The sequence below is a fragment of the Anopheles arabiensis genome, chromosome 3 (genome assembly GCF_016920715.1).
Source record: "Anopheles arabiensis isolate DONGOLA chromosome 3, AaraD3, whole genome shotgun sequence".
NCBI classification, from domain to species: domain Eukaryota; kingdom Metazoa; phylum Arthropoda; class Insecta; order Diptera; family Culicidae; genus Anopheles; species Anopheles arabiensis.
The window spans coordinates 45,543,561-45,614,689 of NC_053518.1; the positions used below are offsets into that span (position 1 = coordinate 45,543,561).

General features: G+C 42.1%; 5 protein-coding genes across 8 annotated transcripts; 3 read left to right on the forward strand and 2 right to left on the reverse strand.

The window, feature by feature from the left end:
* Positions 1-4,488: 4,488 nt before the first annotated feature.
* Positions 4,489-37,219, reverse strand: LOC120901491 (dual oxidase). Of its 2 annotated transcripts, none has more exons than XM_040309475.1 (14): positions 37,081-37,219; positions 28,016-28,648; positions 14,968-15,051; positions 10,035-10,589; positions 9,557-9,960; positions 9,201-9,478; positions 8,962-9,129; positions 7,918-8,887; positions 7,641-7,844; positions 7,263-7,572; positions 7,069-7,192; positions 5,922-7,005; positions 5,717-5,845; positions 4,489-5,640 (listed from the first exon to the last, which is right to left on the reverse strand). In XM_040309475.1, exons 2-14 carry the CDS (start codon positions 28,110-28,112, stop codon positions 5,512-5,514), a joined length of 4,536 nt encoding a protein of 1,511 aa, XP_040165409.1. In that variant the 5' UTR covers positions 28,113-28,648; positions 37,081-37,219; the 3' UTR covers positions 4,489-5,511. The 2 variants fall into 2 exon arrangements, with proteins under 2 accessions (XP_040165409.1, XP_040165408.1); XM_040309474.1 differs by having other exon boundaries at positions 5,512-5,640; positions 37,097-37,215.
* Positions 37,220-37,961: 742 nt separating this feature from the next.
* LOC120902561 (glycoprotein-N-acetylgalactosamine 3-beta-galactosyltransferase 1-like) lies at positions 37,962-44,742 on the reverse strand. The gene is made up of 7 exons (XM_040311402.1): positions 44,379-44,742; positions 42,815-43,110; positions 42,581-42,748; positions 41,053-41,451; positions 40,845-40,983; positions 40,399-40,777; positions 37,962-40,318 (listed from the first exon to the last, which is right to left on the reverse strand). Exons 3-7 carry the CDS (start codon positions 42,597-42,599, stop codon positions 40,013-40,015), a joined length of 1,242 nt encoding a protein of 413 aa, XP_040167336.1. The 5' UTR covers positions 42,600-42,748; positions 42,815-43,110; positions 44,379-44,742; the 3' UTR covers positions 37,962-40,012.
* A 671-nt stretch (positions 44,743-45,413) lies between these two features.
* Positions 45,414-49,639, forward strand: LOC120902972 (SWI/SNF-related matrix-associated actin-dependent regulator of chromatin subfamily A containing DEAD/H box 1 homolog). The gene is made up of 7 exons (XM_040312100.1): positions 45,414-45,925; positions 46,277-47,730; positions 47,800-47,946; positions 48,072-48,229; positions 48,298-48,445; positions 48,536-49,037; positions 49,138-49,639. Exons 1-7 carry the CDS (start codon positions 45,862-45,864, stop codon positions 49,269-49,271), a joined length of 2,607 nt encoding a protein of 868 aa, XP_040168034.1. The 5' UTR covers positions 45,414-45,861; the 3' UTR covers positions 49,272-49,639.
* A 2,066-nt stretch (positions 49,640-51,705) lies between these two features.
* Positions 51,706-58,102, forward strand: LOC120903782 (immunoglobulin A1 protease autotransporter-like). 3 transcript variants are annotated; one of them, XM_040313395.1, is made up of 4 exons: positions 51,706-51,802; positions 51,941-52,088; positions 55,957-57,714; positions 57,811-58,102. In XM_040313395.1, exons 3-4 carry the CDS (start codon positions 55,959-55,961, stop codon positions 57,882-57,884), a joined length of 1,830 nt encoding a protein of 609 aa, XP_040169329.1. In that variant the 5' UTR covers positions 51,706-51,802; positions 51,941-52,088; positions 55,957-55,958; the 3' UTR covers positions 57,885-58,102. The 3 variants fall into 3 exon arrangements, with proteins under 3 accessions (XP_040169329.1, XP_040169331.1, XP_040169330.1); XM_040313397.1 differs by lacking the exon at positions 51,941-52,088 and having other exon boundaries at positions 51,712-51,802; XM_040313396.1 differs by lacking the exon at positions 51,706-51,802 and having other exon boundaries at positions 51,824-52,088.
* Positions 58,103-58,830: 728 nt separating this feature from the next.
* LOC120903213 (cell surface glycoprotein 1-like) lies at positions 58,831-60,398 on the forward strand. The gene is made up of 2 exons (XM_040312502.1): positions 58,831-59,906; positions 60,011-60,398. The coding sequence occupies exons 1-2, from the start codon at positions 59,006-59,008 to the stop codon at positions 60,145-60,147; spliced, it is 1,038 nt and encodes a 345-aa protein (XP_040168436.1). The 5' UTR covers positions 58,831-59,005; the 3' UTR covers positions 60,148-60,398.
* The last annotated feature ends 10,731 nt before the right edge of the window (positions 60,399-71,129 follow it).

Sequence of the window (71,129 nt, forward strand, 5' to 3'; positions counted from 1 at the left end):
TAAACACAAACCGCAAAGTGAAAGGCTTCCTTGAGGGTGGCGATTAAAGGTGGAAGCATGGCATGTTCCATTCGTTCGTTTGAAGTGTTGCGTGGGCAATTGACATGTCATTGGGTAGACACTTAGGTTATTGCATACCGTTACCGTTTGGGACAATAATGCCACAGACTCAGAACGGTTCAGCTAAGCCTAAGAATCGATTCTTGTCGCTTGTAATCGCGCAAAGAGAAAACAATCTATTTCTTTTTGTGCTTTGTGCTCGAATGATTTATGGTGGATGGTGGTTTATGCAAAGGTCCACCACCCAAACGGTTAAAAGTCATGTATGAAATTTAGGGAAAAAAAACCTTCACACAACACACAAACCGGATTTGGTGCGACCGTTGAACTCGCTAAATAATTTTATTTCAACCAATCCATCCAACAGCAACGCTTCGCTCCGCTAAAACGATTCCGCCTCAAGAGTGGCACGCACGTACGCTGGGCGTAGGATGAGCCGAACGATGAATAAGGTCTTGATTCTTGAAGTCGTTCCAATCAACATGAAACCGAAGACGTAACGCCTCAACTCAAGATGGGAGGTGGCGATCAATTCAGGTTCATCAACAGGCGGGTGCTTTCGATCGTGGCGAATGATTGTATCGAAAGGACCACGGTTGTGCCACAGTTCACACACAGTAAGCTCGGTTCGATTGCGGACCTCTTGAAAAGCCATAAGTTGACGGATGCCAACAACCATCCATAGTATATGAAAGCAAATGTAGCTCGGCGTACAAATCAACTGTGCCTGATGAGCTTGGGACGGAGATGATCAGTACCGATCAATACGAGGTACGCTTATGGGATGAGTTCGCTTGCGCAATAAGCGATGGAACCATTTAACCAAACGGTTACGGCCGTACCACGTCTGCAAGCAGCACCTGTTGCAGACGTCTTAAGGTTCCTTTGGATGTATCGGATTGATTCCCGAGAGGCAGCGCACGGGTGTCCTAATGTCTAGGTATCTGTCAATCTCATGAGGTTCGTTAGTGCATTAAGTCGTCCATGGGCAATCGAGGATTTGTGTCATTTGTATATGGAATGTGTTTGGAGTGGGTTTTTGTTTGTAAGGTAGTTTTATTTTTACATCGAAATAAATTATTGAAAATGAAGCATTCAGTACCTTTTTTTGCTGTACATTCAATTCATCCTTAAATTCGAAAACAACAATTTGTACAAGTTGTTAACGTAAAGTACGTCTACAGCGCACAATTCTCATGTTAGTATATTTTTAAGTAGAAGTATGATGAGTGTATGATATTACGCTATTAAGGCTATAAATAGTAAGTAAGGCAGTTAAGGACACTTTATTAAACTTTAGTTAGATGACAGCATCTTGAGTAGTATAAGTTTTAGTCGTACCATAACATGGTATAAATAGGGATCCGATGAATGGGATATAGATAAAAGTTTTTTACTTTTATCTTGAAGGCTACAGTATGCGATTATAGTCACAAGCTCTATCCAAAGGAAATATATAAACTGTATAAAAGTGAAATAAAAAGACTTATGAAAATACGGTAACGATTTGTTCAAGTGAAATTACTGCAATTCATTCGACTTTGAAAGGATAGAAATTCAGGACAAATGTCCGAACCTGTATTTGCCGATAACTGTAACATATTACGCTTTAATAAAAAAGTATGATTTTTCAAATTTTAAAAAGTTTATTTTTTCATTTTCTTTAGACAATCATGTATTTTACTTCAACTGTGGAAAAATATAAAGATATGTTAAAAAAAGAAAAATTATTTGAATAATAATTGCATGATTGTAAAATGTCAGTAAATGTCAGTAAAATGTCTATTCTTGGACAATCCATATTAGCGTATCCACGTAAACAAAATCAAAATTTATAATTTATTTATAGATAAACAGTTCTGACAGATATTTGCTCATATCCTGACAGAGAATCATCAAACGCTAATATGCTTCAAAAATCACAATAAACATCCTCAATGTGACAAATCAAAGCAACGCCAAACCGGTTTCGTCGAATGATATTTGCACACTTGCTAACGCATCTAGACAGCAGCTGGTTCTAAACGACTCTAGTTTTGGTGCTAATCTCGAGGGGTCAAGTAGCCACAGATAGATGGTCATCATAAGGTGGTACAACTGTAAGTGTCGCATCGGATAGGCAAGGGGTCAGGGCTGATATGAAACGTGCCCAGGTTGATAGTGCGAAGCTTAATGGTAATGAAGTCAGTTGACATGTGGATCCTCTGCCTACGGGCAGACATGCTTACATTGGGCCGTCTATTGGCGTCTTCACTCTAACTGCAGCAGAGTACACTCAAACTCGGAGGGGTTGGAAGCCTCAGTATCAAATATTAATTACATTTATTTACTTCAAGATGTCCGTTAGCAACGGCAATCCACGGGTCATCTTCTTCTACCTAAAAGGCAACGGCACTGCTGGATGATGTTTGCCGGTGTGTGATGTTTTAGAGGTGTTATTGTGCAAGCATCGCTTACGATGGACAGGATGCTGCTACCTCATACGTGCTTGCGTGTGATAAAGCTCCATTCAACTGCTGTCCTCAATATGCTATAGGTGTGTGATGCAATACAGAATTTCTTAAAGATAGCTAGATGATCGGTATGATGCTTGTAGTTCCCCCATTGAATTAAAGCAATTAAAAGTAAGATTAAAATCAAGATGCACAATGAATAATAGAGGTTTTGGTCAAATGAAATAGACAATGTTCTTATGATGATTTTTTATTATCAAAATATAGATGTATTCACCAACGACGACCAACGGTCGTTGTGTTTGTGGCATTCACATTCATTATAGGCTTGTTGCAGTGTCAGTTTGGGTTTGTTTTGCTTTGCAGCGATCATGCAAATTTCACGATTCACGTAGATCATACATAGTTGAAGATGGTACTGAAATGATAAATACTTTGGCTATTTTTAAAATGCTTCTTGATTAAGCTGTCAATTGGCGTATTTGATGGTGTTTGGCAATCTAAAAATAGCCTTGACTGGTAATAGATACAGATTTATCTTTTTATTTGGCAACAGCAGCAGAGATTGATGAAGATGCCTTGTATGTTGGAAATTTTGCTTTTTATTTTTTAAATTTTATAATCAAAGCCTCTAAAGTTCAGCCAAAATGCATAGCAAATAATTTTTTCCGTATTTCGTAGCATTGTAATGAATATTTTTAACGTATTTTATAGCTCATAGAAGTAGAAAAAGTCAAATAGAGGTGTGATAGTTTTGTGCTTTAGATAAGAATGAAGTATTGCATTTAATCTGCATTCCAGTTACAAACCATCAGTGATAATCATTGAAGTAAATGCCATCACAAATACAGCATGAATGAAATGTCAAACTGGACGGACGGACAACAAGATGGGTTGGCGTCCTGTTGATTGCAATGTCTTGGACACAACGCTACAACCAGGGCCATCGTTAATAGAACTGATGGCTACAACTAATAGGACTATGATAAAGCACCAGCATCGGACTGGCCGAGTAGAAAATAGGGTTTCATGCGGTTCAAGCTCTCTGCGTGCCTGCTTGCGATGAGTACGAACACTTGTTTCTCCCTTTTGCCTAGTTAGTAGTGAAGCAAATTCCTTGGCCTAAGGGCACAGTGATTTACTTAGTGCTTGGTTTTGATGGTTGGTTTCTTCATCGCGATGTAATTATGTTGCATCATCGGGCATAGGGCATAGTGCAAAACTGTGCTTTAACTTCTGTGTGCAGAGCTAAGAAAAAAGATATCGCTATAAATGTCAGATGACATTGGAAAAGGGTAAAGGTTTAACTAGACTTATTAGACGATAACACCAAATTAGCCTTAATTTAATTTGATTAAATTTGTAACAAAAGAAACAGGTAATTTTTAAATTAACAGGTTGCTGTCTATCGTATCATTTAAATCACTTTAGTGTTGTATGATGAGAAACATAGCTCACAGCTCACTTTTATCTTCTCACAAAAGCTTCTCAACTCACTCCTACCGAAAGCTCTGTCACGCTTTCGTTTGTATGAAAAGCTTGTTTTATAAGCTTTTGGCAGTGATGCCAATATGATTTAAAAGGATTTGGATTAAGATTAAGATTTGGATTGAATATTTTCTAGTATGATAAATGTATTTTAAAATAGTTGTTTTAGAGCTCTGAAGATATTCTATAACACAACAAAACTCAAAACAATGCAGTAAATTCAACTTTTTAACGACCACTTTCCGAATGATTGTGGAGCTCGCATTGATTGTGCTTAAGGAAACAAACATTAATTGTACCAAATCAATATGTTGTTTATGTATGCCATATCTGAACAGATTCCTGAATCTGCTATGTAATTGTTATATGTAATAATATGTTATTTTCTTTCAGGCAAAAACATTGACATCTACCGCTATTATTGCTTTTCGAAAGATGACATATCTAACTAAAATGCTCACAAAATATAAAACCAAACGCGAATAGATTGTTGTTGTAATGCTTATATTTATTTAATGTATACACGGTATAATAAATACAGCAACGAATTTAATGGATATTTACATTGATTGCTAACTTATTCGCCACGGTGAGCAAAGACTTACTCGATACATGTCAGCGTAAAAAAGGCTTGAGCAAGAGCAACAAACATACCGATGTGAATAAAGACATAATACAAAAAAAACGAACTTTCATTTACAATGAACAAGACAAGCTGTACAAAAACACAAAAAGGTACATTTTCTGGCAGTTGATGTGGATAACCTTTGACCAGTGTAAGTAAGATTGCTTGCATTAATCGCAAACTGCTCCTAACGGCGTCTTCTGCAAATCAACGAATGCTAGCTCAGTTTTCTTACGCTAGCATATGGGTGCGATTAGTTGTATATGTAATATCACGCATCATGAAATGGTAGGCATCCGTGTGAATATTGCTTCTATTGATCTTTTAGCGATATATGCTTGCAAGAGACTTTAAAACTAACTGTTCTGCGAGCGAACAAAGCAAAACGATAAACGTTTACTATCGTGAACTGGGTAGCGTTTCTGCTATCATGAACTTGGTAGGAATAGGATTTAGTTTTGCTTTTTAAGGATTTCTTCCTTCTGAAAGGAGAATAAATAAGCCTTTTAGGCAGTGTTTGGAGGGGAAATACAACGTTACGCAAACGAAGATCTGGATATTCTATACCTAACGTTAAGACGAACGAAACGGACACATTTGATAATGACGCTGGAATATCAAATGAGACTAACGCAAATACTGAAACTGCTGGTTTGATGCCGTTGCCGCTCCCTACCGAAAAGCTACACATACATTGAGAAACGCATACAAACATTGAAAACTAGGTTATAAAAAATAATCGACGAGACACGCTTTCGCTTTCGAAATTAGAACAAATCAACCAATCCTCCCAGACTGGTGCGTTGCGATTAAACGATAGCTTATTAGTATGGAATGAGAAAGGACGATGAAGGTGTGAACAGCCTTTTCTTGTCTGTTGTTCGATTAGCCAAAGTTTTCGAAATGATGAATAAAGTACGGCCATTTGCGGCTCTTGTTCACTTCATCACATGCCGACATGACACTCTTGGTGAGCGGTCGTGGTCCACAAGAGAAGACTCCAATTTTGGATACCTGTTAATAGTGCGAAAAAGATTAATTAACACTTCGTACGCTATTGTTAGCTATATCGTTAGCTGGCAGAACTCACATAAGAATGCTTCTTTTGGACGAATTTCAGGAAACTGGACATATCGGGACGGCCAAAATGATTCACTGCTTTTAGCCCGGTAAACATAGACGTCTTGGAGAGTCGTTGGAAGTGATTTTCACAAATGTACTGCAACGAAAGGGGATACAAAATATTGTATTTGCAAACACGTTCATTGGCAACCCTTAAAAAAATGGTGACTTACCAGCATGGTTGTTCGAAGATCAAATTTATGGAAGAATTGTGTGATGAAAATATGAATTTCTAGCACATTCGTAACATCCTTCTTCTCCACGTCCCGCAGTACGTCGATAAACCACTCGAAATGCTTGTGCGACGGGCAGATCCAAAGGAAGTATACCTTCTTACACGCCACTCCAGAGTACCGGTTGGTGCTTGTACCAAACACCAGATCGTTCAGAATCGAAGCGTACGGTGTCACACCGATACCGCCACCGACCATAACAGCAACCTCAAACTTGTACCAATCCTGATTGCCCCCACCGAACGGTCCCTCGATGCGTATCTTCGGCTGATCGTCCGGGTTGTAATTGCATGGGTCGAAGTAGTTGCGCAACTTCCATGTCCACGGTCCCTGCGCTTTGATGTGACAGCTCAGGAAATTCTCGTGTGGTGCCGAGGTCAGTGTAAAGCTGTGCATCTCTTCGGGCTTTATTTCCGTGCACGACAGTCTTACCCACTGACCGGAAAGATACTTTAGATTCGGCGGACGGTAGAACTTGATCTTGATTACGTCCGAGGGCAATAGATCCGTTTCAATGACATCCAACGCCATGTACTTGGTGCGTAGGGAGACGATCTTATCCAGTGTGTACACGATGCCGGGTCCAATGAAGAACAACCAGAACCGGGGGGCACCGGTCAAACGTGCAAGCCCGTGCACGAGACATAATGCGTACAGCACCACGTACAGGGAATGTGCGTTCCAGAAGAATTTGTACGCCTTCTTGCGAATGGTTGGATGAGCGAATGCAAAAATGATGCACATTGTGACGAACAGCATTACGCCGGTCACGCCGGTGATGGTTTGAAACAGCCAGTACGTTATATCGGGCCGATAGTCGGACGTGAAGTGAACTTCTTTCGTGAGACACTTCAGGTTTTCGATCGATTGGGTAGAAACGTGATAGAAGTTTACGATATGTCCGACAGTGTGCAGCAGCGAAAAGAACAACGCAGTGCAGGCAGCGATCTTGTGGAATTGAATGTGTGAATCAAGCGGGATGTACTGCTGGATTGGAAACTCTTTCAGCTTGGTGAGAAGATTTCTGTTGGGGAAGGAATATGGTTAAACAATGGAATTGTGAGCTTACTTCCAAAATCACTCATACCTGGACATGGTAAGCAACAGAAGAGAGTAACAGAATGATAATGAAGCGGCCGAACCACGAGTTATAGCAATACCGACACCCATGATGTGTCGTAGATCGGTGTGCTCCGCCATAAACGAGTAATCTGGAAACAGTTAACAAGGTTATGATGAGTTAATACGATGAGAAATTCTCAGACACTAAGTAATACTAACGAATAAAGCGCTCCACAAACAGCACGATGGTGATAACGTAGAACAGGAACAGGTAGAAGATGTTCTGACGATTCTCCTCCAGGAAGGTCGTGTAACAGTCCCACTTTTCTTGCATCCAGTGACGGCGCGAGTCCGAAATTGGTTCAATATGGAAAGACGTCATGCGTGCCACATTGGTGGACGTATCGAGGAAATTCTGCTTAGCACCTTTGCAATCCAATCCAATCGCTACAAAGTCGCCCTTGTACTCCTTCATCATGAGCTTGAAGTCCTCGTAGGTGAGATGGTTCTTGTGCTCGAGACCAACATCCTGTAGGGTTGTAAGCGAAAACATGTCAGAGTAATGCGGACTACTAAAGCTCACTCACAATAACATACCTGGAACATGCCATCGATCAGTTCGTTTACTTGCTCATCGGTAACGCTCGTTGTGCGGGCGATTTCCACCAACGATCGCATCATCTCGCTCAGTTCTCCCTTATCGATCACTCCATTTCGATCGTTGTCGCACATGTCGAAAATGATCCTTAGTTTGTCATCGGTTTTGCCTCGCGAAAACAATACCACCGTTTCCAAGAATTCCTGAAAGACAAATCCGAGAAAGACATGTTAAAACATCGCTGTTTTTGATAGGAGTTTTTCGAGTATCTCTTACCTGGAATGATATTCTTCCGTCCTTGTCCTTGTCGACGATATTAAACATCTTCCGAACGAACATATCGTCCTGTTTCATACCGAGGGCTGCTGCAAACTCTGACTTCGACAAACTGGTTCGCATCACCGTCATAACCTCACCATCCAACGATGCGTCTGAGCGCCGGCGACGTTCACCAGGGCGCAAACCGAAAGTCAACGCGTAAGCTTCACGGAAGAAGTGCTCCAGCCGCTTTTGACGGCGCTCGCGTGTTTCTGCCTTGGCTAGCATCAAATCACGATTCGATTCCACGAATGTCATTGTCTTTTTGTGAAGTACAAGGAAATCTTCCAGCTTTTTGACGAACTTCCTGCGGGCCGAGTTGGACTCTAATTCCAGCACTAGATCGTGATCGTTGGGCACACGCAGCAGAATGTATGGCTTCTTGGCCGTGTAGTTCTCCTGCGATTGCTCCACCGTCACCACATCGACGTGTTTCAGGTTGAAGGTCCGCAGCTTCTCTCCCTTGCGATCCACCGTATAGATCGACGCTTCTGGTCCGAATTTTACCGTCACCAATCGTTTGTGATTCGCATGCAACCACTCCCGGGCAACCATTTTCTCCACCGACACTTTAGTGTTGGCAGTGTTTTTCATGGCTTCTTGTTTGATTTTCAATTTACGACGTCGGCTGTTCTGTAGCTTGATCACGCAGTATCCGGCTCCGGCGCAAAGGATTGGCACAAAACCGAGAAACACACACGAATAGATATAGGCCAGCTCGGAACCGGAGAAGTAATCGTACCCCTCGAGATAGTTGCACGGTTCGAGCAATGTAGCGTTCAGCTGTTCCGGCTGCGGGCAGGGATCACCTTGCTTCCAGTGGAAAACATCTCGTTGAATCTCATCCGCCTCGATGTCGGTACTGTTCACGATGATGTCCCACAGTGTAAACTTGCGTATTTCGGCTATTTCTTCCTTGGTGAATATGCTGTAAAGGCGATTCGATACAGTTGTCAGAATAGCGGTTGAAATTTTGTTAATCTACAATCACAAATCACTCACCCATTGTCCTCGTTTTCAAACCAGAACCGATCGGCGTCACGAATTCTGGTAAACTGATCAATAATGACAGCTGAAAACAGTTCGCCCGGCCTTCCATCAGACTCCAGCATTCCGCCAACGTAAACGTCCACGTTGTCCAGTTGGTTGTCGTACGTTTTAATTAGCAGACTGTCGGATTAAGCGTACCAGGGGCATTAAAATGAAAACTTTTGCACCTTAACTTTAAGCAACAAACTTACTCCAAAAGTTCAGGCTGCCGTTCGAACACTGCCGGGTTGATGTCGCGCCAACTCTTCTTCTTGGGCAAACGGTAAGCCGCACGTGCCGTGTTGTAATCGGGAAGTCCGTTGTCACGACCGCGCATAATATTCAAAGCACCCAGATCCCGCCTGGTGAACTCCATCGGTCCAAACAGCTTATCACGCACGTCCGAACACAGCAGTGGGTCCTCCTTTTCGGCTATCTGTGACGCCATGCCCATAATGAACTCTTCCACCGGCGTGTTATCGAGTACATCCTGTGGAGTGATTTTAACGAATCAATTTAGTCATATTGCACACACACTGCACGTTTCTCACACGCAAAGCAAACCTACATTCGAATTCCACCAGGTAGAGCAAAGCCGCAAAGCTGGGAAGTCCATGTTGGTGCGACGGAAGTTGCATTGACCGTCGCGTCGGAACAGTCCTGGTGGAATTAGCGAGTGTCCAAATCGGAAGGCGGCCGCCTGGAACATGTGGCTCACTCCGGGATGAGTGTCCGCTTTGTAGCCATCGTACGGTGGTATCTCCTTGTCCAGGAACGCTGGCAGATACTCGTATGCGACGATGTTCTGCAAGCTAGCGATCACTACACGTCGTGCTCGTTGGAAAATCTCTTCATCACTCCAATCTCGATGCTGGCGACGAACGCGCTTCGCTACCACATTGTGCCAACGCAGGAACAGAATGGCAAAGGAGAGCAGGGCTGGATTTTGGTTGGTTCTAGGATCACCCAGAACTGTAACAGTTTGAAAATGTTGGTTACAATTCACTGCACATTCAAAACAAACGCAATAAGCATGGGTTACTCACGATATAGTCGTTCCGGACTGAGCATTCGCATCACATGCGGTACAGGATTGTTGAACAGTGGCACACGCATCGTGTTCTTTACCGGCATCGTACCCTGCTTGTCCGTCAGAAGCGCACCGTCCTGGAACGAACGCATCGCATTCAGCCATGCCTCCGATGTGCTGTAGATGAAGCTGCCATCGATCCAGGCCGTCATCTGATTGATCTGTTCGCGGGGCGCGTTCGGACTCTGGCCCGTGTTGCGATCGTAAGCCGCACGGTGAAACGGAATATAGCGATCACCACGACACTCTCGATCGTACATTTCGTCACACTTCTCGATCTCGATCCGGTGCATCTCAATCGGACAGCCCGACTCGGACGCCATGACGATCTCGTTCGTCACCACCTGACCGAAGAAAGCTAGCAGGGCGGTACGGTTTTCCATCGATGGTAAACCATCGGTGCCACGCATGAACAATCTGCTGAGCTTACGGGGCGAGGGGCGATTAGAACCGGCCATCACATACACCCCATCGCTGTATGCCGATGGAGCTTTCCTCGTAAGGTGATTATCTGTGGAAGTATCAAAAGAAGGGAAAATACATATTTAGAATCTATCAATAATTTCTATAAATTATATATTAATGTATTGTTATTGAATAAAAACCTTGAGTACATTGTTGGTTTTCGAAAAAAAGAACAACTGACAGTTTTGGTTGCTAGGCACCTTTTCCGGTCATTCGAAAAGCTGAAGTGAAACACCTACTTACAAGTGCTTTTAAAATCATGCTAAAACACAATGCCGCTAGACCAATTTGCTAGACTGCCTTTCCCTGCAACGCGCAGCTTAATTGCTGCTACCTTGCGCTTTTTTGCATATTTTAAGGGATAGGTCTTTCTTAATGGATGATGATTTTCTTCACCGTTTTCTTACTACCCTCGGCCCTGCTTATTGGAGCGACCTGGAAGTGAGTTGGTGTGCTGACATTTGCTAAGCGAGCCGTGAAGCCTCAGAAGGAAAAGGTAGCAAAAAGCTACCAAACGGAAGCAGTTCAATGTCAATGGCGAGCTCATAAATAATAATTATTCCTAAATTGTCCATTAACGGTTCCTTCGCATGATGATGGAGACCCGGTACCCGGTTCGGTTAAGCTACGCGGCGCGAGCTATTAGTGTAGGGGTGCAAATGCACTCGCGCCTATGGGTGTCGGGTGACTGGGACGCACTAACTTTATGGCTGTTATGACACGCGTTTCTGTCTGTTTGGACCATAATTTTTATTTTTCCTACAAACTGTGTTTTACGTGTCGGAGCTGCGATAGAACAGAGCAACAGAGTGGACCACCGACGTGGTGCAAAAAAGCGCACAGGCTACGTCATCGTAGCTAGAGATAAATTATGCACCAATAATTACACGTGTAAGTGTGTTGAAACATATGCAAAGTATGATGTAAAAATGTGCCATTGATTTTGAAGTAGCAGTATACAAACGGGTTTGTTTTACCGGTTTAGTATATCTGAGCACACATTATGGATAAACCTAAACAGCACTATGTTCATATATTTTATGCTGCTTGTTTCTTATTGCATACATCTTGTGTATCTGATAACTTATCGATCATTCCGATTAATCTCGATAATAAATTATAACACTTCATAGAACTTAATTTAATTGATACCTCATCCATCATTCAACCAAGAAAAAGCAACGCGTTACTAGTTTACTTTGCCTCTGAAACGAGACATAAATTGTCATTTAATTTCTACACTCTTGTTACTGTTACATATTAAATACCGCTGGCCTTATCAGGCATGCAGGTATCTAGATCAATGCCAAAGATTACCGTCCGTACGTGCCAGCCAGGGTGATAAAAGTAATTAAAGTTTGAGCGAGTGAGTTGTCACCTGTTGGGTCGAAAATGTTAGCGAACATACATAATGCATATTTATTGCCAGCCATAGCTCAACAGGATGAAATTGTACGACATGCAATAAGGCAACACTTGTGCCAGAAACACTGTGCGGCTAGAATTTTGCACATTCATCATAGTAAAAATTAGCAAAATGAAAGTTTTTTTTTACTTTAAATAAAAGGAAGATAAGAAAAAATTAAAATAATTTACTATAAACACAGAAATTAGCCTTGATACAAATCATTAACACCACCCAATATGGTACGAATAACAACAATAGACATATAAATGTCTTTTATTTTTCTTTTACACGTAATGCATTGCTTCCTTTTCGGGAATATTATGTTCTGTAAAAGGCAACAGTAATGTTGATGCTTGTTAGTGAGAAGGAATCGATACCACCACACTATTACGGCAAATTAATCGATGAATGGAAGTGAACATTATCAAACCACACAAACCCTCCTTTCGAATGGAGCAGAGAAAACTACTGCCTGCACAAGACAACAGCCAAGAAAATAAAGCATCTACACCATCGTTCGATAGCCCTTGCACATTCAGCATCAGCTCGAAATTTGATTTCGAGGTCAGACGCGAGCAGACCATCAATTATTGCTTTCAGACTTTTATAAATGACTCCGAACGGGCAAATTGTTTCATAATGCAATAAGCCCGGGGAAGGATTTGTACGCCGATCCTGATGAGTGGCAACAGCCAACCGACATCTCAATGGAGTTGTTTTGTTTTTGAGCTTAATCCTGTTGCATATGCTGCAGAAAGGCAAATGTAAGTACAAATGAAGGCTGTTGAGGTGGTTCAACAAAACTGATTGCCAGGCATAAATTATGTCGGTGAAAAACTGTTTTTTTGTGTATTTTTTTGTATTTTTGCAGATGTTTGAATGATATTATTGTATTAAAAACAATGCTTTAAAGCAGGGGTCTCCAAACTTTTTAGTTCGCGGGCCACACTGCTTCACAATCAACGTTGTTGAGGGCCATTTTGACGCTACCTTTAGAATGAGAGGAAGTTCAAATCTCGTTTAAGAATAAGAAAAAACTAACAAAATATATCATATTTCTTCAGCTTTCTTTTGAAACATAAGCTTTCTTTTTAAACATTTGTAAATAAACATAAAAATGATAAAAAAGCTTCCCAATCCTTTCAACTTCTGAATACTTTGCCTGAACGTATCGCCACAACAGGTGCATCTACATTACTATGATTCATTCATCCCCGCTTGAACTGCATATCACCAATATGGTGCAACATGCACGCGCTGTGTGAGGCATTATTCATATAATTTAGTAGCTGTTTAGTCGTGGCTGCTGCTGCTCACAAAACAAAACGAGTTTCGTAGCACGTTGTTAGTACCGGTGTACCTCCTGCAGCGTCAGAAGCTACAGAAGCACGGTCCAGCCCTTTTGCTACTAACGGTGGTAGGGAAGGGTGCACCATATCAAGGTAATCCATCCATCCAACCACCCATTCATCGATCCTGCAGTGCGAATACTCAGCTTAAAAACTGTCCGGGGGTCTGCAGCTCGTAAGGTTGGATGCAAGAATGCACCTTGGGTGTGATGCACTGTGGGGGGAAGGTTTGGAGGCAGCTACAAAGTTAAGAGGCACTGCACTTAAGGTATGCTTAATCCAATTAAGTCACTCTGAATTTTAACTTCACGTGCTGTGTGCCTGAGCCGTTTCGATACACACACACACACGCACACACGTTTGAACTGTTTGAACACTGCACGTCAAAGAGACTGGTTGTGAGGCACCGAATGATGTATGGTTTGGAGTCACTCCCTGAAATGGACTTGACGTGTGATGCTGGTGGGCATGAAGCGGCAAACAGGTACATTTTGCTACATTTTGCACTACACAGCGGGGCGTCTGGTACACACCAGGCAGGTCGGTCGCGTGACTTGGCTGGTGGGTTGTCGCTCACGTGCCACAGATGCTGAATGAGTATTGTATGTGCCGTGGAGCGAACGCGTTAATCGATTACTAGAATATGATGGTGCTCTCTAGTGTCAAGGAGTTTGAATTAATGTTTAAACGTTATGATACAATTGTTCAAAACTACTGTTTAAATTTCATGAACAAATGATTTATATCAAATTCAATTGACATTAAAAAAAGGTTAGTAAAAATAATAATTATGTAAAATTATGCAGCAGCAACAATAAACTCCTATATCTGAGATTCAAAAAAATGATAATTTTGAGAAATAATATCACTCTACTAAGCAGATTAAAAATTCCATGTTTACTATATCTCTTGCCACGAAAATATTCATCCAAATTTAATGAATTGCTCTGTCGCGAATGTGCTACACATTCACGTTCGCTAATTAGCCATACGATGGGAAAATTGAGAACAATTTAAGTACCCGCATATTCCCGCCTGGACGGAATGTAATCAATTGTAGTGATCAGTGTTCCCTCGCCCAGCCGATATGATGGCCGATAATCATAAATAATTAAAATTTACATCTACATTTGCGACTCGACCGATACAAAACGCCGGTAGAGCCTGTGGAGTAGCAGGGATCGAGTAAGTGAGGCTTAAAATGCAATAAAGTAAACATACTACTCGGATTTGCGGACCAAGCCCCGTTTCGCAACAACGCGGGAGTTCTCAGCAGCTCAATGCAAACGCACCCCGCTGTGCTGGGGTGTTCGAAAATTGAGCGATCGCAGCGAAATCGGCACAACTCGCTGTGACACATCGCAATATTTCTGCATTTACTGCTCACAGGAATCGGTAAAATAGGCACATAAAAGCCCTCCAGTTAAGCAAACGGGGAATCGTTAAAGCACCGAACAAAACAGACTGTCAACGGAGACGTTTATACCCGAATGGGTGAGGGTGAATTTGGGCGGTGTGTGTGTGTTTTTTTTTATTTTAAGCTCGTTTTGGACAGTTTTGTGAAAAACCCTCCCTGCTGAGATTGCGCTACGTGCGGATTGTCAGTTGATCGTGTGTGATAAATCAAAAAATTATGACCAAAAGGGTGGTGTGCGCGCACAACTTACCGACAGCTCCCCAGTCCGGATGGGCCAGGTTGTTGTACCATCCATCGTAGCGCTGCTTTTCGACGTGGCTCATCAAGCTCGATTCTGAAATGAGACGAAACAAAGTGAAATTGAGACGGTTTTATCCAGTGTAGGTCCAGGGTTTTTTTAGATCTTTCGGTCAAGATTATGCGGCACGGACTCGGCTAATAGCTGCTGGTTAAGGGATAGGTTACCCTTACCCAGACACCCAGAGATCTGATCGTGAGAACGGGTCAAGGCGAGTGAAAGGAACAGATTATCCACATTTGGGAGTGGAGTAGCTCATGGGACAACACTCACGATGACTCAATATGGGAAAGATGCCCAGATTTGTTAGCCCCCGTCACACGATCGCTCAAAACGTATGCAGCGAATTGTGAACAAATTGACACATTCCAATCGATCGCGAGCCAGCGAACGCGAACGAGGGATGTAATTTTTTGGTAGTAGTCCCGCAAAAGGAACAATTTACTGTTCCATGTCACTGATACCGCGTTGATTAATGTTGCGTCTTGCTGGATCGTAAATCTTCGATGCTAACGTTTTTATATTTTTCGCAACAGTAAGCGAATATTCCCGGCTTTTAACCGTACAACGCCCGCAAAGGTTGAACGAGCTGACCACTCGCATAGATGGTTGGTTTTCACAGCTCGAGGTCACCTTAGTGGTCAGATTTTAATAACATCATGTTCATGTGCTCCGTGCCAGCATTCTCGCATCGCAATGTGTGAGCCCTCGGGACTCGTTTCGGGCCGTTGGGCTTAATTCGCAGCGTCCGTTTTCGTTCCGTTTTTGCACCACGGCTGGCTGGCACGTTCACTTCTCTAGACTGTGGTTTCGTTTGATGTTTTGGCGTTTTTTGGGTTTACCTAGTCTGATGGAGTACGCCAGATTTCGCGACATTGTCCCAATGGCTTTAGGCTTGCAAAATCCTAAAGCCATAAACAATGCTAAGCAAGAACAAAATGAACAATGGACGGTCCATTCCAGACGTAGGGATAACATTTTTGAAGATATTTTGGCCATAGTATTTCCATCACGCTCTGCCGTAGAAGCTGGCCCGATGTGGCGGATCAATTTGGATTGGTTTAATTATGACTTTTGTTTGAATACCACCTTAGTTGCTGCTACTGGTGTGCAAATCTGTCAAAACCACGCAGCGTGCAGCTAATATTGCATCCGGGATTAAGCTCAACGCCACTGCTTTAATAAAGCCGTGAGAAATTGTAGCTTCCTGCCGAAGAACCATAGCGGACGCCTAAATTGGTCAGGAGAACGAATAAATCTTTTGAATTTGGTAATTTTATTGTTTCCTTCATTGGTGGCTTGGCGATCTGGCGATGTTCATTAAAAATCTTATTTTTACACCATATACTCTGTACTGGGGCGGTCCAGTGGTACAGTCATCACCTCGAACGACTCAATAACATGCCCGTCATGGGTTCAAGACTAGACTATACGGCTGCGTGGTAATGAATTAAGTCTAGAAAGCCTGTGTAGGTCGGCATGTCCGCGTAGGACGTTAACTACAGAAAAAAACTATAGAAGAAGAAGATACTTCGTGCTATGTGCTAGGATCAACTAAAGCCTTTATGATTCAATATCTTAAGACTTGGTTCAACATTCACAAAATATTACATATTAGTAAATCCAATGTCTTTCGGAAGAGTAACGGTTCATATAAAGTCCTTCGGGACTATTTCTTCGCATGTGTCAATCTCCATAGTTCCAATCCAAGCCATAATGCCAATATAAGATGATGCTGAAGCATTACTATTGACTAATCGACTACGTGTTATAAATTAAGTGAAATAGCCGGAAGGTTTAACTGCGTAGATTGGCTTGTGGCAAGAAGAAGGAGAAGATGATTTTAAATACTTTTTCCATAAACATAACTATTTCAGCATAACTATATCCCCAGCAAAATTGCCAACGATAACCCGCGTTGGGGTGAAACAATTAAGAATCAATTACGGCCAAATCCAATCACTCGACCGAACTCCGCCCATTCCCTTTTGTCCCGTTGGCATTGTGCGAGGAGCGAGGTTAGAAGGCTTTTATTCAAAATCACACCTTAAAATTGGCATCACCTCAAGCAATTCCTCCCAAATCGTTAGCGATACCTGTGACCAGCGCCTCGAGCTGTTATAGATGGTCAGCCCCTTCGAATGGCTGTGTGGGGATGCAAATAAAAAATAGCTCACATGACCAACAGGGCGAACTTTGTCAGAACGTTCGTGCCAAACAAGGCTCATTCATTCAAAGCCACATTCGATTTTAGAGTGTAGCACCAAATTGGATCTCGCTCACGTTCCCACTCCTGTGGCCCGGCAGGACAGGCAGGGTCTTGTCTATTCGAATTGGCACCGGGTATTTGGTGAAGTTCCATTCAATTCACGTGAGAATGCACACCCGATCGTGTGATCGGGTGATTTATACGTTAAATAGTTGTTTGATCAACGACCGCACGGCACAGGTTCTGCCGTGCCTTTCGTCCAGCACGGTCCGCGTGGCAAACAAACAAATTCTGCGCGTGGCAAACCAACAGGCGCAAAAGCCTCGGTGCACGCATGCAAAACTGGGCTTCTCGTAGGAAACCTGTCAAGTGGTCGGGCGCGTAGAATCGGGGACAAGTTGTAGCACCAGATTCCTCTGGTAAAACCATTTTGACCATGTTTAAACGTTCGACACTGGAACGCGTGAGCTATTCTTGCATGCGTAGCAACACGATCCTGGTAGCAATGTAAGACCATAAGACAACTGAGGTTGTCCGATGCTCCACTTTTGCGGTCGCAGCATCCACGCAGCGTAGACCCCTCAAGGGTCAAACGAAACCATGGGATCAGGTTCTGGCACGAGATTTGCCTTTCACTTAATACGCGATAATTGCACGAATTCAGACCCGTCGTCACGAGCCCCGGTGTATGTCAACCGTAGTGTCGATACACCGATCTGGAGTGCTTGAAATGACTAGATTATTGGGTTGGTTCTTTTGTATGTTTTTTATGAGGGACAGTAAATACACTTTGCCCTCTCAACAATATCCAGAACAAACCTTCGAACAAGTCGTTACATCCTTCAGCACGTCTTGTATATCATATATGGTGAGATGGTGCTTGAAATCACAACGCACCTCTGTGTGAACGACGATACTTTTCTTGTGGGCGATAACTTGATGCTTAACACGAGCTTTACTTCACGTAGGAGTATCTTTAGACCCATTTCGTACCGTGTTACTCCCACTGGTAATTTGCCGTGATCTGTTGGAACGTTTTGGGATTTAACAATTTTGGACGGTATTCAGAACATGTTAAACCAGTTTATTTTATATCTGCTCACTGTATGGTAGCTACCAGCAACGGTAGGATAATTCGCGATAACGCAAATTGTTTCTCTACTCGCCAGAGAAAAAAAAACATGAAAAGCGATCCTAATTGATGGAGCGATAGCGGCTAGAAGGAAAGCCGTGGTTGTAAGTAATATTCAACCACACAAAGAACGGCCGATCAGATGCTCCAGATTGGGACGAATTGGGTGCCCGAATTGGGTGTTACACGATCATAAAAGGCGTAATGAAGATAGCCAAACTTGGAAGGAGACATTTTTGACAGCAAAATGAATGGCATAGCATGAAAGTTTGTGGAGCAAAATTCTTCAAGAAATCAATCAATCTAGACCTCCGGAGACTATGCTTAGCTATTTAGTTTGTAAGGCCCTAGAAGAGGCGGTCTTATATTTCTGCAAAAAAACAAGCGCGGAAAGATCAACGATAGTAACAGCGACCACCCATAAACATCGAGTTTCTTATTTTGTAATATTCTTGTTTTCTGCGTGTGTTGAATTAACTATCGTTAGGCGCTTAGCAATCGGTACGCGTCCCTTTATTCTTAGACTGACGCCATTAAGTAGGAAAATCAATCATGGATTAAGGCGGAAGAAAACTTGTATAATAAATCTCCCGCCCAAATCCCACGATTTCAAGTAGCATTCAAAACGCCACGAATGGAGGAAATAACAACCCTGACGTACTTCTCCCTCTTCCTTTCCCCTTTTTTTACAGTTTCATGCGGACAGAAGTATTTGCCGTATCATAAAATTTGAATTGCCGTCAATCACGCATCTATTGCGATCGTGTTCGCTGCGGTTCCGTACAATATACCTTGCCCGTTCTTTCGAATCGGTGGTTTGGTCGCGTGCTGCCTGGCATGACAACTGGTAAGGTGTGCGATGATTAAGCCCTACACAACACAAGTCTTGAGGTGAGAAGGCTTTGCTGTCCCATTGGTATGCGATACATGCTAAAATCAAGTGGAAAAGCACCATCAATGTACATTGTTGGTATTCCTTGAACGCTTCAGAATGCATGTTAATGGAAATCACTTTTCACACATACAAAAGGGTGTTAAAGATCAACACGTGCTTCAGCCGTTTCGTTCTGAAGAGTTTCCCCCTACTTTCTTGTACTAGGTCCGGTTCTTTGTATTTGGATGTGAGCAACGCTATGACGTAAATGGACACCACGCAAGACAAGTTTGCTAGATGGTGACTTGGATGGACAAGAGTCTTGGAAGGCGTTTGGAGCTTGCTAGGTCCAATCTTGGGCGGTGTTCCGCAAAGTGTTGACGAAAGATTGATTAACTGAAGATGGAGTAAATTTAATCGCACTCTCGTATTGCTTTACATCACGAAGCTGGTAAGCGAACTCATTTAAAAAAAATTGCGTGTTAAAGAGAGGTAAAGCGTCATGGCAATTCGCAACCTGGCTAGACATATTTATAAAGTTTTCATTTCGTGAACATAATCAACAGGATTATCTATAAACTGAATTTAACATCTTCTACAGATTTTATTATTAACACCGACGAGATGCTCCCGAATGTACTACAATGGGTAGCATAGTATAACAGAAATGTGTTTCATAATTGAAGGCTCGTTATTCCCTCAACAAAACAGCGTCGTATAATGGTGACCCTGTTGCTCGCGCGAAAATAAATAAATTTTCTTCTCAAGCTCCCCTCCCAAAGCGTCCCAAGATCAACGATTATGTCTCAATTATTAGGATAGCCAATGGTAAAAAACGTACGTTGCTGCCCATTTATTATTGTGTGACCATTACATCGGTCTCGTTAAAAGGGAGCGTAGTGTATGTTTTATTTTATGCCAACACTTTGTCGCAGCGCTAGCCCCTTGCACCTCGGACGGAACGTTTGCGAAGAAGGGAAGGGTTTATGGCGATGTTAAACTCGGTTTGTAAAGTGCCACTGAAGGGTACAGGTCAGCGAGCTATTGAAGCAAGCGATCTGTATCTACTTAAAGGTAAGGCACCACATTCACGAAACAGCTGCAACTCACAATTGCAGTGCAACCGTTCAAATGGTTTGATTCACGCATGGTTTGACGACGCATTGAACGGCGGTTTAGCTCAGCAGTGTACTTACACAGGTGCGAGCGAAAGATCTTATGAGCCGCCCGGTGAAGTCGCTGAGCTTTACGTTTTCTATCAATTAGCGTAGCAGCAGATGTGGAACGAGAAACAGAACGCAAACCCAACTAAATCTTCCATACCCCGCAATGGAAGTGAACGCCAGAAAGACCGAAAGAGATGGGGAGAACCGAGAGTAACAGATGATATATTGACAAAACGTACCGCCATTAGGTGCACCAGATCCGGTTCTGCTTACCTTCGATCGCGTTCGTTAAAATACTTCTAATCGAGATGCTTGTCATAACTGTGGACGAATTCCAACGATGCCTTCTGAGTGCACCGGCAGGCATCGGGTAAGTACTGCGGTGGCGGTGCATTGCAAAGTTAATTAAAACCCATCCGAAGGTCAAAACTGTGCAGCAAGTGGCACAGTTGGATGCTGCGAAAACCGAAACGATTATTAACGGTCTCGTCGTCGCAAGCGTCCTGCAGATATAGGCGACAGTCGAGATGACTCTTACTTTAACGAATATAATTCATCCGTTGCTGAAGGACAATTCATTATTTCACTGCTTGCTACAACCGCTCATTATGAATTATCATTAAAAAAGTAGTGGCAGGTAATATGCGCTAATACAGATTCACTAGCTAAAAATGATTTTTAAACCGAGAACTGTACTGAATTATCAAAAACATTGATTAATAAGCTATAGATAAAGTATTGGCATTATTTCGAAATTGCACAACACTTCATAGTTCACTGGCAATGACACTGCACTACGGCTTTGTCGTGGCTGCTGATGTCGAAACTAAGCGTTAGATTGATGTGTCGAATTGATTAGCTACGGAGTGGTACGAACTGTCAATCGAATGTATTACCTCATCATTGCAAATACGAATTCCGACTACATCTTTTTTGTTTTCTTTTCGTTTATATCGTCTAAAGATGGTCTATTCGTTAGACGCATTTGCTCTTGCAATGTTGCGCAGGATCGATTCTTAACCGGACCGTTCCTTTGTTGAATGGAGATGGTTATCCAGTTACCGAGTAATATTACGATTTGTTTTTAAGAGGCCTTTTATACATGCAAATTTCTTTGCAAAGATCGTTATAGCATAGATCATGACATATTACATTCTATAAATTTTGTAATGATCGCCTTTAAAGTAATATACTCCAATTTGGGATTAAAAAGGCAAAAAATATGATCCAAATGTACAGTGCATAAATGAAGAGCGAAACGATCTTATCGGGTAATATACCATGCCACGATAAAAAAGAAACATTCACTATTCGCATGCGATTCGGTGCACATATTTGGCTAATTGCACCTTAACCCTTGTTTGCTCTAACTGAAATGGGCAAAAACAATCCGCGGAATTTCATACCTTCGTTTCGCATATTCTTCAATATTCCGCGATACCATGCGCAAATATTAACGATTCTCAGCGTTACCTCATCGGCACAATTAAACCGTGCAACACACACGGAACATGCTGCACATTCTCGTGCCAGCACGCCATCATCCGGTGCAGTGTGTTATGCAATTCCTTAACCGGCAAGTGCACGTTTATCGTGTACATCTTGGCGCATCACCTAGTATGTGCGAACGGTACGTCTCTGTCTGTGTGTTTCACTAATGCTTTCGTTTCTGTAAACGTCATGCCGGTTGTGTGCGCGTTTTTGTTGTTGTGTGGTTTCAATTATTTTTATTCAACAACCGGGGCGCAATCTTTACACGTGCTACACGCTTCGACACAAAAGGAATGAACGTTTTAAGTACCCGGCAAGTGTGGGGAGTCGTTGGTACATATTCATGTGGATCCGGTTCGGAGCTCGCAGCCGGATGTGGCTAACCACCACAGATGGACGAATCCTGTCTGACAGGTCACGGTTTCCAAACGTGCGTTCCCGGTGCCTTGTGTTGGAGGATCCACTGGAGCTGGATGGATTGTACATCTCGCGTTGGAAGCGTTCTCAAGGTCGCACTATCTCATTTGCAGAGAACGACCGCAAGTCGATGGCCCAGGTTCTTTGCTCTATTAATGAGCAAATCGATTCGGTTGGATGAGCGAAATTGTTAAACTGGAATTGTAAACGTTTGTTTGTTATGCGGACAATACACTGCACGTTTCATGGTTTCGTTTTACTTTAACGGCTTGTTTTTTTTTGTCGATGTCGATGGTTCAAATCTTTCAATCACACGCGTATTCGGTGGACGAAAATTCCAAAATTAAATGTATGAAGCTTCGGAGTGAGTGGGCACATTTTTTGCCGACCATATTTAATTGGAAAGGGGCTTAAGCTGCCGCTGAAAAGCAGGATAGCATAACGACAAGAGCTCGATCTGTGGATCGTATAATTAGGCATTCAATTTTTGGGGCGGAGCAGTGAACCTGCCAGGAAATTTAATAAGCGTCATAAAAGGCTGAACTACAAAACTGTTCGTAAAAAATACTGTTGCCATACAAGGGCACAATGATCGGTATGACGGTATGGTGATGGTTTATGGCAGTTAAGAAAGTATGGATGATTAAAATAAAGTACATTGATTACATAAGATAATAATCATAATAACGATAAAGATTTAAGAAATATTAATTTCGATCACATTAAATGTTTATGATAACAGTTTGTATTGAATCATTCACAATTAAAATGACACAAGGTACCCATGTAAACATTATTTGTCCTAAGTATGTTATAAAATTAGTTAAACTGGTTTAGTAAAATGACTAAAAATACGTTTAATCCTGTCCTAAGGTTAGATATTTGCGGTTCTACTAATTACAACCCTACAAATTGTTCATGGAAGATACAATAGATTTTTTCCAGTTCTTTGAATACATGAAATACTATACAGGAAAGCGTAAAGTCACTGACCAGGCATTCGAATTGATAGATCTTAGTGTGACTCGAAACTATAAAAAATATGTCTGTCGAGAACTACCTCACCTTAAGTCGTTAAATGATTTGAACAGCAACAAAAAAACATGGAATTGAAATATAAGTTGCTAACAAACATGATTTTTGTTGCCTAAGGCAATTCTTATTTTTGTTGTATTGTCATTTCATCGTGCATTCCAAACATAGCAATAGAAATTGAAGAAGCTAAATTGATGATGGCTATTCATCAAGACGCGCTGTAACGTTTGCACATCGTGACTTGCTGCTGGGGGGCAGTTTTGTTTATTCCTTTGCCGGCATGATTCGAATTGCAACTAATTTGAATAAACAATTGCTGCACACTGCAAACGATCGTACGAAGCATATCATTGCAAACCGTTGGAGCAACCTTCGCATCTAGCGATTTTCTCTGCACCATTAAACGGCAAAGGGCATCAATGAATAGGAACCACAGCAAAGCTAAGATGCTTAAAACTACCACCAACTAATTTCAAACCATTGAAAAACTGCGTGATACTGATCACACAATGTAGTTTGTTGGGGGTTTAAGATTAGATTCTTTAAATAAAAAAAGCAAGGATTAGTCACAGTGTTTTGAGTTTGACCCTGAACAGCCGATTGTTGGTGAAGGCGTTTGGGCGAAGAAAAATGACCAACTGGTTAGCCATTCGAGGGGCAGTGGGAGCATCGTCATTAAAAGATAGAGCAATAGTGTGGTAAAATGTCTATCCCGACATTTGTGTGCGTGGTGCGATCATCAACGTTAAATGGAACGAGCTCATTTATCTCATTCGTGAGATCATGCTTCAAGACCGGCATCGATGGATGGCATCGTCTGTTAAAAGCTTCAAGTAACGATTACAACAAATGTAATTCTTCACCCAGCACGAATGTTTTGTTTATCTGGACCCATCTATACCGCAAAGCAAAACATGTGTCGTGTTTCGAGCAGCATAACCTATGCTTATAACCATAACCTTGCTTTTATTGTAACATATTAGCTCTGCGTCACGTTAATACGTAGTAAGTTTCGGCACAAAAAAGAGCATACGTATCAAACAAACACAAAAAACACATAAATCTAGGCGTATGGCTGTAATGTACGTATTAATAGTTGTATTAATCACACAGTCGTGCATACGCCAGCCGTCGTAGCATGTGCCCTTGCTGTGATCAGCCAGTGGTCAGAAATCAATGATCGGCCGATAGCTGAACCTGTGGCTACTTTTTTCAACGTCCACTACCATGGCCTTGAGCACGACAGATCCGGATGAGCATTGGCCACTGTTTTGACTGGGGTCAGCGAGTGAAGAATTTATGTCTGCACCAAGCACCCACCAAAATGTCCGATCAAGGCTATTGGGGCACTGCACAGCGTGGGAAATGTTGGTAGGCAAATGAAGCAGAATGAGCTGCAGTTTGAAACAATTCTGGTGTGTTTAAGAGTACAATGAAAAATGAAAAAAAGTGAGGCAAAGTTAAAATCCGTCTATGGGATTAGGGGAACCAGGAAATTGCAAAGATTCCTTTCAGTTTAATTTCACAACCGATTAGGTAGATTGCGATCAAAAGATTGTTCGATAGCCGGTTGGAATCGGTTGGTTTCGTTTCCGGCTTGCAGGATATTTAGTGGACCGTTAGCACGGGATAAAACGGTCGAAGGTTAGGGCACCCCCTTTTCACAGTACCGTTCACAATTAGCTACAAATGCGATGTGAAGATCGCTGTCATATCTGTACTAGCTCATGCGTATGGCGGTGAATGTCAGTAAGGTTGATCGCCTCTCACAGCGGATCGATTACAGACTGGTTGGCAGCGCACGAATCAAGATATCTTCCCAATTATATCATCACATTTAGTATCAGCGGCAACGGTTGCTTTACTACCCAGCCAGCATAAAATTGCTGAAGCTCAACGAGGGGGTCTCATCCGACCATTCAATCCATCCGGTGGAAGCTCCGAGCACGAACATTGTGCTGCGATGGAAAGGGTGTTATTATTGTCACGGCCAGACGGAGTGATGTCCTTCTTTCGATCGACGGATATCCGTGCATCTGCTTCGCTTTGTGGCACAGTTACGAGGATGACCTTTTTTTTTTGGGTGAGTAACTAATACACCATACATGTTTCTTGTTCGTTTAAACAATATTAAAGACACCGTTAGCGTTTTTATTCATCCAGGCTATAACAAAATGTAAAATCTTTTCTCGAGATATGTATTCTAAAATTCTACTGATTCTACTGAGTAGTAAGGCTGTTTTCTTATTCAACATATTTGCTCATACGTAAACGGTGCTCCATGCTATTTAAGATTCGGTACGTTCGAATTCCTACTTGCAGATCAAACAATGTCAACCTTGAAAAGGCGGCAGGTACTCCAGTGCAAGCCAGTTTCATAAATCATAGCTTAAACACGCCTGCACTGCTTGATGGTGAGTAATTGGCGGTTAATGATAATTATTACAGAAGGCTCTTTAGTCGATCCCCTGCAGCGCGATGCAACCATCGCGGTGGCTTCGTGCGCTGCGAAACGATGGAGGTATCAACAAACGTGAGCAGCAGCAACAACAGCGACATCGTAACGATGGGACCCCATTAGACGACGCATAATGATTGTCGTTCTCTGCACCGGTCGTTTAGAATTCAAATTATATCTATAAGTAGAACGCGAAACGCACCGCGCATGATGGTACACATACACTGTACGCAATAGCTGACGACGTTTATTGCGATTGCGAACCCTAATTAGCTCCCTTTTGCGCTGACCGAGAGAGATAGAGAAGCGCTTGTGCGGTGTGCCTTACAAGGTGTTAAATGCACTGCCATCGGTCAGAGCAGCCCTTGTGTGCATGCATAACCAAACGAACAGCACAACGAATTGACACGCGGTTGATGATTTACTGCGTGGTGACATGCATCGAAGCAGACCTTTCCGCAGATCGATGCGCATGCTTGTGGTTGCTGCAGCGATCAGGTTTTCCACTTTTGCGGCATCGGATGTAGTTTTGAAAACTCTTTCCGCTTTAAATTCCATAAAAATTGGACGCTTTTAACAACCATTGAAGGACAACTTACATGATCACCATAATTCACTTGATGCAATCAGCCACAAAAAGACGATTAATTCGAACAATAAAATGTATGGTAAAAGTAGCAACCATTGCAACCAGAGACTGTACCATGTTTAAGATCGTTTCGATAAGCAGTGTAATGTTAAAATGTGACACAGAAAAAAATCGAACGAATGATTGCCAGATGACAAGCGAACAATGTTGAACTATTGCATAATTTCAGTTGCTGCTGCTAGTTGTACTGTCAGGTCGAATGGATCAATGCAATTAGAATGCACCCGTGCCCGAGATCCACAATACGAACCACGATTGTTTCCCTTACTCGCCCCCAAAGAGGCTGCCACACGAGACGGGCTGAGTGTTCCATAAAATGAAGAAGCACGCAATGCGAGTATCTGAGAAGTACATAAATTGCCGTCAATACGTTAATCCATCTTGATAACGCAAAAAAAAACAAGCTTTCCGATCACATCCGGGACGAACCAGGAGAACGGAATGCATTGAAACTGAATTGCAAATAAAGGTACTTTACATACTATGAGAGTGTTGCGGTACAATGGGAAAGATTGTTCAGCAAATGTTCGTCTCTTGATCGTATATTTGTCATACGTACATGCGGCAGAAGGGGCTTATGACTTTTCACGATCGAATGTGAACTTTGAACCCTTCGTAGGAATGCGAATAAATTAAAAAAAAGTTCACAGATGTCGGCGATTACTGTCAGTGTGGATGATTTACATCAAATAATTGGCAACTGTACTGGTTTGCAAAATTGCCAACCAACATAATTCAAGAATTGGTAAATGTTCAAAATAATAAACTGGTTAAAGACCAAAGTGCAATGAAAGAAATATGTTTCTGATATTTAAAATTTATTTTCCAAACAAACTACACGATCACGCTTTAAACCATCGACACAACCAGGTTGAATTATGACATATCTTATCGAAGAAAATTGTATACTATAGTAAATGTCAGTTGGTAATGTCACAAAAGTACTGACGGGATTAAAAATGTAATACTCGTTATAATCTACTAAGGTGTAAAATATCTGATTTTGAAATAATTTTACGATATTTCTGATGATTCACATCACTTTATATACAAACCAAAAACCACAAAAACCTTTCAGTAAATATTGTCCATAGAGAAGAGAATTTCGTGTTTTGTACAATTTTGATGGGTGAGAAATTTACGCCTTATTGCCTGTTTTTAAAGGTTTCTGTTTTATAAATCATAAACATTTATGTTATTCTACTTTCAAAATTATTCACCAACAAACTCGTCGAAAAGCGAATAAAAACAGACAATCATCGTGTGAGTTTGTTAGAGCTGGTGCCCGTGTATGTGAGGTCAGCGCAGGCATAATCGCAACAATGGCATCGCAATTGTAGCTTGTACTCCCGTTGACGTACAAACAGTCACCACTTTAGCTTCCATTTCGCTTCGATTAATGTCACTTTGAGCTAATTGCATTATTTGCCGTAATCGAACCGACAGCCCGGCGGAACGATAATCCTTGCGCTGGCGGGATGGAGCGGGTTAGTGTGCATTACGGCGAACCAGAAAGGTGGCCAAAATCGAACTCGAACTGAAATGAAACGAGCAAGGTGGAACACTTACCGGCGGCACCGACGGTGGCTGGTATCGTAAAGTGCAAGGCCAACAGGCAGGCCGACCATAGCAGCCCGACTGCTGCAGGTCGGTCGAGGGTCCTCATGGTGATAACTCCTGCTTCAGTTCGGCTGGACTGCGGGGACTGCTCTCATTGAACGAACATTTGCTCTTGCTCACTGTTGCTCATAGGGCAGCATCGATTTCGACTGGCGTTTATTTGTGTTCCACTATCGCGTATCGCGTCACTTCAGTTGGCTTCTGTTTTATTCTTTTGTTTTTCGCGCAAACCCCTCGACAAATTACGACCGATGGTCGGTACAATTCGGGTCGGGGGTTTTTTTTTTTGTTTTCACAACACAAGGCCCGGACAATGAATATCGGCGCACCAAAAGGAAGCCGCAACTTTCCTCACTTGTGGTCGAATTATTTTTCTGCACACTCTTCCTTTCACTTTTAACACATCGGCAGTGATGATGGCTACCGGAGACGTCGCTGAACACACTTATCACGCACTGAATTTTATCGGCTCTGTTGCCGACAATATTTGCACCAATACTACTCTAAGCCGCTAGTATCACCACCGCTATCCACGGTAGCACGCTTTTTACGACGCCTACGGCCCCTTGTTGCCAACGAAGGCTAGCGAAGTGAAACAGAGACACACGGGGTTAAATTCAATTCAATCGAGTATCGAGACACTTTGAAATAGAAAGTGAGTAATTTGGTCGTAAAGAGTATCACGTGGTTTCGATGATTTATTCGCAACTGTCGCAACCTTCACTTAGCGAAACACACAAAGGGGGACACTTTAAAATGATACCGATAAGTACGAGGCACCAAATAGCTGTTAGCCGATCATGTGCAAATGAGGATTGATGTGTGTGTGTGTGTGTGATTCGTCATTCGACAAAAATGATTACAACTACAGTGAACCCTCTCTTATTTGACACCTCTCCAATTTGAAAAACCTCTCTTATTTGAACATTTTGCACAGTCCCTTGATTTCCAGTACATTTTTGTTCCTCTAATTTGGAAAACCTCTGAAATCTGTGTCCCTCTTATTTGTGTATGGTGTTGCCATGGTTATTGAAAGATGTATGCTCAAATTGGCGATTCTGTTCGCAGTTTCCCATAGCAACGGTTAAGGCTGCATACTAAATGTTCTGTCTCTTTCTTGTCTTGTATGGACCTTTCATTCACTTTCAACCTCTGTAATTTGAAAACCCCTCTTATTTGACAGTCCCATCGCCTCTCAAATAAGAGAGGGTTCACTGTACATCAAACAGTAAAGCTAAGCCTCATTTTACAAGGACGAATTAAGAATTGTTCATTGAAATTACTTCTTTCTAATTTCAAAGGATTCGTTTAATACTTGAAACACATTTTTCACCACTTACAAATAATATTACAATCAATATACAATTTCACTAAAACTAAACTCTGCTCTAATACCCACACTGCCCAAACCGTGCGATAGGAAAGTCAAAACCCGTCCGTGTGTGCGTCTTTTGGTGGTCAAACACTACGCATTCCTAGATTTCGAGTGAACACCGATTTGAGCCTGTGTATCGTGTCGATGAGGACCAAGGGTAAGTGAGAGGAAAATCGCCACCACGGCACGAGGGGCAGCAACCGGGGGCGACAGGTGCTGGTCGGACTAGACGACGCACAATTTATATCAAGGCCGATTGCCGATGACACGTTTTGGAACACCTTTGGCGTTTTGCGATAAAAAAGGAGGAAAGCAACAACATGAAAAATTCCGTAGTTTGTGTGTGTGTCTTTTTTTTAAATATCGTGTATTGCACTACAGTTCACGACGGCAGCGGAGTACCTGTAAGAGAGAAGATGTAAAAGAAAATAATTAATATAAATGCAGAGTAATTTTATGAGTGGATATATAAAAATAAAGTGTACAAATAATCAATAAACAATTATATAAATTGAATAAAAAGAGTTAAAGAAAAAATTTTAAACAATTTTGAACAATTCCCGCTTATAATACTTCCATCGAATGCTACCACTGTTTGACCGTAACTGTAACGCCGTTACACACCTGCGGCGTTATTTTCTAATCACCGAGGTCACTAGAGGAAATTAAAGCCTAACCACGGTTCACTGAATATCCGCGGGGCTGTCGCAAAAATAATAAATCCTCCAACGTTGCTTGTCCTTTATTTTCAACAGCACACTGAGGCCCTGAGGCCATTAAGCCGTGACAGAGCCCATCGTTTCATTTGAAGTGCTAATTTTTTAAACCCGAACTTCCTTTTTTGTCACAAGCCGCATCAAACTGGCTTTCTACAAGTCACCCATTTTTATTAGACGCAGGTAGGGGGGGGGGGGTTTGTTGTTTTTTTTTGATTTACAGTGTTGATTTTTTGTAGAAATGATCATTGAAGGCACATTCATTGAAGAGGAGGCGTTACATACCAGTTCGATGAGGATGAGGATAAAACCTGCGCATGAGCTTCAGCGAAATTGACATGTATAATTGCGAACAGTACCACAATTACCTGCGGTGAGGATGCACTTGCGATTGGAGGCATTGGAAGCTCATAAACAACAGGATGGTCTGTGCGCGTTGGATCCTTAGCATGGCCATGTGTCGAGGTTTATGCCATGGGGTGGAATGAGGCAATGTTGGCTTGGTGCAAGTTCAAGTGCCATTAGTAACACACTTTGAACACGTTTTCCGTTTGACAGCTCTATTGCGCAACAAGTAAGATGAATAATGTCTTATTGAGGTCTTTTTTGTTCAAATAATCAAATGATTGCAATATTTAATAGAGGGAATGAAAAAGCTCATCTTATGGTTACACTTCAAACATGCCTATCGGCTATCGACATCATCGATATGCTTTTGTGATTATAAGTAGCTAAATTATTTATGACGAAAGCATAATTCACCCTTTTCAGGCCGGTTTGAGAGCTTTGAGTCAAATATCAAGATGTAAAACCAGTTGATTATGATAATCGCAGCACGAAATTATGCATCGATGACGTGCTACATCTAGCTCAATTAATTAGCCACCAGTGTGATAAGCAATGATAGTGTCACATCAAATAGCTCTGCTCATTAATCGAATATTTTTGTTTACTTACTTAAGGTGTAGACATTTTTGCAGTGCTAAAAGTAACAGTCTGGACAGAGATTATATCCTTTCTTGTTAATTAAATTAAATTATTAAATTTCAATATTTTTTAATGTGATGGTCGCATCCAAATTGGGTAAAATTGTGTTCATTTTAATTATTTTAAATATTTCTTTTTTCGTTTTTTAATTAATTAATTTTTGGTTTTTTGTCAATTATTTTCATAAATATATTTTTTCATATTATTATACGGCCGAAACCGTTCCTTCAGAATTTTAAAAATATAAACATTCATAATCATATAATCTTATACAAATGAAGTTAAAAAAGTAAAGATATTTTGCTTCACCAAAGGAAAGCATGCATAGCACGAAAAAGATGCACCAGCGATGTGGGACGATGGAGAAGGCACGCGATTGCAATTTATTGCAATGGTCTGTCACGCAAATTGTGTGTAGGTGAACAACTCTATAGACGACTGGCTGGCTGTGATATCTTAGGATGGAGGAGTCGCTCTTGGATAAAATTCAATCACCTGGCGAGACGGACACTGCACATACGACGCACTACGTTCGATAAGTGTTTCGTTCATCTATTCGAAGGTTCGTCGCTTATTGCCTTGTGAGTCAATGCGAGAAACGTCAAGTGGTTTTGTGGTACCAAGTGTCAGGCTCGTGCTGAGTAGAGCAGCTCACCCTCGATGACTAATAATCCAGAAATGTGTGTGTGCCCCTTTTGCAGCATCTGTATTGGTGAATCGATCGATTGTGTGTTCATTTGCGTTTGAATATGGCGTACCTTGAGGTAGGATTGCGCATTAAATTGTAACAAAACTAATAGTAAAGATATTTGAAGTAACAGAGTATTTTTCATGACTACAAAACTACTTAAAAAAATGACAAATACAGTTGCAAAGAAGTGATCCAATTAATTACACTGCTTGGTACCATATTTATGTATGCAATAAATCGGCCACGTTGGGTGAACATTTATGAGAAATTCATCGCCTTTACCGTATCGGTGGGCTTGAAAGCAACGCCACGCCAATGGAGAGAAGAAAAAACAAACCGTACAAAGCGGGCCTAGTGCCAAGGTCTGGGATGTGATTGTTATCCGCACTGAAGGCTCTCTTTCGAACCATGTAAACAGCCCACAAAAACAAAAAACCGACCCATCGTAAACAGCTCCGGGGGCAATCATAATCCACTAAAAATGGCAAAAATAAATAAATAAATAAAAAAGGCAAACAATGCAGCAAATGGTACTAGTCTTGGGTAACGATCGGGTTAAGAAATGTTTCTTAATTGTAAACTTTGCCCAGAGATTTTAAGACATGCATACAATTTAGCGAGAGTGTCATATTTATAGATACATCCACAACACAGTTAAATATTACCTTCTAAACCGCTCTTTACAAATTTGCAATAATTTCTGGCTCTTAACACCGATATTTTGAAATAAAGCAGAGTATAACAAATACTAGCCAATTATGAGTTTTTTTTTTAACTTTGAAAAGAGTTTCTTTGTATTTTTTATTCTCCTACTAACTTTCCTCTAACTCAATGATGTTATATCAATAGCAATCAATCAACATCAATAACGAGATTCGTTAACGATCGATATTTCATGAACTGCTGCACCTTTGGCGAATGTGAAGGTATGAATCACTTGTCATCAAAAATAAACGAGCGTGTCTAACCGGATCTATTCAATATAGCACAAATAAAAACGTCCTTGCGCACAGTTTCGGCCACTACACGTTCAATTTCCAAAGATCTGCTGCAAACGATACTATGACACATTTCGTTTAGCAATCATTTAATATCAGGGCAACGTGTCAGCTGCATTGTGGGGTTAAAAAATCGAATCCGTTTCGCACAGCAGATCAATCGGATTATGTCTGTCTGTCTGCTTTTCAGATGCTAAAACTATGCAGGACAATACAATGCATAAAATTCCTGCTTTCCATGTGCGAAGGTGTATCCTTGAAGACTGCAATGCTCAGACTTTTGAATAACTTCAAACGTTTGCTTTGAAAGAAGTGAATAAAAGAGTGTACAAATAAGAAAACCAACAAAGTTTGTACCGAAACACATTACACAACATGATGAAAATTGCGGCCCCACTGTGCACTGGGCATGTAGGTATTGCATTTCGATCGTCAAGCAGATAAGGAGCTAAATAGTTCGTTTAGTTACGTTACCCCTATTGCACGATTTTTCATTCCATTTACCCTCTCGGGATTTAATTCCCCGCAGCTCTGTACGTCCAAATGAAAACCTTCAACTGACTCATTTGGCTGGCAATTACATTTTTCTTGAACTTTATGGTGGAATGGTGGTATTGTCGTCTGTTTTGCAGGAGTTCCTCTCTCAACTAGTCACGCATATATTTTTTTTACTGGGGTGCACCAGTGCACTAATGCACCTGCTGTAATGCGCAGTTCCCGCGCGGAAAGCGCCTCCTGTCAATACAATCAATTCCGAGGACAGTTGGGCTTCGATAAAACAAGTGTCCGAGCAAAGTGTGCCGCTGGTGGGCGATAAAATACATCGAAAATTACCACAGCACTTAATCGCGGTTCAATGAAAACTAATTTACATGCATTAGGCTACGGGTGCGTAAGCGTAAGTTGACAGCCCACACAAGCCAAGAAGAACCAAGTTTTCTGTCCGCCATGCATTAGACTCGGAATCTTACCATTAGCTAAACAAAAAAAACGAGGTCACCGGTGCAGGTGCCTTCCGAAAAGAAGCTACCATTCCTCTAATTGATAGTGCTACAGGTGAAATAATTCACGGACAATCACGAAAGCTTAACGGAACAGAAGATGTGGTGCTAATCTAGCGCACAGCTCGTCCTAATCGCTCGACAAGCAACCAATTTTGCTTGGTAGACGCGTGAGGCGACCTTCTGCGCTTGTTTTTTTCATGGTTGCCGAACCAGCCACTTGATCGCTCGCATGCGACACGTCGACGCGGTAGTGGCAATTCACTTTCAAAAAACCACATTCACGTTCCGTTTCGCACACGTTTTGCTCGGTGCCCGCTTTCGCATACTATGCGTATGGGGTAGAGAGTACACTGTACCAACACAACGCGACCGTACGCGTAAGCGCGCTTACTCGAACCGCTCGCGCGACTCGTGAGTGGTGCCTGGCGTCTTAGTTAGGACCGGTGGGGAGCTTGTGGCACTCCCACGGAGCAACTCGTTTGGTAGGTTGTTGAAGTGTATCTGTGTGCTGTGCTTCGGTCGACAAGGTGGTGTGCGAGATTCAGTATAAGAAATGTGAGCTTCACAGCTGACTTTCATCAGGAAACGGCATGGACGGCATGTGTGATAGCAACTGCTAACCACGCTGTTACAGTTTGTTCGTGATGTGAATCACAATTTTGAGGGTGAAGACAAGCACTTTCGATTAAACAAACATTGACGATGATCATTTTCATTCAAAGGGGGATGCACGCCATGCTAAGGACATGTGAGTCAAATTACACTTGTTGATTATTTTCTTATATTGATTGCTAGCAAATTAGATCTTAGTTTGTATGATCAGAAATATTTTAGTAGAATACTATTGCAAAGGAAACTATCTCTTGTTCTGTCCTATAAAAAATGCTGATCTATGTATTTTATATGAAAATAATTCCTCTTGTTAACGGGGATTCACGCTTATCCGTTCGTTGAAGTCTTTCATTGCTTTGTGTCAAAAAATAGACCATACGCGCGAAAAAATTCTCTCGCAGTTTACTTCCTGCTGATCGTAAAACTCTCTTTAAAATTCTCTCATTTGGCATTTTCTTAGCTCACAGATCGAGAGCACCGCTAAAGCTCACAAGAAATGAGCTCCAGCTGAGTGCAACATCACTTTCAGTTTCATTTTTCTGATGCATTTTGTATGCTTTCCTTCATCCATCCCAACGTTAACAAACAGCAACGGTGGAGGAAAACTCTCGCTGCAAAAAGATCTTCGTACCAGCTTCGGCGAGCGAGCAAGAGAGACGGTATGCAAGGGCAGCAAATGTTACCGTGCTGTACGGCAAGGGACTTGATCTTCGGTATGCTGCTGCCATCGGGCGCACCAGACCAGACGCACAGGCAACAATCGACCGCACCACAGCAGGCTTTTGCAATTCATCATTGTTTCATCATCATTCCGAAGGTAGCGGCGACCCAAGGCGAAGAAGGTAACGTTTGAGGGGATTAAACCTCCGTGGTTCATCGTTTTGCGAGCTTTTTTCCGTTTCTTGGCGTCGCACACACCGGCACTCGGTCAGTCGCGTGTTCATTGAGCGACCTAAAGATGAAAAGTGGAAGGAAAATCCAACAGCGGTGTGCAAGTGTGTGTGTGAGCTTGGCAAAGGCATCACTACGCAACGAGAGGAAACATGAGGGCAATGGAATCCGCCAGAATCGCTACACTATGGAAGAAGCCAGCAGCCAACTGCCCGGGTGGCTTCGTTCGTTAATTATTGCACATACATACATATACTCACATTGCGTTGCGCTTTATCTCCGGTCGTATTGCCCATTATGTAACTCGGCTTCTTTGTGCCTTGGTGGTGTCGCACGGTGTTGTGCTAGGTGACGATCTCCACGAAAGATGCGAAGCGGTGCATGAAGGTGGAGGAAATTCTTTAACCACAAACGGACGACCTCCACAGCCACGTTCTCAACCTCAATGCCCGAGGTGTCGGGGAGGGCGGTTAAGCGGTGTTGTTGGTGATGAGTTTTCATTAACTTCCATTATCGGTGTGCGCATGTACGATCAGCTCGCGTCTGCTTAATCAAGCTAAAGTGTGCCACCAGCACAGCGGCACCCTCGTCGTCATCGCGACGAAACAAACGACTTGAACGCCGGGTACGGCTACAAACCCTAACCACCCCTAACGCGCACAGCCAAACAGGGAAAAGCGTTCAGTGTGCATGGACTGGTGCTACTTGGCTGCTTTGGTGTTAGTAACGCGGTGCGGGAATGTTTTCACTTTTCAGTGCCAGTAGCATAGTAAGCTATGCCACACGCATACGATATATGAACATGTTTTGTCTCCCTCTCTCTCTCCTTCATTCGTTCGCTCCCGATTTAGGCTGACTATCTTGACTCTTGCAAACGATTCAACTTAGGATGGGGGTTTTCATGCCTCAGCAATACGCACAACTTCTAAGACTACGTTTTGCAATTTTAATATTATTATCTGTTTCTTGTATCGTTATAGAGTGCAATCACAAAGCAATAGAGACAAAAAGAAAAAAAAAATGAATTTCGAATCCGATCACGAAACGAGTAACTTTCGAAAGCTTCCAATGGTGGTGCACAGTCCAAACAAGATCTTACGACCGACTATCACTATATACGGGCAGAAAACGAGACAGAGTATGATACAAAACCAACATCCTCACCTACCAAAAGCAATGCAAAATGGTGATTACTTATGAGATTTTTTTTTGACTTGACATTCAAAACATCGTCTCGAATTGGTTCGTTAAAAATGAGGAACTGTAAACTCGAACCGTTTGTCTTTTAATTTCAGTCGCGGAAATCGATTCGAGCCCGCAACCAAGCACTTGAAATTGTGCCCCCGGGGGCTGAACGATGGGTAACGGGAAAATAACAAAAAACATAAGAAACGAGCACAAGGCAAATAAATGGCACTCTTCTACACAATACACACCACTGCACACTCACACATACACTTATATATACACACTTAAGGGTTGGAGATGTCCGCTGCATGCGTCTCCTCCCGGGCGCGGAGGGTAAGGATGCAAAGGAATGGAGCTGGAGAGGCCACTATGACAAGACAGTCACAGTCATACGCTGGTAATCACCCGAAAACCACCCCTAAAACCTCGTCTCGACACAGCCACTTAGGCCCCGGTCGCTGCACGTTCGATCGATGCAAAGCTGAACGAAACCACGAAAACGAGTATACGACGACAAAAACACCCCAAATCCGTCCCAGCCGAGAGACCCACCAATACAAGCACGTACAGACGAAAGGAGGGCGGGTGTGCGGGACGCACGCTTTTGTCGAGTTTCGCGGCCAGAAAGTCTAAGAAAAGCGAAAGCACAACCGAACGGACCGAGATGTAAACGAAGACTTCGGTGTAGCGTTGGTGATCTCGCTGGTTTTAGGGGCTGGTTTTCGCATCGCGCGCTCAACTCAACGATCGCGTTCACCCACGGAGAGACGGAGAGAATGAAGTGCGTGAGACTCGCTTTCGCGAAACGCGCGAGTACTTAGGAGGTTCGCTAAGTCTCTTACTGCACTCACACATACACGTATGAATTCCAGCGGATTAGCCAGATAGTCAAGAAATAGAAACATAAAAAATACTTTAGCCGGTAAAGGTATCTCATTTCGTCGAAAGAGAGAGAGAGAGAGAGAGAGAGAGAGAGAGAGAGAGAGAGAGAGAGAGAGAGAGAACTCCCATGCAACGATCGATGAGTTTCTTCCAACTAAATCGATGCATATTTAGCTACATCTTAGTATATTAGCATATAAGCATTAAGAAATTGATCATTATCGATTATGTTTTCAAATTAAACATTACCTATTTCTTGCCTTTCGGCCACTGCTACAAGGCAATCGGTTAATGAGGTGCAACCTAAAGCTCAATAGTTACTTATACGGTGTGCATTAGTTTGTCACTTAATTGTACGCCTTTGGGCAGTGGCTGTGCCGCATAAGCATTGTTGAGTTTGCACTAAGCAGTTGTAGTTAGACAAGCAAACTACTGTTCAACACACTGCTCCTGCTCACGGTGTTTATATAGCCCGGCAGCATCCGCCAGACAGCTTGACGGTTGTTAGCGCTTACTCATAAGCACATCTTTATCTATGCTTTAGTAGTCAATTTTTTACTTTAGTAAAGATTTATTTTTCATATGCTTTGCTATGTGTAAATGCTTACAGCTCGACTTTGTTCGATCTTATAGAGTATTTTATAGTTTTCTTGGATGTATTAGCCCTGCGACAAAACCTCATCCTGGCCGTTTCTGCGATTCTTACAATAACTTTAAACTGTTGATATTACAATTGCTATTCACGTCTCAATTTATATAGCTTAAGGGCTACTGCAACTTAAATCAACTACTAATATTCCTGAATGTGATGGCAACTTGTTAATATTCTTGTTTTTTTGCGTGTTTGATGCAACAAACGAAGGAAAATACAAAGAACACATTTTTCCACAACATAGCGTGGGATTTTTTAAAATAAAGCTTACACATAGGTGTTTAAGGGAACGGAAATTCATGCGCTCTATAACAGCACACTTATCGAAACCAGTTAAATGTTTTTTTTTAAACAGTCAACTCAAAAGCTCAAAACATTACTTCATATCATTCTGATTCAACTGTCAGTCCATCTTAGTTAAACCTTGTAATAAAGAATTTGAATTTGATATACATATCAATAAAAACATTCTCTTTTCAACACACAGAATTGGGAAAATTTAAATTTTACAGAAACGTTTCTTACTGTTCTTCATTTAATCATATAAAGCTGGGTAATCTTTTCGAGTATAAGAGATGCCATGAGCCTTCTCGAGATGTCGTATGCCTTGTTGTTGTTGTCGTACAAACAAGACATAATGATGGGGCCATGAAGACCTAAGAACGCATTAAAGCCATTTAAGAATAAACGACTTTTCTGGGTTTTTTATATGAATGTCTCAAAGCTATCTCACAGTAAACGAAATTAGTTTCGATAATGACAGCACAATATAAAACTAATACAGTATATGTCCGCTAAGGTGTATCAACTGACAGGCGCATAAAAAAGAGAGAAAACACTGTGCATGTACTGTTTTCATTGCCATCTGTTGTGGAATTGTAAGTATTAAATATATTTTAATTGATAACTGCTATCGATTATGCCAATTTTGACCATTTCAAAATAAAATTTTTACATCTGCATTTGCGTAAAGTGGCATCTCCTTCATATGCTTTCTCTTTTCGCATTAATATACCCTTTTGTTCGTTTCCTGATGGTTAACATTTGACGTTTAAATGATTTATAACAAAGATACATTCCGGTTACCAAACGTCTAGTTAAAAAGCACTTCAATAAAAAAAAAAAACACCAAGTTCGTAGTGAACACATACCATATTAGGATTCAATCATTCGTATTTCGAAACACCGGTATTTGCTGCGATGTCTAACAGTCCAAATTTTGTAGAAAGTAAACGATAAAAAAGAAACAATCATATAATTCAAATATTCAGATTACGATATATCCGAATGAATTATCAAAAATCATATTCAAGGGATTGGTATAAGAAACGTTGAACGCTATAGAAACAAAGCGATTAAAAGAGCATTCCGCGATGCAAACGATTCTGCCAATAGTTTAAAGGTATTGAAAGGTAAACAAATCCCTAATTAAAAAAATAAAATTAAAGGGCTAGAGGAATAAAACAACACATAGTCTTGAAGATATAAACTAGCATTTTGAACACTCGCAAGCATTTCCTATAATAGTATAGCTTATCTAAACCGCAGCAGTCTGATAATGTTTGGTATAAGGAGCAGATTTACCTTTTTTTGCTGCAATAAAAGTATATATCATTAATGAAAGAAATTCAGCCCTTCTGTTTGTGGTTCGTACTTTCCTGTTATGTATAGGATTTTGTTTTTCTTTTTACGTTAGAGTAATTATTTGTTTTACATGAGAACATTCTTAACACTAAATGACATTCTTTTCAAGCGAAATTGCATCCCCCATCTACTCACTCATTCATAGCAAGCACCCTGCAAAACCATTCACACACCACGTTCATTCATTTGCTAACAGCAAACTATCTCCAAACATTCCATTGTACACTCGAGGCGCAAGTTCGCTCTACTTTGCTCTCGACCCACGCTGTGATAGAATTTGGTATTACGCACTACACCTAAATCTTACTAGGTATTTGGTTCTTTAGCTTTCATATCACTAAATGTAACTTCCTCCTGCATTTCATTTCCGGCTTTGCCACGGTTACTGCTGACTTTGTACCGTCGATGTTGCTGGGCTGACGGTTTGGGGGTGGTTTTCCCCAGATCGTCCACTCTTACAATATCACCTAAACTGAGCTTCTTTGGTAAAGGCTGCGAGTGTGCAACGATGCCGTACGGTCGCAGATGATAGATCAAATAGTCTAGCACGTACATTTGATTCGGGGACACGTAGTGGAAAGAGATTGCATTATCCGAACAGCATTCGAGACCCTGGAGGAAAGCGAAATCAGTAAACAATATTAGCGACCGGTTCGCTGCACGATATTGCGTTTTTTGTTGTTGTTGCATACCTCATCCGGCTTGTAGTATGTGTATTTTAAATACCAAAAGTCTTTGTCCACGTGATTTGGGATAAGATGGTGCTCAGGTACAAATGGGAAAAATCTTCCCCGTCCGACCGTATCCCTTGAATCACCGGCCAACACTTTCACTGCTTCCATGCATTTTCCCAACTCCACGTCCTCCGCACCGTCACTATCTTGCCGACACAAGGGGCTGGGAATGGCATCTTCGACAAAGCGTTTCACCGCCTCCTTGCTTAGCACATATCCCGCTCCACCGGACATGTAACCTTGCTTTACGAACGGTTTAAAGCGGCACCCAAAATAGATCGGGTGAGACGGCGAGTACGAGTAAAGCATGTAACGCAAATTTTCCACGACCACGTACCTGGAAATGAAACCAACGTGTTAGTGTTAGTAATCGCAGTTGTTGTCTATCTCGAAATATGCCTTACGTGTCATCGTCTGCCTTCATGAACCAATCAGCGTCGTCCAGATGGTTCTGATAAATATACTTGAAAGCTTCTTTCGTTTTCGCCCACAGATTATTGCGACCTTCGCTCACAGGCAACGCGACGGAGTCTATGAGGGGATCTGTGGAAAGTGTGAAACAGAATTAGTAAATATTTGAACAATACGATTCCATCGCAAAAAAACCCATACCTTCTACGGAACTCATGAAAAGTACTTTGTTACACCGACCAGCCCACGTGCGTTTCACGTGTAACGCTTTCGATTTGTGATTGCTCGGATTGGTCATCACCCAACACAGGACGCGCACTTCCCGATGCAACTGTTGCGCAATGGATGCATTTTCGTGCGCGTGCGCTTCTTCGTGGGCTGCATGCTGTCCAACATCCTGCTCAGGGCCGGAGGCTCCACGCAATTCGTTCCCGGTGTGCGGGTCACTTACGATCGACGGTGGCTCGCGCTGACGATAACTCTCGGGCATCCATGGTTGGCGTAAAGTTGTAGATGATATAAAGGTGGCAAACATAAAGCCCAGTACAGTGCCAAACAGTAACGTAATGAATGTTCGAGGATGACTGCCATTTCGTGGACCTGAAATACAACAGAGTTGAATGTTACATATGTATCTTATTGTTACCTGTTTTATTTATTTTTATTTTTTAATGTTTCTAACCCAAGAGAGGCACGTTCATCTGCATTTCAAGATTGACTAACTTAGCACGGAGATTGAGTTTGAGTGGTTTCAAACGAAGAAGCACAGAGCTCAAGCACAAACCACTTTTTGGGAAACAGCTGTGTAACTGCTATGCATAATGTGCTTTTCGTTCCATTGTTTGTTAAGAATGTTTTACCCCACCAACGTAAACACACGCTCTTGCAAATATATGAGGCAATGTTCGTTTGAAGGTAGCAGCTAAGGTTTACAAAACATTCTGCCGTTCGTTCTGTCAACGACGCATAAACTTATGAGAGCCATGTGGCTTGACACAATATGAAAAAAAAAATGCCAGATTTTATTGGGGCACATTTCTAAAGCTTCAAATACCACCATGACCTGACGGCGCAGTGGCGAGTAGAATGTTGCCACGTGATAACCACTGGTTTGGATCGAAATCTATCAACGAAAGTGTAGCCAAGAACGTGACGAAACATAACATTTTGTTTGTTTTGTCTTTGGTGAGGGGATTGTGTGTTTTTTTTTTCATTCATTCAATTCATTTATACGGCAAAACACGATCGAGACGTGCTGCATGATCAATAAAGACCATAACACGACAAAAATGAGTCTAAAGATATCATCAATTTTAATGAATCACTCTCCTGCTCTTATTTTTTAATTTTTCAAAAACTTTCATCCACGCACAGACTAGTCTTTCGACTAACGATCATTCCATTAGTAATTCTAGATAGTAAAACACAAAATATATTTAAGTCTAGAAGATGAACAGTTAAAAATGAGTATAATTAAATATAGGAGCTTTAGGCGTGAAAGAAAATGAACATTATTGTTTTCAATAACAAACTATTTAATAGCAGCTTACAATGTAATGTTTGGACTGTGTTGTAGTGTTCTATACCTTTATCTTAGAAAACTATGTAGTTTTTTAAAGCAAATTGTAGCTGTCGTCTTTTTGTTTTACGACTATCTATATATGAACAATAGACGGGCCTGTGATAAATGTACTCTATCCTACAATATGTATAAAAATAAGATACATACCCAAATCAGGAATTTTCATTGCGTTGAATGATGTTTTCTGTTCCAATGGTATCCAATGGTATCAGGGTGCTATGTTACGTTTTTATCAGTGCACTAGTATGGATTGAGATTCTTATGACCATAACCATTTGCCGTAACTTTGGATATAACTATTCAGCACAGCTGTTACTGCCAATGAGTGTAGCTTAATTTCATTATAATATCAAACGAGTATTCCTTAGGTTACACATTTACCACTGTGATGATTCGTTTTTGATGCTTTTATAGAACGGTCATACGGCTCCGATATTTAGCACAACATTAAAGCACAACAACGAAGGTCGGTCGGCGATCCGATAGCGTATTGTTCGCATGTGTATTGGTTGATGAAAATCTAAATGAGCTCGCTCGGCCTACTGGTCATTATCATTTGCAAACACCACCGATTTGTCGCTATTTTACCCGTTTATTTCACTATTTGCTCGTAGACTTCCGGCAAATTTGTTTCCGTCCGACAGTAATCGTGATAGTATGGATGTTAGCCAGCACTCCTGGAAATGAGATATAAGCGACAGATTAAATATCGATCGGTGTTAAAACAACCAGTATCGTTTGCGTCCACAAAACAAAAAAAAGTACTGCCCTCATGGTGAAACTACACTACAAAATGAATGCAAGCGTAGATCAACGACACCGCGAACAACCAAAAAATACTAGTTACAGATGCACTAGCGCACCAGATCGCAAACGCTCGTTTATATGTAAATTAAATAATTCCTGCTTGTACTAGCTCTTCTGTTCTCTTGATGATGCGTACTCGAGCTGGTATTTGCTTAGGGTTGAAATAAACCAAATTACAAACATGCTAATTTATGCAGGTCAAGCTTTGTTCACAAATAATGGACCGGACAGAACGTTACGGTTCCGTGTGTTACAGCGTTCACGAGCACATATGCAACAAGAGATAATTATTGTTACAAAAATACATTGGTTGACTGATCTAACTGGACTGAAAATAGAATATCGTCTCCTATTTTATAAATTCTTTTTTTGCAGTTTTTGCCACCAAATATGAAAAAAACACTCTAAGAACTCTCACAACACAACTTAAACCATCGAATGAGTTCAAATATTAGTATCATGGTACATATATGAAACTCAGATCAATCTAAAACTCAATCGGCTCTCCCGTAGGTATAGGACGGGCATAATTATACATTCCTTACCGGCTTTTGGGGATGACTAACGTACAACAATTATTTGAATTACAGTAATCATACAAACACTCAACGCACTTCAAAAGACTTCATTGGGCAAGCGTCTACGATAAGACATTTCTGCAAAAGTAATTAAATAATAATGCTCGCAATTTAGGAGGAAACGGCTTTGATGTGAAACCCATGTTTCGGCGATAAAAGTAATGGTAGTTGCAACACAAAGCGTTGTTTTGCTGTCGAATCTCTTATCAGGCCGTTTCTATGTGCTATTTACTCAAATGAATCAGGGAGGAATATGCAATATGCGTTGTATAAATTTACATTTCTTCGCCCTACACATACGCCTTCCATAGGGGAGGTGAAATCACAAAATGTTGTAAGAAGTGTGTGTTCCGAAATGATAAAATCGCATGAAATGAATACTACCGGAAACGACAATATGGATGCGTCTGTATCTTCTTTCAAGCATCATCAATTTGGATCAATAAAGGCTAATTGAGAATCTAGGGGATTAGAAAGACCCAAACACAGGCCCTGAGGCAGTGACGCTAGGATACGAAGAAAGACTGGAGAAAGGCCACCACTTCATTCACCATACTCACCGGCTAGCAGCACTGAACAACTCAGTTAGTTGCGTGCATCTTTCGGAAGAATCCTACAAGCCAGCAATGGTCCATGCACACAGGAAGCTGGAAAGTGATAAGCCGAATCGCGATGTGACTAGCAATGTTGTTGCCCATGCATTTGCCGTATGCTTTGCATGTTGCGGTGTACTCCCTCACTTTACACAGCGTAAGATAACCATCGGTAGGGCCCTGTTTAGAATGAGATTCTGCGAGATTCACAACTCAACTACGGCAATTTGTTTCCGGACGCCCCTATCGAGAAAAGTCCGCACACCGCGGCTAGCAAAAACACAAAACACAGCTTGGACTCTTTCGATTGCAAAAAAGGCACCAACAAAAGCAATCTACAGCTGTCAAGCGAATCGCGTACAGTCTGTTCCCGGGTTATGCGGTTCTCGACTCGGAGATACGCCGTTTTCTAAATTTGACGGATCAAATGTATATCAAATCAGTAAAATATGCTTAAGAATTGTCCAATGCAGTAAAAATTACATTTTTGGTAATTAAATTTAGATGAAAAAACGTGAAAAACGAATAACGCGGATTCCTCGGGAACGCATAAACTGCGTATATCGGGAACAGACTGTAATTGACAGAGGCACGTGTTTAGGTTACCTAGGGTTAAGGAGTGGAGAACGTATGCCCTTGTCACAGCATCAACAGAGATTGAAGTATTTTTACAATTTGCGGCCGTTTCTAGAAATCTATGAATGAAACAATTTGTTTTACGGTTATTACTTGAATAAGCATTTAATCTTGAATAAACTTGAATAAGGAGAAATAATCAAATATGGTTGAATTGTTGGACGGCAATTTTACTGTAGTAGTTTTTTTAATCAAATATTTTTCGTGTGCTTAAGTAAAAGTTTATCAATAATTTGAAGCATCAGTTTTCATGCAATATTATTTAAAGTTGAATGAAAATTTTTAGCAACACATTTTTGTTGTGGCTCACGAAATAACGTCACGCACACCACTAAACATGATCAGCTGTCAAAAAGCGTCGGCTTTGCGAAATAAAAAGAAAAAAAAAGTTAAATGAAGCTGTGAAACAAGATCGTGCTCCACTGTGCTGTGTCGAAGGGAGAAGAAAATCGAATGTTTTTCGAGAAAATTCATGTTCCACAAGTGTACAGAACGACACTGTGAATGATTAGATACGTTTTATGTGTGCATGTTACCGGCAAGAACGACTGCAATCGTTGTAAAGTTTTGGCTTTCTGTGCTTGAGACATTTGTAGTTTCCTCTTGTTAGGTTTTTGTTGTGTTAGTGGGTTCGTGGTTTGAAAATTACGTGTATTGTGCCTGTGTGTGCGTGTGTTTATTGTGCGTACGGAAGAAGACGCGTTTGGCGGGATCCAAAAAGGTGCTTTCGACACGAGATCTACAAACGGAAGCTTTTACCATCTGCAATCAAGGGGTGCTTCTAGGCAGGTTCATCTCCACGGCAACCGAGATCATGTCGCTGCGCGGATTCAGAAAGCCTGCACAGAACGGGAATGCCGATGGGAATGAAGCTGGAGGTATGTTAAGCAGGGGATGGTCAGATAATTGATGCAGTAAAACAAACGATTGTAATCTGTTAATGCTTTGGCGAAGAATACACACCTTAGTACGACAGCCGAGAGCGTCATCTAAGTTTAATCTGCCGGCTCCAATTTTGGATGTATTATGCCGCTGCGGAGCTAATGCGCAACATATTACCTTACCTGCTAAAATGTTTATGTTTGTTTTGATAAATGAAAGCAGTTTTAATCGAATGTTTTGCTGTCATTTACCCTGCCATACCCGACCCCAATTAGCACTCTTTTACAAATTATTTACATATTTGCTGCGAATAAATATGACTCACAATATGGCTTCATTCATTTCAGATGGAAAGCTTTCCCTCATCCCGGGAAGAAAGCGCATTCAGATGATGGGAGATAGTGATAGCGAGAGTGATGCATCAACTACCCCGATTAAACCAGTACCGATCCCGGTTGTTGGTGCTGTAAAAGAGAATGGTGCTACCAAGTCACCAGCAGCACTTACGATTAAGGAAAAGGAGCTGCGACTTCAAAAGGTAAGGCAGGCCTGCATGGAGGTCGATGCAATGCTGCTACAATCCTCGTTGGTATCCAATGAGTGGGATGTTGACAAAGCGATAGAAGAACTGAAAAAGACTGCCGTCAAACGAAAAATCATCGTGAGCCCATCGCCGGTAAAGCCGGCGACCGCCGAAACGGCGACTAATGGGAAGGAAAAAAATCAGCAACAAGCGAAGAAGAGACGTGTGCAGGAACCGAACAGGAGCGATGACGAAAGCGACGTAGACTCGGACCGTCCTGCCGAGCAGGTGTTCGACAGCGATGAAGACAGTGATGGTCACGGAGGAAGCTACAGCCATGGGAAGCTGTCAAATGAGCGCAAAAATGTACTCGAATTCCTTAACACTGCCGGGTTGAACGAGATGATATGTGTGAAAACATTGTCAATGAAAAAGATCGAACTGTTGCTAGAACAGCGCCCTTTCAAGGATTGGTCGAATCTGGTGGACAAGCTGAAATCTCACCGATCGCTTCAAACGGATATATTGAACTACACGCAGGAGTATTTGACGCGACGTAAAAACATAGCGGCAATGATGAGCAAATGTAAAAAAATCACCAAAAAGCTTGAAGAGGCAATAGCGTCCGGCAGCGGCACGTTGGTGGAGCAGCCGAGAAACATAGCGGATGGATTCAAGTTAGCCGAGTATCAACTGGTTGGCTTGAACTGGCTCACGATCATGTATCGGCACAAAATGAATGCCATCCTGGCGGACGAGATGGGTCTCGGAAAGACGATCCAGATCATTGCGTTCCTCGCCTGGTTGAAGGAAAACAATCACCAGGAACGACCGAACCTGGTAGTGGTACCATCTTCCACGATGGACAACTGGGAGCAGGAGCTGGTCAAGTGGTGCCCCGAGCTAGTGATACTGAAGTACTATGGAAGCCAAGCCGAGCGACGCATGATACGAGTGGATTGGGCCAAGAATGGTATCAATGAGGTAGACGTCGTGCTAACCACGTATCACATGATGGGTGCCTCTGGCGAGGAGAAAAAAATGTGGCGCGTAACGCAGTTCGACTATGTGGTGTTCGACGAAGCACACATGCTGAAGAACGTTCACTCCCAGCGATACCAGAACCTGATACGTATCAATGCAAAGTATCGCATTTTGTTGACGGGCACTCCGCTGCAGAACAACTTGCTCGAGCTGATGTCGCTGCTATGTTTCGTGATGCCCAAGCTAATTGGCAGCAAGGTGGAGGATATCAAAACACTATTCCAGGGCAAAGTGGTACGGGTGAAGGAAAATATGTTTTTCTTTGGAATTTATGTTAACGTAGTAAATTTTTACCCCTTTCAGAAAACAAACAAAGGAGAAGGGGAGGAGGAACTGTCCTCGTTTGAGAAAAATCAAATTGATCGGGCAAAGTTAATTATGAAACCGTTTGTTCTTCGCCGTCTCAAAAAGGATGTGCTCGCGTTCTTGCCTCCCAAAAAGGAAGTTGTTGTAAGTGGTTGTTTTGAATAAGATTTACTTTTATTATATCCTTTCTTTTACTTCTGTCTTTCGATCATCGATGTTGTGTTCATTTTCTTGTGATTAATTGTACATAAATTGTATAAACATTACAGCTGAAAACCTCGATGATCGATTCACAGCAAGAAAAATATAATGAAATCGTCAACGAATACCAGAATGCAACAGGAAAAGTAAAGGATTATACCGAAATTAGCGGAATGTCCATCATGATGGATTTAAGGAAGCTTGCCAACCATCCTCTGCTGTTGAGGTAAGTGTTGAAAAGAGGTATTTTGAAATTTAAAAGCTATGTTCACCATCGATTCTTTTTACGCGCAGATACTACTATTCTGATGACGATGTACGCAATATTGCAAGAAAATTGGCAACTGATCCAGATTATAAAGGCACCAAAGAGGATGATATTTTCTATGACATTGCGTACCTGTCCGACTTTAAGCTGTACGAAATGAGAGATAAATATACGGTGAGTTGCGAAGCATTCCAGTGCCTTACTGTATCGGAAAACAATTTTCTATAGAAACATACAATTAAAACTCATTTTTGCCCCTTTTAGACATTGTACGATTTGCAGCTGCCAGAAAAGTTGATCACTTCTTCGGGTAAATTCCGACAGTTGGATGAGTTGCTGCCGAAGATGAAGGAAGAAGGGCATCGCGTACTGATCTTTAGCCAGTTTACCATGATGCTGGATATTATGGAACGATACCTAAAAATTCGTAAACATGGTTTCCTGAGGCTAGACGGTTCGACCGCCGTAACTGAGCGGCAGGAGCTGATCGATCAGTACACGCAAGATCCAGATCTTTTCATATTTCTGCTGTCCACCAAGGCGGGCGGATTGGGCATTAATTTGACCGCAGCGGACACTGTAATCATACATGACATTGACTTCAATCCGTACAACGACAAGCAGGCAGAGGATCGGGCCCATCGAATGGGTCAAAAGAAACCCGTTACGATTTATAAGCTGATATCGGAAGGAACGATCGAGGAAGGCATGCTAATGATTGCACAGCAGAAGCTGCAGCTGGAGAAGGATGTCACGGAGCAGGACGGTAAGTGTGGCATACCAGGGGCAGGGTGGAAGGTGTTTGCAATATATTTCCTCATTTAATCAACGTTTCCTCTTCTGACGCTTCGATCTCGCTTATAAAGGCAAAAACCCAATGGATGATCACAAATGCATGGTTGGCTTGTTGACGATGGCGCTCGGTTTGGACGAAAAGAAGGCCGAAACAATACTGAAGAACGAGTCTCCCATGAAGAAGCCGATGCAGGAAGAGTTTTAATTGCCAGCAGCTAACCGGAAGAAATATACTTACTTGGCATCGGTTTTACGTTAGCGTTACCTGAAATCCCCCGGAGCTGTGCGAAGGGGAAACAAGAACGACATGCGGCTACTAGGGCTGATTGTTAAACGTATCTCTCTTAGAATGAGAGCAAATCGTGTTGCTTGGCTAGATTATTGTGAGAAGCTCTAGCTGGTAGTTCTAGATGGACTTAATTTCTGAAGATTGCACATTTTTTTTATTATTATTATTATATTTATACGAGCTACGGCAGATGGAGCCCTGTGAAGCAGAGACATAATGTGTAGTTGATTAATGGAAGCAAATATATTTGTCCACTATTTGTTAAGAAAATGAAAAAGGCGAAATGACTTTCTACGTTTTTTTATTGCAATGTGTACCTTTTGACCAGTGGCCAGTGTTTGGTGCGGGGCTGATTGATGCTGTTGCGACGAGAGTTGAGAAACAAAATGGGCCACGGATCTTATTTACGAGGTGAGTAAACATATCATTCGATTTCAAGGTAAGACATACCTACTGGTAATGCTATTTGAATAGGCTGGCAATGCAAATGCCAGTCAAAGTGTATAACCTTGCGGTGGCTTAATTGGTTCGACTGATGAGGGAAATGATGGGCGGATCATAATATTTCGACCTGCTTCGTTAGTCTTTCATAGGCGCTTTAAGTTGTTGATTTGGATGTTTTTAGTCTAGAATGAATGATAGTAACGACCTTCAAAAGCAATGCGGAAATATATTCTTATCTAGGTCTTGTAATTAATTATAATAAAGTACTTTAGCTAGAAGATTTATTGGACGCGTTATGTGTAGCATAACTGGTCGGCTGCTGGTGGACGAGGGAATAAAGGTTTTAAATAGATGCTGCTAACATTATTCTCGACCTGCATTTATTTACTTACGAGATATGCTTGGGAAACTTAATTTATTTTTTTATTATTTATTTTATAAACCTACCATCTCTCACCAAAATCATCTACCATCTTGGGATGAAAAGAACCAACCGCAAAACTGACGGAAGAAAAGCGAAGCAGAACACAAAACTCCCGGGCAGTTATTAATGGGAAATGTTTACGATTTTTCGGTTTTCGCTTTCCTTTTACCCCGCAAACACCGAAATCGTGTTATAGCATCGTGCTGTATATATTATCTCGTCTTCCTTGCACAATCGGCGCAATAAAAACCAAAAAAAGAAAGAAAAAAGCACACACAACCGTTCCCAGAACATCCAACAATCCAAACGATCCAGCCCGTTTGGCTATCCTTTTACAACAGGCAAGCTCAGATTGATCTCACGCGATCTAACCTCGCAAATCGCAGGAAGTGGTTCAACCTCCACGGCGAGCGCGTGGAAAAAGCCTTCGCCCCATAGGAAACGAAGATGCGAAGCGCTGTTGTGTGCTGTTTTGCAATTGCGCCATCGCAGTGACGCCGTCGCTTTGTTCTCTAGCTTCTCCGGCTTCTAAGCGATGAAAAACGGACGGACCCATTATTATGTGTATCTTGTCAACTTCCGTTTCGGCGCTGTCCAATTTCTTCAAGAGAGCCCACAAAACAAGTTCAAGATCAACCAGTTGCCAGTTTTGCTGGTGCTGGTGACCTCTCCGATCTTCCCCCGCCATGATCATCATTCCCTACGATCGTCCTCTTCTGGTTCGTTTATAGGTGGAGTATCTCCATTGCCAGAATGGTTCGATCGCGCTGTGTCTATGCGTTGGAGAAGGTGTCATTGACCCAAGATTTGGAGATGTACAAAGACGCCTCACGAGTTGCCTTTGCGCGTCGGACGGATTCAAGTGCCAATTCGCATCTTGACGATCGTTCAAATGGCTCCCGAAATGGCCGGTCGATCGTATTTTAATTGGATGCTCTCGGGGCTTGCGGGGCGCACTCGATGAAGAGTAGCTTTGCATTGAACGGCCTTGAAAATGGTGAAGTATTTAGCGATCTTAAAATGCTTGCAAAAAATGACAATTACGTTTTGATAAAACAATCTGCCTCTGTGGATGGCAGGTTTATTATGCTGCTAATTTTGTTTTGGATGAAAAAAACGCGTATAATCAAGACACAACAAAATGCTTTGAAATCTACACAATGCTAAATCGATCGCCAATCTCTGTTCTCGATCCCAAAAAGCCTCTGCTACTGCTGTTGGGTTCCCATCCGCTTGGGATGAGCGTTATTATTGGCGTGTGCCTTTTGCGCACATGTTGGAAGTTCTTCTTCAGCTCACGCGTTCCCATGTCTTTGCCAAAAATCCTGCTGCCAAAGAGTGGTGGCGGCCGCATACGATCGCCAACCGTCGCCCCACCGGTGCCAGCGCAGCCACAGGCACAAGGCGACCGCGCACGAAGAAGGGAGCCAGATCGGGGCAGCTATAAAGCTAAGCACGAGATGTGTGCCAGGTTTAGTTCATCGAAAGTGACCGTAGCATAAACAGCTGGAGAGCCCATCCAGCGCGCGCTGCATCGTAGGGGGAACGTGTGTATTTTGTTTGCTACGCGCAGAGCAGGGTTAGTGTCCGCGTGCGTGTGCGTTTGAAAATCATTCAGTAAAAATAGTGGTGCACGTTCGACGTAGTAGTAGTAGCTCGCTAGAAAACTGGTTTGAATAGTTGTTTTCTTTATTCCTTTCCATCTACAAATCCATAGAGTGCCCCGCTAGCCCCCATCTGTTTGTGGTCTGAAGTAGTAGTTGATCGAGGAGTGTGATCGTGATCCGTACGCAAAAACCTGCTCCTCTACGGCAAGCGAGAAAACAATACGCAACCTTGCGCCCTTAGCATCTTGCAACGCACAGGTAGGCACACATTAGCCAGTTAGTGGAGCTCGGTTTGACTATGTGAGTGTTGCCCGCCCGCCCAGGAATGCCCCTGAAACTCGACGAAGGGCTTTCCACGTTAAACCCATTCCGATCAGATCGGCAAACTTGAACTAATCACCTTGCGAGGTTCTGTTTTGTTCCTTCAACCGTAATCTTAAAATGCGCTTTTTATTTATGTAGTCAATCACCCAGTGTGGGGCTGTTTTGATTGTTTTCTGTTGACCTCAATCAAAAGATATATGCCCGCGATTAGTGCTATCCATTTTTTTTTTTGGTTCCCTTCCTTCTCTCCAGCACAACGCTGGAATTGTTTCGCTAGCAGCCAAAGGTTTTAAGAGGGTTTTTTTTTGGAACCTAGTCAGGGAGAATCAATACAAGCGAAAGTGTTTGGATGCACGGTGGACACACCTGCTCGAAAGTGGGAGGGTTCGTCGCTTGGTGGCGATGGTGGCTGCTACGAGATGAGCCTTGCGTAATCGTGTCTTGCCGAACGCGCACCGTTCGGATTCGGAGAAATTATGAAATGCTACTCACATTATCAACATGTGTGTGCACGCGTTAATGGTCGAGCCGAGTGTGGGTCATCGAAAGGGAAATCGATCGTGAGCAGGCTCCCGATGGGTGAGGAATGGTAAGCGGGGGGGGCCTCATGACCTGTTTTGGAAGAAGGAAGAAGCCCACATCACATCGCGAATGCCTTCAAGGAAGTTTCCAGTGAAAGTGGTGCAGATAGTGGTTATCATGTGATTTTTTTTTCATCGCTTGTAGTTTTGTTTTTGCAAGTAACGCATTGCTTCATACCTTTCACGAAGATACGGGATTTAATGTGTGTGATAGGAAGATTGATGTAAATATGGATGGATAAGGGTTATTATTTTTATTTTTGTTCTTATTTTGTCTTGCTCATGAAGTTCAGTCATTGGATGGTAGTCCCAAACCTTCCCGTATGATCATCATCTAAAAACAACCTACCATGAACAGGATCTTACCTTTTTAAGATAAATATTACCATGTTTTGGTTCGTTGAGCTCGTATAATGTTAAAATGTATTTGTTTGGCACTTTTCTCATTCAGCACCTATAAAAAGCAGGATCGTAAATTCCTCTCTCCTCACTCCCTGTAGCATATGCTCGTGCTTGATTCCTCTTCAGAACTTCAGGCTGGTGTTGTAAAGAAGCAGACAGCAGCAGCGATGTGTTTTTCCTACGCTTGTTATTATTCAAACATAATTTCACGTGCCGGTGTGCCTGCCCAAACTCAATATATAAAAAAAAAAATAAAAAAAATAAAAAAAATAAAAAACATTGACGCCCGTACATACGCACAAAAAGCGTTAGAAACAAAATGTTAGCGTCCGGTTCCGTGGGTCGAAAGAATGGGTGGAAAAGTATGTGGAGAGAACAAAATAAAAAAAAATCTGCATACTTAATTAGTCCTCCACGGCTACCCATGGGAAGGCCACCCCGAGAGTGAGATAGAAAGAGAAGCTGTTAAAACAAGCATAGCATACCAAGCCGCGAGGAGGGAGTATCATGGTTGGAAGTTCATTAATTACAGTCTACGCCGAGTTGGCACGAGTCGTCAGTGGGCATCTTCTAACGTCCGGCTGGCTCTGTGAGCAATCGGACGAACGAAGTGATCTTCTCGCGCGGTAAGCGACGAACCGGCTCAAAGAAAACAGTTTTTAAAGCCGTCCGATAAGATTAGCTCGGTTAGCTTCAGATTTGTAGCAGATGAGCGGAGTTCAAGAAGCTTCTGCGTGGCATTTAGTTTCCTGTCTCTCCCTCCCGACTTCAATGGGGATGGGGATGGATTTCACACGCCAAACGATCGAATACAAGTGGACTTTAATGAATTCCGATTGTGAACTTCACAAGGTCGCTGCCTAACCAACCACACTTTGGTCGCGTTTCGGGTTTCGGAGGCTTCGAATTTTAGTTGCATTTCTGTGCCCAATCGCCCTACCTCCATGGCTGTATGTGCTTTTCTTTAGGCTGATTGGATGGAATTTCTTATCGTAACCTTCCCCGTTCATCCGACACCCATTGTCCGATCGCCAAATGGTGAGATCGTTCGTGGGCTTGTACTATACGGTGCCGTTTCGTTGCACTAATCTAATCACCCTTTGTATCTAAGGTCACCATCCGACCCTTTTGAACGACGAATGTTAGGGCGATCGTTAGCCAGGTACTACAGCGCCAACGAAAACAAATTTCATTACTTGCTCCACCAATGCAAACGCCACGGTAAACGGCATCTCGGCATCGACCTCGTTTCGATTTCGGTGCTTTGCAATTGCAGCAGCACCACCACATTGCCCATCTTGGGCGTTCTTCTTGTGCGCGCACACACACACACAAACGTAATGTACGGTACACAGCAAGGGGTGGGTGAGAGTGGTACGCCACAGTCTGCAAAAACCAAAACAACATAACACTCCATCATCGTACCCCCAGCACTGCGGGCACCCCCGGGCGCCAGTTCCCAGGCCCATGCTACACGTCACGTTCTGGGCATTTAACTCGCGACGGCCGCGAATAACAAATTGATCAACGCGCACACCGCGACGTAATTAGCGTGCTGCCCCGTAAATGGCAGGCATCTCACTCGCCCAAGCTGTGTGACGTCGGTAACGGTCCCAGAAGAGGTCTGTGTGTGTGGTGCACCGGTGAGATACGGTTTTATAGAGTGAAACAAAATAAACGAGCAAAAAATAACACTTTTTCAGCGAGTGTTTTGCTTCTTCTCTCTGCCGGCAATGCACTGTTACGTGTGTGGTGGGGAGGGAGGACCTCCCTTGCGCTTAGGAACGCGAGCAACGGGGTAGAAAGGAAGATTCACATTCACTGCACCACCGTCGAAAAACAATTCCAATGGGTGGAGCGCGCAAACGGCCAACCGTAATGGAGTGTCTAATTTCGGGTTAATTCTCATATGCCGCTTATGCCACACGATGTGCCGGACCGCGTGCATAATCGACTGCTGCATGCTGTCATCCTAATAAGCAATGTGATGGGGCTGTGTATGTTTTAAAGCTCACCCAAACTCATCACCTATTGAATCCTATTCAACAGCTCTATTCCGACGGCACCCGATGTAATGTAGTCCGGCACGACAAGCGACCAACAGCTGTTGGGGGTAACCTGTTTCCAAAGAGTTCCTTACCCTCTGGTATGCGACATGTACCGAGGTGATGGCATGAAAATAAGTCATCAATTATGGGCCAAGGCCAAAGCGATACGGGAAATTACGTAGCCAGTGGTTTACGTAGAAGACAACTTGGCTTTGGGGTCGAGATGCTGCGCCTCGTAACACCGAACAGCTTCGAACGGTACGCAAACAGGCACCGTGGCAGTGAATACTAATCATCACGGACGCTGCCCCGTAGCGAGTACGAATCACGAACAGGTTTCGAATACACCTGAAGAATGTGACCAGTGGCTTTACGGTTTTCGGAGAAGCATATCCAATTTGCATATGCAAGATGTACAGCTGTCTCAGCACTGTCGATTACTATATCAAGTGAGATACTCCGCTTAAAATGAATCGACTAACTCGATCATTCGATCGACTAACTCGAGCTGGCTTTTCAATTTGCTTATCTTGTGAAATATTGCCAATCGCGGATAATGGGCTGTGACGCATTCCGTATGGACGTTGATTTCGTTTTCGAACATCACACGTGATCGTGTTGATAGACTATGACGATTAAAAGGTTGCTAATGGGTTTAATAAGGGTGCACACGTTAAATGTGCATTCAAAGACAAATTGCTTCTGATTGTTCGATGAAATCTATTGTCACACATTACTCACGTTATTACCTTATTCTTTGCCCTTTTTCAGCCATGAAGCTTTGCCTGCTGATCGCCACAGCCGTGGTCATTGCCACGAGCTGTGCCCTTCCCGTGCCCAAGGAAGAAGTTTTTACCGTGTATCCTGTGAACAGTGCGATGGCCCAGGAATCCTCCAACCTGCCTGCCGAAGCAAAGCCTGCCGAGCAACAAAATACACCCGCGGATGGTGCGTTGGCCAAAGATCTTAGCAATGAAAAGAAGGTTGAAGCAACGGAAAAGGTCGATGATACACCAGTAGAGAGTAAGCCGGAAGAAGTGAAAACTGTATCGGAGAAGGTGAGCGAACTGGCCTCTGTAAACGAAGAAGCTGCAAAGCTGTCTGATCCGGAGCCAGAAGCAAAATCTGCTCCATTGACAGAATCCTCCGATGCAAAGGTTGAAGAAGCTGCTGCTACCGTTGCTCCGAAGGAAGATGATGCATCCACTACTGTGGCAAGCAATGACGAGCTACGACTGGTAGTTTCCGAGTCAGTTGTTGCTACTGAACCGAAAGTTGCTGTACCGGAGACTGTAGCCGAGGAACCTAAATCGGTGGAGGAACTGCCAGCGAAAAGTGTAAGCGATGAAACTGCCGCTAAAGCCGAAGAGCAGGAACCAGCCGGCAAATCTGTCGAGAGTGTTAAAGTGGAGGAAACTAAAGAGGGAAAAAGTGAGCCAAAGGCAGCGGCTGTAGAATCGGAAGTCAAATCAGTAGCGGAGGAAAAGTCGGAAAAGCTCACCGAGGAATCGAAAGCTGAAGTAGCTGCTGAACCGTCCCTAGTTCGTTCTGTCACCGAGGAAAGAGTCATGGCCGATGAGGTTGCCGTAAAAAGTGACGTCGAGCCTATCACAGAAAAGCAAACAGTGGTAGAGAAAGCTCAGGAATCGGTTGCTGCTGCACCTGAAGTTGTGCCCGCATCAGCTGCAAACGAGCCTGTACCCCAAACGGAAGGCGTAGATGAGGTAAAGCCCACCAAAGTTCGTGCTGCTCCAATCGTCGAAGGTCTGAAGGTATCGCAACCTGTTGAGGCAGAACCGGCTACCGTCGCTAAGATTCACGTCACCGTTATCCAGGAAGAGGTAATGGTTGATGGTAAGAATGCCGCTCAGAAGGAAGCCGTGTCAGCGGACGAGCCAGCAGTGACAGAGGCAGAAGAAAAAAGCACCGAAGCTGCGACTACAACTACTGTTGCCAACGAGCAGGAAGTGAAGAGCGAGACAAAGGCTTTGGAAACGGTTCCCGAAACGAAGGATGCAGTGAGCAATGATAAGCTAAGTGAAGTGAAGAGTGTGGATGCGGTAGTGGAATCCAAGGCAGAAGCTCCTAAAGCCGCTGAGGTTAGCAAGGAAGCAGAGAGCAAATCGACACCCGAAGCCGTTGTGATCGTGATGCCAAGCGTAAAGTCCGAAGACGTTACCACGGTCGTTGCAAGCGTTGCTGAGAACACGGATAAGCCCGCCGAAACCGCGGAAGACAAAGCTGTGCCGGAGGTACGCTCTGCCGGTGCTTCGGATGAGCTTCCCGAACCGGCCACGACGGCGAAAGCCGAGGAGCAGCAGGCAAAAGCCGCGGAAGGGAGTTCTCAGCCGGGTGCAAGTGAAAGCTCGGATACCGTTCAAGAAGACGCTCAGGATCAAAGTGACAGTGTCAGTACAACAGTGAGCAGTGTCACGGAGCAGGATACTACTACGGTGAGCCCCGTTACCACCACCGAGCCAGAGTCCGTACCGACGCCGGCGAAGCAGAAGGCCAAGAAGCAAGTTCCGCGTAAGTGTACCCCGTCGCCGTGCCGTAAAGTTGCACAATTTATGTACGCTCATGTTAACGGTGATTTTGTATTTATTTCCCCTTTTTATCAAACAGCGAACCTTAAAGGATACAGTAAGCGTCTGAAGCTGCAGGAAGCGCAACGAAAGCAAAGTACCGACAGCGAGTAAGGTTGCCGTTAGCGGCTACCGCTACTAAATGCAGATAATGCAGCTCAAGGAGGCGTCACACAAGCACGGGGAGTCAATTATGCCGACTCTGGCCGGGTGATGCCCATGCCCATCTAACGTCTTTAGCCTGTAAGATCAACCCGTACGAGATAAGGAATAGTTTAGTAAGGTGACATCATCAGGCCGAATAAAGTATTGTTCGAAATCGTCATACACAACACGTTGCGGGTATTGCTTTTGGACTTGGATGCATTGTCGCTTCTGTTGTCATTACATGGTAGTTAATGTGGGGAGCTCTAATATTGCTGCTGTACGTGAAATGCAACGTAATCTCAATCAATGGGCACAATATCACAATTGATATTCAGTGTCGAGAGTTGCGGTAGGTGTTCGGAACTGCTTCGAGCGGAACTATTCCTTTGCATCCCAAGGGATTCACATGTTCTGAATGAGTAAGTAATGTTGATTACAGCAATTATTGTCAATTTTTCAGCTACTTTAGTGGGAATTCAATTTTGAAATCACATGTTGTGTGTGGTATTTTACGAATTTTTCAATTCAAGTTTAGGTATAATTTCAAAATAATAAAAAAAGAGCTCATTATTATTAATTTGACGTAAAAGCTTGGTAGTTTTTGATACATATTCGCTTGTTCTTGACTTATTTGATGCACTCCTAATTAACGACAATTATTGTAAAGCTCATTAAGAGCACTATTAGAATGTATTTCATCGAATAGTTTATACCTCCTGCCATTCTGTATATTTGTTTTTTACTGGTTGTCTTATTTACCTGCCTGCTTCAGTAATCATATCGAATCGAGCGTTGCCCACTAAATCTTCACCAGTCTTAGAGCACTAGTAAATGAGTAATCGTCAGCATTCGTTGCGCATTTTGCGCGATAGAGAGAATAAATTAACGATTGCCTATAAAAACGGGCCGCATTTCCTGTCCCTGCGATCAAATCTAGTCGAACGGTTCCACCGATCGGTGGTGGCACGATTCGTTACGCGCTGAGGAAATAGTGAGCTTTAGAAGGTGTTTTTGTGAAGGCGTTGACTTCTGATTGCAAAGCAAGTGAGCAAGTGTACTTGGCATTCCTTAGCAGCTGGTTCGCAAGCATGATCATGACTCGTGCGGTGGAGGTGTTGTTTTTGGTGTTGTGCTGTGCTCTCGTGCCAAGAATTCAATCCGCTCCGCAGCGAAGCATTGACTTTCTGCTGGGTGATGAAGAACTGCAAGCGGTAGTGAAACCGATCGCACGAGATTCACCTTCTACGGCATCTGCACAGGAGCAAACGGAAGCATATGAAGATGATCAACAGGCCGAGGTGCAGGCAACGGTGGATCCGGTAGAGAATGAGCAGCAAACAGAAGAACCACAACCGACCCAATCTGATGCGGAAGATTATACCGATGAGGAACAATTTACAGAAGATCCACAGGATGAGCTGCTTGATCCGATCACAGAAAGCCCTCACGAAGATGAACAAAACACCACAAGTGCTAAAGATTCCCCGTCAACAACACCGATCACTACCACGTCCACCACAACGAAAGATACAACAACTCCGGTAACTACGGTAGCCCCTACATCCTCAACAACTTTAGATTCTGTGGAAAATAATTCGTCGGAGGAACAGTTGACGACCAATCCCATCGTTGTGCCTGAAAGTGAAGAACAAACCACAACCGAATCGAACGAGGACTCGAATCAGCTTGCTCAGGATGTGAACGACTTTATTCATGATCTGGCAAATGAAGTGCGATCGAGTGCAAGAGACAAGCAGCAGCGCCCACAGCAACCGAAACCTAGCCCACCTAAGTACTCTACGGTACTGCCCACTACGCTACCGGAACGATACGACTCGAAATCGGTCGAAAGCAATGAAGATGATGATCAGGTGCAGCTGAAAGTGAATCCCAACGACGAGCAGACGACCAACGGCCCTTCACTTACAGAGGATCAGTTCCGTACGCTGTTCGAAAAGTTGCCTTGGATTGGTCAGCAGCGATTCCCAGGTAGGTTACCCCCAAGAGTTTACAACTTTTCCTATGATTAGATGAGGTCAGTTACGGAACATGGTTAAAGAAATTCGTCTGTGCTTTGTTTTCATCTCCGTTAGGCTACGATCAATGGCAACATCAGGGTTTTCCGCAACGCTCCAGCTGGCAGCATCGTGACGATCGTCAACGACACTATCAAAGCCACGGTTCCGACAGCTTCCAAGGTCACGGATTTCACCGCAGCTCTTGGCATTGAAACGTGCGCTCCGCGGCTTTCTATGCTGACCTTACAGAGCACGCGTCGTATCAGTCACCGACAGGGAAATACCCGAAATTTAGCCAAATAGTATGTAACGATAAGAAGAGCGAATGAATTGTTTAGGATGCGACATTCATGTTCAACTGTGATTAAGCGCCATCGATGAGAATAAACTACACAACTATCGATCAAGCGTTAGCTATGGTGAATATCTTGAGAATAAATAAAAAAAACTAGTGCACAATACATGTCCGGCGTTTAAGACCATGTGTCATATTTACATATCACGGTCAGGAACCGGTTTTCCTATATGAACCTACCAGAAAGGCATTAGTCATAGGAAGTTGCTGCTATAGCTCTGCTGTACTACGTCGGAAATAGCTCTAGTTTTTTTTTGAGCTACCTCATATTGATGAATTGTTAATTTCTAGAGCGATCGGGAATGGTATTGCTTTCGAACGTACACGCGCAAATTACGCGAATGTTTCGCTTGGATGATTCACAAGAATGATAAATTGGTAGCGAAAAGTTTAGAAGGCTTGAAAGATCTATCGGCAAAATACTAATTTTGACACACGATAACAAGCTATGTCGCAGGCTTTTGTAAATAAATAATTTTCTGTATGTGTACGAGGTTCTTGTTTGTGAAAATATGCCTAATTGGTCCGGGTGTACGATTATGTTCTGTTCAGAGATTTTAAACTAAACAGGAAAACAAGAAGAATTCGAGTAGTTTGATGTATTAATTAGAAAATATTTATTGAATGTATTGAAAAATTGAAATGCAGTTGAATGAATCCATTACGATGTAATTCATTAGATGTATAGTATTAAATATTATAAAATGTCAATGGTTTGTCTTCCATTCCAGTGATAATTAAAATAAATAAATTATTCGGACTTGAACACGATTAATATGACCTATTGTAATAAGATCAAAGATTTCAAAGTTTGTTTATATTTTAAAATATTGTTACAATTACGATACAATAAGGCAGCCGTATATAGAAATATTAAAAATCACATCCTGGTATTAAATGACCAGACTATTACATGGATAAAGATCAGTGTGCTACGGAAACAACATATTGCATACCGTCAGGCGCATTCCTTTTGAAAGTGTTATACGATAATTATAACAAACAAAACTCTCTCGTTAATTCTGGTTTTGTGATATTAAAAAAAAGTGTGTTGATTTCACATTCAATTTGAGTCAATTTGAGCGTTTCTGTTCCAAGTTGGTACGATTGGTTTTATAGACTACATAAGCGGTATATTCAGATTACTACAACAGAGTCCTTCCGTCCTGCCTATCATAATCTCAAACTAGAGGAATTATGCCGGTCTCGTAGTACAGTCGTCAACTCGTACCACTTAACAACATGCCCGTCATGTGTTCAATTCCCAAATAGACCGTGCTGCCATACGTAGGATTGACTATCCTGCTATGGGGAGAAATCAATTAGTCACTGAAAGCCAAGCCCAAAAGTGGTACGGGCAGGCCTTGACCGACAACGGTTGTTGAGCCAAAGAAGAAGAAGAGTGATTATGCATTCGTTCATGTATTGTATCTGATCATGGATGTATCTGTGATTTATGCATTCGTAGGAATAACATTAATATCATTTAAACAGTCAAAATGACAGAAATTGTATTCAACATTTGCTTGAAATAATCAGGCAGAACGGTATTCAATAGTTCCATCAACTGTTCAACTTAAATCAGTTCATGTTCATCGGGGTGCCGCAAACATACTAATGCAATATTTAAATCACAGAATATACTTATTGCATTGCAGCAATTTCACAGGGATCAAATATGCGTTGAGCAATATGCACTTGTAAGCATTTTCCTATTTAATATTGCTGTCACTGTATTTTTCGTAATTATTAATCCAGGTTATCATGGAATCATTTAACCGCGATATTACCAAAAAATAACAAAAAATACATTGGTGATATTCCAAAACGTAATTTAACTTGACCGATCATTTGCTTTCTCTGTAGAATCTGAAAAATGTTAATATGGTACTTGCACTTTCAGAAGGCTGTGCAAGATTTGCTGATCTTAATTAATTACATTTCAAGCATAGCAATCAAGGTAGCTTAAGAAAACCAATCGTTGGAAAGGTTCGTCATACAAGCATCCTGAACCACTGAACAGCATTCTTTTCACATTCGGTTTGGATCGCTTACAATGTACAAAATTTTTCCACCAGCATTGTTCCATATTCCAGCGTATAAATGAGGTGCGGCAGACACACTTTTACTTGCCAGATCCTCATCCAGCAATCCTGATGCATTCCTGATGCAAATGGTCCCTTGCATGTAAACCTCAGCGATCAGCGCGCACTTCATTCCGCTGCGAGTACTTTGGGTATTTATTCCGGGAAATTGTCCGCTCCGATCACAAAACTCCCCAGAGAGCGTCAATGTCATCGCGCAGATGAAGTTGTGGCCACAGTCGCACGCTCTTGAGTTTCGGGTGTTTTTCTTCGTTCCATAATGCGCGCTTGGTGAATGCACCCTATCTCTGGTTGGATGCGGCTGCAGCGAATGACAGCAAAGTGCAAAATTGCGCTTCAATTGCATCGGAACTTGTCGCACATACTTACACCGTGTCGTATGGCACTGTGTACAGTAATCGATGAGCCCGCCCGTGTCCAGTTTGTGGCTGAATGTGGACACTCGAGCATCACGCAAAAATAGCTTACACACAAAGGGAAGATGGCGCCAACTACGCGCCTGGGAGTGTCGGAACAGATGACCAAAAAACACGAAACAGGCCGGTACGGTAAGAGATTTCCTAGAACTGCGCCATCGAGTGCGTTTAACGAGCCAACTCCAATCCAGAGCAAGTGAAGACAGGGCTGTACATGCCGACGTTCTTTCCCGTCCACTGACAATGGTAATTCGTCATTTGAAATTCTTCATCATTTCGCATTCACTCTCGTTTGCGGGCTCTTTGTCGGTTAGCGGTGGCCATGTTTGGGTGCCTAGATTTTTCACCCTGAATTTAGGTACACCGTATGCTTGCAGAGTAATAGTTAGCAATTCGCCACACGTGTTCCGGTATTTAATAAACACATTTTTATGCATTAAAGGTTACATCTAACGTTAGTTATGCGTGTACTTAAAACACTACATCAAATATAATCCATAATATCCTTTACATTATCGCGTACTACAGTAGTTTCACGAGTTCCTGACAGCGATGGCTGTTACACGCAACTTTGTTGCAGTTCCAACTCCCAACATCAGTTGTAATAACCAATACTGATACTCATCGATTCCGATTCCAAGGATCGGATTGGACAACCTCGCCGAGAGCCATATTTCAGGCTTGGAGCTCCTTCGGCCTTGCAGCAATTTGCATGATGCAATCGTGGCCACCTGTTGCACTGGCCGATCGCAACCCCAGCACAGTCTTAGAACATCTGGCATCAAGCGAGATGGGGTGAGATATGGGTGTTTCCCCTCAACCCCGCACTATCAGTTTGCGATTAACATAAATTTGTAAACTAACCGAACGGCACGGACGGCTTTGATCGCCCCACGAACAACAAATTCTTCAGTTCTGTAAAGAAATTCTACTTTGAACACGGATTTTCATGAATGCAGCAGTACCTTCAGGAATCTGGAGTAACAATTGCTTCAATTCTGCAAAGAATTTCTTTTTTGACAACGGATTTTCATGAATGAATCAGTAGCGAGATTAGTAGTTTAGGCTCGATGAAGCCATTGAAGTTGCAGTTTTGATTGCCTGTATACTCGCTAAACGAATTAATCATCTGGTCAACTGATGTAATCCGTACCGCTGATTGCATTGCCTGGAATGCGTCGTCGATTTGGACGAAGGCAGATTGCATCGGACCGATTTCCAGCGGTGCGAAAGTGTCGGGAAGAGCAGGCAGCGGGGATTGTTTACATGCAAATGACACCAGCTGGAAATAGACTGATCAGTACGATCTCGTCGGCGATCATTACACCCCGGCGTCTGACACTTGTGAGCGAGCGTGTCGTGGCGCAAGTGACGTTGCGCTCAGGAAGCAATCGTAGTGCAGCTGGTCGGAACTCAGGCGGAGCTGGTACGTACGTCTCCCCGTGCGATTCCAGCTGAAGAGTGGCGAACGCAGCAGAGTGTAGTACGTAAACAGGTCAACGAAGGCGAAACCGCTGCATCGTCATTTGCTCCACGCGTGACGCGCTGGGAAACTACGCGTCTCAATTCCGCAGCGGCGCGAGATCGGAACGCGAGCGCGTGGGACGACCCTTGCCCGCCGGGATGGGATGCATCTGCTGATGTGGTTGTTTGGGGGGGAGGTAAGATCGACGATGGCCGATACATGCGAGTTTGGTGATGTTTGCGAAATGCGGCGTAAACTGATGAACTGCATCTCCACGGTACGTGCGAGCTGCATCGCTCGGTCACCCATTACCGGAGTTGTTTATGGCATGCCAAACTTTGGCCAATAATTGCTCAGTTAGTGTGACGGGTTGCTGTGGGTTGCAAGTAATATGTTCACTTTTTTCCAAATTTAAAACATTTCACGCAACAACTTCGCGGTCGAGTGTACTCAGCCGAATTTTTGGAAAGCATTGCTAGGGCCAGTGAAGAAGCGGGTGCAAAATGAATGCTTACGCCATGCATATTTCCTGCAGAGCAAATATTTGAAATTATTCTGTCACTCAACGTTCTACACGAGCAACAACAGCCACTTTATTTATTCCTTGCTGGAAAACGGAACGCACGTGCCGAGTATAGTAGCCTAGAAATGGAGTCACATGACGCATGCATGGAGGGAACAGATGTAAAGAATCTGAAAACAAAACTAGAAATATAGGTGATCAATATTGATGCAGTGAGTGAAGAAGAAGCTGATCAAATAGTAAATATTATGATAAACGCTAGAAGCTACTACAGCTGAGTATTTTGAGCATAAAATACTAACTTGCTGGGTTTTGTCAAGACAGATATTAGTTTGTATTAATAATTTGATATGATTAATAATTTATGCGTGGGTTATATTCAGGAAAAATTTAATAAATAACACTGCAGTTTTAAAGCTCAAATTTTATTAATGTTTTTTTTAACTTATCATTATAGCAGTATAAGTGTAATAACTATTTTTATTATTTATTCTCTATTTCTATTTCTATTATTTATTATTTATTATTTTTCGATTCTTTCATATTAAATTCTGACATATAGGAACTTATGACAGGAATGGTTTGGCTTGTGCAACTTGACAAATGTACCAACATAAATCTGATTATAAATTTACTTTTCCATCCTCGGTTGAAACCTTTTTAAAGTAATCAGATAAACTCAAACATTGTTCCTATGACGATGTCCATACAAGCCTCAAAAAGCTGGCCTGTTGGTTTAAGTAAAGTAACTGTATACATCTATAAAAAATAATATAAAATTCGTAAGGCTGGAAATAGACGATCCGCATCGTACCGCAAAAATCGTGTATGACTTGAGCTGTCAATTCTTTTATAAAATCTGACAGATCCGAGGTCTGCTGACGATTGAATGTCTCAAAAATAAATATGTTTTATCAATCTGCGAATCAAATTATTTATTTCGTATAGTTTATGCAAAATAAAATACAAAACTTGTCCCTCTACACGTTTTTTTCAAACAAATTAACCAGAAAAAGTAAAAACAATCGGTTCGCGCTACCGGGAAAATCTCAGGAATGCCGAAGTTGGGTATCTCTGCGAAACAGCAGGCGCGATCGGAGGCGCGGAAGATTTGACAGCCCATCTGTTATAAACAAAGCGCGAATTTCGCGATACCGCGACGATCTCGGTTCGTCTATTTCCAGGCTAATGTATGTCCAGAATCAAACCAATTAGCAATATTTGTCTATATCCAATAGTTCTGTTTGCAAGGTGCTACGAAAGCCATACTTTCGGAACAATGAATCTTTAAAGATGAGAAATATGTACTGGCTCTTGGAAAGATAACTTGAAAACTTTATAGCTTGTCCACGAATCGCCGACATTAATCCGCGCTGTTGACATCGTTGAAATTGGTCGACATGTGAAGAACATGATCAAATCAACCAGCACAAGTAAGAAAACACACTAAAAACAGTTCTTTCACACAAACTTACCAAAGGGCTTTATTAATTGTGTATTTGTTGTTCGTTAAGGAAAATATTTGAAATTAAAGATCATCTGTGTTGAAAAATGTATACGTATTGTGCTTGGACATAAAATAAAATGAGTAACATTCATTCGTTGCTTGGTGCAATAACTTTTCCCTTGACATCGGCCGTGCCTTCCGACCCTCCCAAATCACACCTGAACTGATGCATTTCGTTTGTTTCTTGCCCCGCATAGAGTAGCAAATGCGCCGGAAAGGTTAATTGCTTACTTCACAGCTGTGGATGCATTCTATTCCCACCGAAACTCGTTCCCAGCCGATTCCGATCCCGGGGTCAATCCTGTACGATTTACCTGGTAGCACAGGTGGCTTAAAACTTGCTTGCAGCCAAAGATGAGATCCAATAGAATGTACGCAAGACCGATGAAAAGCAAACCGACAAATCGAGAAATGGTACGTGGAAGATTACACAAATCATAAAATTATACGCCACACAAAGGGAACCGTCTAGACTGCAACATCACCACCACCACCACCACCAATAGGAGCGGTACCGAATATCCTCGCTGATGCAGGTCTGCGATCGATTGCACAACAAATACATCGAGAAAACGATCCGGGCCTCCAACACGGTAACGTTTTTTTTTTGGTTTCTCACAAGGTGTGGTTGTTTTTCTTACGTTTACACCACCTTCTTCTTGCTGTTTATGCCACTGAACTTTTTTTTGTTACATGCTCTTTCTCTTTTTATCTCTCCTTTCTCTTTCTATGTCATGAAATCAAACATCGACTGAAACCTACCTTTCTGGTCTCGAAAATATCACATCCCTCACCAAATGATCCTTTAACTGCTTTTATTTTCCTCAATCACATACTTCCACAGCATTCGGTGTTTTTTTCTCTCTTCCCTGAGAGTCCTGTTTCTCTTCCTACGCCCAATTAAAACAACATTCGTCTCCACTTCACTGCTCGCCGCATTCGTATCCCCTTCTGTGCCCAATTTCTAGGACTGATCGAGCGAACTGGTCCAGCGACAACGGATCGTTCGGTCACATCTTTGGGGAGAGAGACCCTCGTAAATGGCACCGGTGCAGCACAAACCACAACCCAAACGTAGCGTACGGAGGATTAAAAAATTAAAACGAAAAAAACAATGCCCATCCTCACAACGATTCAAGGGAAGGTTAGAATAAGGTGAAGAATAACAAACAACGTCAACCAAAAGCCAAACCCCTTTAATCCTGCGTCTAAATCGAAATAACATGAAAGATGTTTAATCAAAGTTTTAAATTTAATGTGAGTCAAACTAGAATATCTTCACATAAAGCTATCTATAAAATGATATGATACATTATGACACTTTTTAAGGGGTTTAGAGCTTTTAATAATCTATGAATAATAGTAGTAATGGTATTAGTAGTAGCAGCAGTAAAGGTTTTTTCTCTTGATAATGTTGGTCTCTTAAGCATTCATCTTTAAACTTTACTATTTATTAATTGTAAAGATTCCTAAGTTGGGTTTGAATTTATACTTATTACGCGGGAAAAAACTAAAAACATAATAACAGCGTGATATTTTTGAAACCAGAAAAGTTAACTTCATTAATATTGATCATATTGAATGGTTGATTTCTACTTGCTTACATCTATTTCCTACGTTTTTAGCAAATTTGAAACTAGTAGCTATTAATTTATACAATTAAATAAGTAACTTTTTACAACAGTTTATAAAAAAACGAAACAATGCCCTACGTCCAGTAAAGGAACAGCCCTCTGGCAATACGCTACAAATAGAAGTTAAACATAAAAAATGATCCCTCCGTAACTGATCGTACGTTAATGATGATCCGTTGGGTTGGATCCTTCTCACACTTTGTTGAGTTCGATGCGCCTTCAGGTGACTCAATTTTTCTTATTATTCTCCTCTATTCTGTATTGTTGCACGGTTTTATGTGTGTTCGAGTTTCATCTGGGAAGAAGTAAGTAAGGTAAAAAGCCTCATCCTCGTCTCCCCGTCCCGAGTTGGATCGTGCTTAAGGAGCAGGATTTTGTCTTTTCCCTTTGCTTCACTTCCTTCGACACACGGGCACGGGGTACACTGTGCGTTTGTTGCGGCCTTGGAAATCTGATTTAACCGTGGCGAGGGATGGTGTTTTCATAAGGGGAATAGTGCTGCGGTTTAGATTTCCTAGCGTGATCCTTATTTTCTTGTCCGAGCCTTGACCGGGTCCGAGTGGAAAAAGTCTACACCTGCTAAAAGTTCTCATGTCCTCGGCCCGCACGATGGGATTTACTGCAATCAAAAGGCAACAACTGATGGCTAAAGCACCGTTGTTGGTGTGGTGTAACCGTGGGATACATGGGGGGCAGTAAAACAGCTAACGAAGAAGCCACTTCCATTTATATTTTTTTAGGGATTGCTATTTCATTCGGCTCACTTACCGTTTCAAGCCAGGATGGACCAATAAATTGCGCTTTAAGTGATTTTTATTATTTTTTTGTACAGATGGGCGGCTTTGGGTAAATATTTTCAAAGTGTTTGAACCATTTACAGCGGTTACAGAGGCTTCAAAAGTGAAGGCAATGAGCTTAGCTGAAGTGTTGATGACTTCTTCTGTACCATAGATTATAGTTATTTAATTTAATTTGCAATGCTGCCAGAAGTAATATGAAGCCCGTCCAATCCCGACGATGGGTCAATTAGAAATGTTACATTTTACCATATTGTTATTAAATTCAATGATTTCAGCATTGGAAGCATGAATGCAATTGGTTCATCCAGCAGCACCTTTACAATTAGAATTTGAATATTAGTTCTTGTTGAATAAGTAATCGTTTAATACAGGGGCTGCAAACTTATTGGCTAATGAGCCAGATCGAACATGAGTTTTCTGAAATATGCTTTCAATTCTTGGCATATTGTATAACGATAATAAAAATGCACTAGAAGTTTTTTATTTCCATCAAACTTTTTTTATATTTGAATGAAACTATGTAAACGCTATGTTGCATCAGTTCGATTTTTTGTCAAAATATGAAACCAAATCTTCTTTTTGGCGTAACGTCCTACGCGGACATGCCGGCCTATAAGGCTTTCGAGACTTAATTCATTACCACGTAGCCGGATAGTCAATCCTTGCTACGGGGGGACGGGCCATTCTGGGCTTGAACCCATGACGGGCATGTTATTGAGTTGTTCGAGTTGGCGACTGTACCACGGGACCGTCCCAAATCTTAACCAAATCTCGATTATTCGAGGCATCATGACTATGTGACCTCGGTAGGGCTGCTTTGTATTTTTTCAAACATAATCAGGAAATATGGAAGTCATTATTTTTTTCACAACTACTTCTACAAGACATCTGTCTAAAACTTAAAGTTAAGTTCTGCCAATTATTGTTAACACACGTTGATGTGTTACACATCGCGGTAATAGTAACATGTGTGAAATTGATTTTGTCAATGAGCGATCTACGATCTGATACTAGATCAGAGTCATATGTAGTTCGGGTTCTAATCTCAAGAAATAAAATAAAAATGATATTCTCTTTTACTAACGTTCTTGACGTGACTACCTTAATCCCTCTAGGCCTACCAAATTCACTGATGAACTAGGACTCTCTGACTTGTTGGTGTAATCATCGCAGGATATTGAGTCCTGGCATCATTTTTTATTGTTAGTAAAAATAGGTCTCTATAACTTCTTGAAAGAACAACTATGAATAACTTTGGTATTATAGTGACTAATCAGTAGTATCAAATCATAGTTGTTTGGCTATTATTCACCATATTCCATCAATACGACTTTATAAAAAAAATTGTGTTACCTTAGATATAAGACATTTAGCATGTAATAACTTATACACGTATAAGAAATGAATCAAATATACTGTTTAATACAAAATACTTTTGTTTATTTACTACATTTACGGCATCTGGTTTCCATAGCTTACATACAATACTTAAATCAAGCAAAATTTTAGAACATTTAGTTAAACTAAAGGACAGATCGACAACACTATAGCAATCATTTAATATTTTAGTCATACTAAGCAACGGATCATTAGCACAGTAGAGACGATTATTGCATTACTTAAGGTCTTTAAGAATGTTATGTACATTCCAAATGGAATCAGATTGCATAAACAAAATTAAGTAGTACGACAATCTCGCGAAAGCTAGTATTTTACTTATCACAACAAAGGGAAAAGTAACAGCGTTTCCCTTTTTTGTTTATAATCAAGATGTTCAAGTAAATTTGTAACAGAAATCTATTTTATTATTTTGATATTTTTTGTTTTAAATATTGGAATGCACTCGTTGGTAAAATGTTCTATTCTTCAATAGGAAACGTTGAAAAATCGATCATCAAAAAGGATTTTTTGCACCCGAAGGATGCTAGTTCCAGAATGTTTCCCTAAAATAATACTCATCTTCACACTGTGTTCATCAGTTTCCTTGTATCTTTGCTACTTTTTGCCGCGAAGCAAGTGAAACACTCCTCATCAAATCTCTCTCAATCTTGTAGAAATTGCAAAAAGGTGCGATAATAAATTCGTACATTCCAAGGTCCACTTTGCGATGAACATATAAAACTACCGGGAACGCTACCACTCTGACAGAACAACTCTTTGCAGCCCATTTGGAGCCCAGGCAATCCAAAGAATGAAACCATTAATTTTATACATTTATTTTATGTGTTTTCGCTTGCGTTATTGAGCCGGCTTGGTTCGCTTCTCCTGTGACCATAATCAGTGTACGGTTTCATCCTTTTTACTGAAACTCCCTAGAGGCAGTTGAGAAAAAGGCTTAGTTTCGGAAAGTTGTAACATGTTTTGTATGAATAACATTCCTCTTTTAGAG

What these genes read in the sequence shown, in the direction of transcription:
- LOC120901491 (XM_040309475.1), bottom strand. Translation starts at nt 28,112, where the DNA reads ATGAGGACCCTCGACCGACCTGCAGCAGTCGGGCTGCTATGGTCGGCC. An exon ending in AGCCACCGTCGGTGCCGCCG is followed by an intron (nt 15,052 to 28,015) that starts GTAAGTGTTCCA and finishes GTCTCATTTCAG; the next exon opens with AATCGAGCTTGATGAGCCAC. An exon ending in CTACCTGGTGGAATTCGAAT is followed by an intron (nt 9,479 to 9,556) that starts GTAGGTTTGCTT and finishes ATCACTCCACAG; the next exon opens with GATGTACTCGATAACACGCC.
- LOC120902561 (XM_040311402.1), bottom strand. An exon ending in ATGAAGGCAGACGATGACAC is followed by an intron (nt 40,778 to 40,844) that starts GTAAGGCATATT and finishes TTTCATTTCCAG; the next exon opens with GTACGTGGTCGTGGAAAATT. An exon ending in CATACTACAAGCCGGATGAG is followed by an intron (nt 40,319 to 40,398) that starts GTATGCAACAAC and finishes GCTTTCCTCCAG; the next exon opens with GGTCTCGAATGCTGTTCGGA.
- LOC120902972 (XM_040312100.1), top strand. Translation starts at nt 45,862, where the DNA reads ATGTCGCTGCGCGGATTCAGAAAGCCTGCACAGAACGGGAATGCCGAT. An exon ending in AACCATCCTCTGCTGTTGAG is followed by an intron (nt 48,230 to 48,297) that starts GTAAGTGTTGAA and finishes TTTTACGCGCAG; the next exon opens with ATACTACTATTCTGATGACG. An exon ending in AAATGAGAGATAAATATACG is followed by an intron (nt 48,446 to 48,535) that starts GTGAGTTGCGAA and finishes TGCCCCTTTTAG; the next exon opens with ACATTGTACGATTTGCAGCT.
- LOC120903782 (XM_040313395.1), top strand. Translation starts at nt 55,959, where the DNA reads ATGAAGCTTTGCCTGCTGATCGCCACAGCCGTGGTCATTGCCACGAGC. An exon ending in GGCCAAGAAGCAAGTTCCGC is followed by an intron (nt 57,715 to 57,810) that starts GTAAGTGTACCC and finishes TTTATCAAACAG; the next exon opens with CGAACCTTAAAGGATACAGT.
- LOC120903213 (XM_040312502.1), top strand. Translation starts at nt 59,006, where the DNA reads ATGATCATGACTCGTGCGGTGGAGGTGTTGTTTTTGGTGTTGTGCTGT. An exon ending in TGGTCAGCAGCGATTCCCAG is followed by an intron (nt 59,907 to 60,010) that starts GTAGGTTACCCC and finishes CATCTCCGTTAG; the next exon opens with GCTACGATCAATGGCAACAT.